General features: G+C 38.8%; 1 protein-coding gene across 2 annotated transcripts; it reads right to left on the bottom strand.

Annotated features, from left to right (window-relative positions):
- Positions 1-2,500: 2,500 nt before the first annotated feature.
- ECHDC1 (ethylmalonyl-CoA decarboxylase 1) lies at positions 2,501-53,761 on the bottom strand. 2 transcript variants are annotated; one of them, XM_036766413.1, is made up of 6 exons: positions 53,691-53,761; positions 38,956-39,177; positions 37,212-37,354; positions 32,541-32,593; positions 31,147-31,227; positions 2,501-3,647 (listed from the first exon to the last, which is right to left on the bottom strand). In XM_036766413.1, exons 2-6 carry the CDS (start codon positions 39,173-39,175, stop codon positions 3,239-3,241), a joined length of 906 nt encoding a protein of 301 aa, XP_036622308.1. In that variant the 5' UTR covers positions 39,176-39,177; positions 53,691-53,761; the 3' UTR covers positions 2,501-3,238. The 2 variants fall into 2 exon arrangements, with proteins under 2 accessions (XP_036622308.1, XP_036622307.1); XM_036766412.1 differs by having other exon boundaries at positions 53,287-53,710.
- Between the last annotated feature and the right edge of the window lie 8,315 nt (positions 53,762-62,076).

Here is a 62,076-nt window from a genome sequence, read left to right as displayed (position 1 = left end):
TTAATTAGGTGAAGCTTCTTGATGTAGTGAAAGCACTGAACCAAGAGTTAGAAGGCTGAATCTTCATTCTATTTATTTGCTGTATAAACTCAATTGAGTAAGTTCACTGGGCTTTAGTTTTCTTTATAAAATGAGAATGATGATACTTCTACAGTATTTTACAGGGTTATTATGAGGAAGTTGTTTTATAAATTATTCTTATTTGTGGTTTCAGCATGAACAGAGGTCATATGGGAATCTCATAAGAAAATCCAAACCTGGTCACCAGTTCTTACTATTTACCCAAAGTACCCAAAGTGTGTTCTTTAAACATGAACTCTGATTTTATTAGGTAAGCCACATCATCTCAATTTTTTTTTTCACCCCCTTGACCATAATGGATGTATTTAGTTAGGTTGGTAATCTTGGATCTGGCACTGCAGAGCTTTTCCCATAGCTTTAAGCAGTTCGGATTTAGTGTTCTTGCACATTCCTAACTCATTATTTAGATCTTAGACTTGACATTTTGCACAGATACGAGATCCTCTTTTTCATACAATGACTGGACCTTGTACATATGACCCTGTAAATCACTTTAAAAGTCATCTTACTGTCAATTATGGGTCTTTCTGACTATAATAGTTTTTTATTACTATTGAAGCTTCATTATATTTGACTCAGACTTAGGAGAGTAAAACTCCAGCAACAATTGAACCAAACCACAGAGGAGCCTCCTACCACCCTTTGGGGAGGCTTCTCAGCCTCCCTCATGGGATAGAGGCAAGCCTTCTGCAAGCAACAATTTCCAGAATTCTTTCTACTTGGTGACATTTTAACTCTCTGGTCTTTAGTTTCTACACCTATTAAATGAGACCGGATTAGCTGATCTCAATTTGCTTCCAGTTCTATACCTACGATCCTGTGACCTTAACTCACAGGATTTCTGCGCAGATGGGATAGGATGGTTTGTCATATCTAATCTGACTTGCCCTGTTTCCACTACTGAATGATGCTGAGCGACTTGGTGCCATTGGAGACTTTTGATGATTCCTTGTGTTCTGAAACAGATAGTTAACAGCATCTCGTCAGACAGGATCAAAGCACTATGATACACTATTCCAGGGCTGGGGAACTGGTGGTCTCAAGGCCACATGTGACTAAATCCTAACTTCACAGAACAAATCCCATAAACAAAAGGATGTTTTCCTTAAAACTTGGACTCAGTCAAAAGGCCACACCCAAGGACCTAGAAAGCCACATGTGGCTTTGAGGCCACAGGTTCCCCACCCCTGCATTATTCCATCTCCTTTAGGATTTGTTTTGGAATGGACCTGCCTGCCTTAGTAGATCACTTTTGAGAAGGTCTGGCAGGTCCAATATGAGGTGAATTGATGCTGGTGAAAGTAATTCCAGACCTATCAGCACTCCCTACAGGTTTACTACAGTGGGGCATTGGGTCAGCCTGCTATTTGGATGCCAGCAACACATCTGTCAGTGCTTCTCATGATAGCATTGTGGATAAGATGGAGATGTGTAAGGTGACATATAGTACAAAATCCTATCTGAAAAGCTGGTCAGAGGTATTTACAGGCACCATGCTTGCAATATAGTATCTTTACCTGAAGCACCAATGGCATCTTTCTACCATTGCCCTCATTTTGTTCAACGTTTTTATAAATTATTTGTATAAAAGTATAGGTACTGTCTTTATATTGGAAGCAGTTGATGGCATAGTGAAATCCCACCTCAGACACTAGCAGCGTGACCCTGGGCAAGTCACCTTACTTGTTTGCCCGTTTCCTCAACTGTAAGATGGAGATAATAATTGCACCTACCTGTCATGGTGGTTGTGAGGATCAGATGACATTTATAGACACCTAGCTCAGTCTGTCATAGAATAGACAGCATACATCCTTATTCTCCTCCTTTGTACCTTTTTGTGGATAACAAAACTAAGTGAGATAGCTAAAATATTGGATAATAAATCAGGATCTAAAAAGATCTTGACAAGTTAGGACAGTAAGCCCAAAACTAAAACAAAAAAACTGAATAGGAATAAATGTTAAAATGTTAATATTTATTTAAAAACAGCTCTACAGTATAGGTTTAGAAAGATGTGGCTAGGCAAAAATTTATGTAAACAAAGACTAAGGGGGACTATTGACTGAGTTTAAGCAGTCAAATTTGAAGTGACAGTCAAAATACTTACACTTGGCTTACATTGCGTTAATAGGAAACTAGGTTTGGAATGAAAGAAGTTGTAGTCCTATTGTAACCTATGCTGAACAGGCTAAATGGAGTTCATTTCTAGGTGTCATGTTTTAGGATGGATATTGGCAACTGGAAGCAAGTTCAGAGGATGATGAGGAAGCTCAAAGCTGTTCCATGCCTGCAAGTACTAGTTGAAGGATTTGGGGAATCTCTACTCTGGAGTAGGTAAAAAAAAAAAAAAAGAGAGAGAGACTTAATGGGAGTAAGAATGGGAATATGAGTAAGTTTTCGAAAGGCAGCCACAAGGAGGTAGGATTAGTCTTGGTTTATTTAGTTCTAGGGAGAGTGTAACAAGGAACACTGGGTAGAAATTGCAGACAAGGCAGGTTACAACTCAGTTTACTGAAAACTTCCCAAACATCTCTAGAAATCAAATGGGTTGCCAGAGTGTAGCCCCCTCATTTTCCAGATTAAAACTGAGGCATAAAATGGTTAAGAGACTTGCACAGGATTACAGAAGTCACAGGTAGTTTCTAATGTGGGATTTAAATTCTCTCCAATTTTAAAATCCAGTTTCCTGTGTTACACAATGCTACTCTTTGTACATCTTTCTAAAAAGCTTTATTAATGCCCCTTGTTTCTTTTTACACCAGTCATTAACCAGTCTTATCTAACTACCCTTTGTAACAATGAAAAACAAAGCAAAATTACCAAAATTTAATTCGGCACCTTTAGCCACCCTACCTTCTAAGAGGAAAGAGATGTGTTACATTGGTAGATAAAAAAGAATGAAAAATAGTCTTTAGTCTTCTAATCTTAGTTATTAAATGAAAAATAAGATGATTTTTGACAACTTTCAGGATAACAGGTAATTCCTGATTTAAAATTTATTTTAATCAGATTAACAAATGAGAGTAACAAATGTATAATTTCTATTTCCAATAGAAAAATTGCAAAGGCTTGTATTCATTATTTTGTAATATTATGCTTCTGTGTTTTTTAAACATTTTTTCAGTTGGAAGTGTTTGTAAAATATGTTCTTTACAAACTACTTGTTAAATTTTTTTTTATTAGCAATAGCCTCCAAATTAGCAGGTCCACCCCAAAGTGTGCTTAAAACATCTCTTTCTGTCTCTAATGCCTCTTCTAAAGCAAGTTCTTTTCCTGAAGAAACCACAGTCTTCAAAGCTCTAATTACTTCTGGTGGACCACTGATAAATTGTTGTAGCCATTTTTGTGCTTCTTCTAAAGATTGATCTTCATCAGAAGACTGTAGAATCCCATCAGCTATTCCTATTTTCAGGGCTATTGTAGGATCCAGTTTGAGAGCTCCACCTAACACTTTGAGGGTTTGTCTACTGCCAATGATTTCAATCAGTCGAGCAGTTCCACCCCAACTTGGTATTATGCCCATTTCTTTATGGACAAATCTGATCTCACTTGATGGAGTCATCAGCCTATAGAAGGAGAAGAAAAATGACAACTTAAATGTGTAACTTTTTTTTTTAATGTGTTACTTTAAATGCTACCTTTGACTTATACTGAAATGAAAATCACATATTTTTTGTGTTAAAGATAAGTCAAGAAAAGAACCCAAGATTATGAAATCTGTCTTCATTAGTTATGGATTCAGTATATACACAGTACTTCATAATAACACAGTCCCTTTGAAAATAGTGCCAAATTTTTAAAAGTAGCCTAATATTTTTTAAAATGATAAATTTTTGGTTTTGCTGCATTTTCATTTAGTCTTAAGAGTATAATGAAGAAATGTAGAATAATGTTATAAATGTTTAGATTACATAAGGAATGTTAAGTAGTATATGATATATTTAAGAAGAGCAAACTAGCAGTACTATTACGACACAAGAAACTTAAGACACAATAGATCTTACTTCTCCATCTCTACCTTCACAATGATAGAATAACATGAGTCCCTAGAGCAAGAGTAAATGACATTTTGACAAGGAGCCATTTAAAATATTTCTAAAATTTGAAATCCCTGAGGGGGAGGGAAAGAAAGAAAGGGCATGCCAAGAATTGTGTAAGGAGGGCAATGAGAAGAAAACAGACTGACTACATGAGCCTGTTGTGCCCCCTTTTCCTCTGTGGATTTATTTCCATAAACAATTTTCTCCAAGTATTATTGACCTATCTTTGCTGGAACAGCTGATCCCCACCAAGATCCTCTACTTCAGACCAATCTGAGGAAGCTACAATTGGATTAATTCACTCAAATAGACTACCTAAGGAAATGCATTTAATAATAGGGCAAAATATGCACTCTCTACACCCTTAGGCTTTTTTCACTAGGCTGAACACCAGTAACCATGAATCTCAAATCCTGTAGTGTCCTGGTGTTTGTTGCAATAAAGAGGAATATTTGAAGACCCTCATCATCTACAGGGAGCTTATCTTCAGTTTTGATTCTGCACCCAATACAACCTCCATTTCAGTGGCACACATCTTGATTGATATTGTAAATCAGAACTGTGGTTTCATCTATCAGTGAATCTTACATGATTGTACCATATTACAAAGAAACACCTTGTCAGAGGAAAGCCTTTTAAAATGCATGTCATTCAGTACAGCAGTGCAGTTTTAAAATCAATGTCAACAGGTGTCTACTGTGTAGACTGAAGTGCTGTGGATACAATGAAAGGGAAAAACCAGTCCCTGTGCTCAAGGACCTCAGAAGCCTAATGGAGACAATACACAAATAACTTTGCACTAATGAGGGACAGGATAAACTGGAGACAATCTTGGAGGGAAAGCTTCTTGCAGAAGGTGGGGGATTTTAGGACTTGGAAGAAGCCAGGAAGAGGGAATTTTTTGTTCACTACACTTTTCGGTAGATTTTATGATTAAGAAAACATGGTCTATAGAAAATTGTCTGGAAGTTTGCCTCTCTCCCTTTTTAATTCTCAAAGAAAGCCTTGAGACATGCATTTTGGGTTTCATCAACAAAGGGCAGGCACGTGGGTTGGTAGAATTAGTGGTTTTGGGTAGCCGTTTTTGTGGAAATAATGCAGTTCATGGTTTTTTTTTAATTCTTTTGTAGCAACTTTCCATTCTAAAATATTTTAAAATTCAATCTTTATGTGTCTTTGAAATTGTAGGACTCTGGCACTGATTTCTTTGATGTATGCTTGTCAGGTCTGCTGTTTTGATTTTATCATCCTATTTTCGACTTACTGAGGTGAAAGAATTCAAATGTGTTTCACTGTCCATAATGAAAATGTAACTAAAATTGTTGGCTAACATCCTATTTTTTTGGTTATTTTGTTTTTCTTCCAGTTCAGTCAGTCATCGAGCATTTATCAAGCACCTGTTATAAGTTGCTGGTGATCTAAATGTAAAAGTGAGACAGTTTTTGCATTCAGGAAGCTCATATTCTGTTGTAATTATGGGAGTTTGGGTAAGGGAAGCAGGAGAACAAGACATTCACCGATAAGTAAAATAAAGGATATATTCAAATTAAATTACAAGTATGGGGGGGGGTTCCTAAAAAGTAGGGATATAAGGAAAGACCTTTTGTGGAATGTAAATGCACAAAGCTGAGTAACAGAATGTCTTCAATTCAGGAAAAAGCAAACTGACCAGGGGAAGTAAAGTATAATCATCCTGGGAAGACATAATGCAGCAGGTTTGTGAAGGGCTTAAAATGCTAAATTTCACATTTTATTCCAGAGGTGGCTGGGAGCCACTGAAGCTTCTTGAAGACAGGAGTGATGATGAGACTTGTATCAATTTGGTAGCTGTAAGGAGGATGACTTAGAGGAGGGAGAGACTTGAAGCAGGGAGACCAGTTAGGCAGCTATTGCAGTAGTCCAGGTGAGAAGTGATGAGAACTGGAGCTAGGGTGGTTGGTAGTATGAGATATGGTGACCCAACTGACTAAGAGAAGGAGGAAGGGATCTCCAGTTAATCCCAAAAGTGAATTGAGAAAACAAAGGATGCTGGCCTTCATGAGACACTAAAGACCTGATTCACTAAATTAGCAGTCACTCAGAAGAACTGAGAAACAACTCTAAACATGGTAAACATGAGGATCTTGTTCTGCTTCTAAACACTCAAAACTGTCTAAAAATATCTTTGAAATATATTTTCTTGTAGAAAAATGTAAGGAAATTGAAATGAGAATCTTTACGGCTAGAAAAGCATTAGGTTTCCTGAAATCTAACTAGAGTTAGTTTTCGTAACTCCTAATCAATTGGTGCTTTAGTCCCATCACCACCAAAAACAAACAACCCTTTCTTCCCTAGTTTCTCATTTAATCAAACAAAATCTTCCAACAGAGAACTTACAATAGTGTATTCAGCCACCCAGAGGGAATAGGAACTTTGTCTTAAACAGCTGTGGATGCCCAAAAGGGAGACCTCGATGTTAAATACTACTCACAAAGAAAAATAGCTATTAAGACATCACTTCAAATTTAATTTTTCCCTTTCTTGTCTCCTAAAACTTCTATTGCCAGATTGTTATCATACTTCTTGCTCAAAAAGTTGAAGGGAGATTGCTTTTATGTAAAAACGGAAATTATATAATCTACATTAATGTTTGGTAAAAATTGTATTAAATAATAATGGAAATCAGAGGCCTAGGTAATATCCCTTTTTCCCCCCAGGATTTGTAATGAGAGCATTTTATTTTTTAGTAGTGAGCTTATTGTTCTCAATCATTTAAGTAAAAGATTATCCTCATATAATATGGCATCCTTATATAATACAAATGTACAACTTGGCACAATAGTCTTGAACGTGATATCGAGTACATTAATCTGTCCTTGCACCACTATAGCTTGGTCTGCAATTAATGACTATAGACAGATGAAACAAAGAAATACATAGTGATAGGTCAATTAGGAAAAGCTATGTGTGATTATGATTAATATATAGTGAAAGTTAAAGATTTTAAATCATATGGCAAGAAGTCATGGCCTATAGTTCAAGGCACTCACAGAGAGGCTCATTGTTACTTTTTTCCATTTTTGCAAGGTGGGCTTCTTTTCTGAACTGAAAGCTCAGTACACAGATGAAATAACTTAAAAAGACAATAAAATGTCTATGTAGACAGCTTGCATATTTGTCCACTAGAAACAAGTGCTTAAATAAGCTTGACATTAGATTAAATTTGGCCTCAGACATTTACTAGCTATGCAACCTTGGGCAAGTCACTTAACCCTGTTTGCCTTAGTTTCCTCATCCATAAAATGAGCTGAAGAAGGAAATGGCAAGCCACTTTAGTATCTTTGCCAAGGAAACCGCAAATGGGTAAAGGGATTAATCCCTTTATTCAAAGTGTGAAGAAACTAAAACCCAGAGAAGTTAAGTAATTTGCCTAATGTCATACAGAGTCTGTAATCCTATTCTTTCCTTCTTTAGAGTCCTAATTCTATACAATGACTTGGTAGTGTGGGTGAGGATTTGGGGAGATTTGGGGGAAGGTAATATTGAAGAGGAGAGAGAAGGTCTTAAGGGAAAGTTTGATTATATTGATGTAATAAGCATTTCATAATCATGGTGCTATTATTGTATATTGGTTTTCCTAATTTCTACACAGCCTTCCTGAGGTAAAAGTCCCTATTTGCCAAATGACATGGGAGTAACTGAAGCAGAAATGAAGACAAAGGCAAGACAAATTAGCTGTTGCTTCCCAGATGGGTGTCGTCCATTAAGTATCTGTTTCCCATGGATACTCCAAATACAGGTACATGGAGTGGAATAAAGGCCTAGTCCAGCTATATGGCCCATCACCAACATCATTACTGGTTCTACTAATATAGGGAAAACCTGTGAAATAACCCTATCAATGTGGAATCATACCTGACCACATAAGTGACCTTGAACTTAAATACTGAAATTAAGCACCTATCATACATTCAAGAAATTGGGAATGTTCTCCTTGGTGAAGAGAAAACTTGGGGGAGGCATTTTAAGTCTTCAAAAATTTAGAGGGCTGTTACATGGAAGAAGGCTTAGGATTAATTTTGCTTGGCTCCAAAAGGTAAAATTAAGAGCAACGGGCAGAAGTTTTAAGAACACCTCAACTAAATAAAAAGAAAAATTTCCTAGCGATTAAGGGCTATTCAGAAGGGGAATGAGCTGCCTTGGAAGGTAATGAACAAGCATTTATTAAGTGCCTATAATGTAAAAAGCACTGTGCTAACTACTTAACAAACATTTCATTTGAGCCTCAAAACCTGTGGGGTGGGGGCTATTATTCTTATACCCATTTTACAGTTGAGGAAACTGAGGCAGAGGCTAAGTGACTTGTCCATGACCACACAGCGGTAATGTCTTTTAAGACTCCAGGCCAAGGGCTCTATCCATTACACTACCTAGCTTAGTTTTCATTTACTTTTACTGAAGGATTTCACATACATAGAAGCTGACTGATAACTATGTGGCAGAGGGAGCTCACACTTTAGCTGTGGCTTAGATTACAAGAACTCTGAGTTCCCACTCAAACTTGAGATTCTTTGAGCTTTGATAATGAGCCAGGTGGTTTCCTGGTTCCTTTTCTCTCTTCTAAATGCCCCTGTGTACCACTACATTTCCTACAAAAGAGATTATCAAGATAAAGGTCTAATGCATCTCCAAAAAAAACCTTTTCTACAATTCCCTACTCACAAATACCTTGATAAGACTTCCATATCTCCCTCAAGGTTCCATCTCATCCTAGCAGAAGAGTTGTGATTAATTATTAGTGAAGATTTATGAGATATTTTTAGTTTTGTTTTTAGGTGGTTTGGGTGGTGAAGGGGTGTTGAAAGTTTGCTTATTTTCAAGTCTAATTTAGTGCATTTTGCAACAGTAGCATGACCTTAGTATTTCACACTAAGTCCTCAAGGTGAGATTTCCAAAATAGATTTCCAAAATAGCTGGGAAGTTACACCTAGAAGTCCGTTTATGAACCTCCTCAATGCTCACAACCTACACTTTCATTCTACCTCAGCCACACAAAGGGCAGTTCATACTGGCCTCATCATAAACCTCTATAGCTCCCTGGTCCTAGAACTCTGAAATTTCTCCAACCAAATGCTTCTATTTTTCCATCTCTCCTTGTACCTCCTTCCTCCTAAACCCACTCTGCATCTTTATCCTACCTCTTGCTCTGACCCCACTTTCTTCTCTGTCATCTTGATCCTATAGTTAACTAGTGTATATACTGTCCTCCATTCCTAAATTGCTTGTCCTTATGTTCTATTGCTGTGCATGCCTTCCTAAATCCTGCCCTGGATTACTCCCACCGTCCGCCTTCTGTATTCTTATGTATGTGCTGAATGCCACTAACTAAACATGTATGTCATCTAATTTTGACTGGACCCCGTAATGCTGCAGAGCAATCGTTTCGTTTTCTTGATTGTTGCACTCCCCCACTGTGGCTGCTGCAAACCTCATCTCCCATCTCCCTCCCTCTTAGCTGAGAATGTATACCCCTTACTTTGCTGAGAAAAGATACTATCCGTTGTGTACTTCCTCCTCTCCCCATTCCCCATCACAAGTCCCCACATTTCTTCTGTTTTCTCCTCTTTTGCCCTAGATAGACTCTAACAAAAAGGTTGCCCCCTTCTTGCCAAGGCCAACTCTACTTGTGTTCTTGATCTTGTCTTCTCCAAGGGCCTGCTCCCTCCTCATTACCCAATCTTCAATCTATCTACTGGCTTCTTCCTTGTTTATGAATATGCCCAGGTTTGTTACATCTTAAAAAAAATTCACTTGACCCTATTATCCCCTCAAGTTACACTATCATCCTGTATCTCATCCTTTTTGCAACCAAAATCCCAGAAAAAGTTATCTCTGCTTGATGCCCTCACTTCATTTCTTAAACAATTTTTAGTTCCTTGTAGTCTGGCTTCTGATCTTACCATGCAATAGAAACCAGTTTCTACCAGATTACCATCAATCTCTTAACTGCTAAATCCGATGCCCTTTTCCCATTCATTATTCTCAATCTCAATGTAGCATTTGACACTCTGGATCACCCTATCTTCCTGAATAGTTTTTCCTACCTGGGTATTCCCCTTTTTCTTCTACCTAACTGATCCTTTTCAGTCTCCTTTGCTAGATCATCATCCATGTGCTGCCTCCTAAACATAGGTGTTACTCAATGCTCTGTCCTAGGCTTCCCCCTTCTCTCTTTTCTCCCATGGGTTAAATTATCACTATGCAGATGATTCCCAAATCTATATATACCTAGCCCTAATCTTTTTCTCGAACTCTTGTCCCATGTCACCGACTGTCTACTTGAAACCTTCAACTAGCTGTCCCTTAAGCAACTCCTGAGCTTTTACCTCTTCTTCACACCTTTATCAAACCGTTTGACAAGTCTTAGCAGTTGACAGCATCAACATATTTCCTATCCTCTACATTTAAATGGCCACCACCGTAGTTCAAGCCTTCACAGTAAAAAAAGCTCACCTTAAACCATAATAACTTCACTTTAAAAAAAAGCTCACCATAACACTATAACCTCTCCTTTTGAGTCCCAGCTTCTACTCTCTATTCTGTCAATCTATTCTCTATCCCAACTGTCACGATAATCTTCCTGAAGCATAAGGCTGGCCATGCCACTCCTCTGCTCAAAAAATTCAATGACTCCCTGTTGCCTTTATGATTAAATTCCTTGGTTTGTCATGTAAAGCACTTCACAATCCAACTGCAGCTTCCTTTTCTTGTATTATTTCGCATTTTTTAACATACTATTTCCAGTCAAATTGGTCTACCAAAAATCATAAAATATTTAAAGCTGGTATCTCAGAAGTCAGAAAGCCCAACACCCTTATTCTACAGATGAGGAAACTAAGACCCACAGAAATTACATTATTTACGCCAGATCATTTGAACTTGGGTCTCTAATGCCAAATCTAGCACTTTTAACTGTGCCTTGCTGTCTCCAACCTGCCTTTCTGTCTCCCAACTCTATGCCTTAAAAAGGCTATGTGTCTGGAATGCATTCTACATCTCAGCCTCCTGGGATCCCTGGTTTCCTTCAAGGCTCAGTTCATTTGCCACCTCCTATGGGAAGTCTTCCTTGATTTCTCTTCCTTTCTCCCTCTTCAAATAATTACATATATATTTACTTATTTTTATGTTTATTCTCTTCCACCTCCACCACCACCACCAAAGACAAATGAATGTAAGCTTGAGGTCAGTGGCTTTTTTTACTTTGTATCCCTAGCATCTATCACAGTGCCTTACACAAAGTATGCACTTTGAGCTGAATTGGAGACAGACATTTCCTCTAAAATTCAGCCACTTTTTTCTCTCTGTGTATGTTTAGAATGCAAAATGGAATAAATATAATTGACTAATTTTTAAAAATATTTTGTTTAAATGGAATATAACATCATTATCACCATCAGCAACTTCTTCAGGATATGGATGAGAGTAAGGAAGCATGAAGGGGGTAGAATATCTTCTAACTGAAAACTGATCACTTAAGTAAAAATATTGAATATATGTAGATCAGCACCAGCTTAGAAAATTAAATTTGTTAGAAAGCCATAAATATGTTTCTGGGATTTAGAAAGCCATGCTCCTGGAACTCTCTCTTTGTATAAAAATGAGCAAGTACCACACCTGCCTCATTGGGAAAATGTTTATAAGAAGTATGTTCATTGCTTCTTGAAAAACAGCTATAATCTTTGACATATCTGTGGTAGGAAAATTCAAAGCACATCAATTCTTTTTATTGGCAATTCTTAAAATGTTAACTATAACATTACCTTATTTTTTTAGTTGCACTTATTCTATTAAGGGTTAAATTTTGGAGTCATAAAATTGTATTTTTATTCAGCAGAACTGGACATACTTAGGAGACCTTATTGTGGTCACAAAGGGACTGAACTAAAGAAAAAGTTCACTGGAGAGCTATGATTTTATTGATGTTAAGATACACGTCAAGACAAGCTCTCTTTTATGCAATTATGAGCACTAAATGATCTAAGTACCTTCCAAATCTCCTGGGTTGGACTCCAGCCTCAGAAATCACATTCTTAAAAAAGCTTAAAATATCTCTTAAGAGGTGAGCCTTTGCCTTTTACCAGCAACTTAGTTTTTGCAGAAACTGGCTAATATTTTTAAAAATATATCTCATTGAAAGTTGAAAAAAAAATAAAAATGCTGATTACAAAATTTAAGGATATTGCAAAACTGCAAAAGAATCTTGACATTTTTCATTGATAATTACTTTAGAATATGCAAGTCAAATTACAGACATAAACTATATTTCTACCACAAGGGCTAACTGTGTCATCAGTTGTATGATATCCTGAATATGCTAAAGTAGGCATGACTGAAAAAAATGGGAAACAACTTGTTGCAAATTAGTCACATTTTTTTGTTTAGGTTACCTGAATTTTTCCAGATAAAAGGAAGTCTGTTGCTTGTGATGGACAAGATTCTGAGCAGCTGGGGGATACTAGTTTTCAATTCATATAAATCATCTGAGTTTAAAAAGTATGTGCATCAACTTTTCTTCCTAAAAATTAATTTCCTCATGGAATATTTTACATTGAAAACACTCACTCAGCATAACCCATTTCAATAAGGATACTGCCATGCCAGGTCTGATCTACCCTAAATCTGATACATCAATCCAATAGGTTATCATCAACTGGTGTTTGTGTGTATCTGGGAAAATGTAAAATTTTCTAAGTCCCTGTTCTTTTTGGCTTGGGACATTAATTATATCTCACATGTAATTTATCTCACAACTCTTGTTACTGATGAAATAGGATGGCACAGAATAGATGAGTGTGCCAATCAAGTAAGTGCTTTTCAGCATTAATTCAAGGCTGTACTCCAAGGAAGACATATTAAACACTAAAAAAGAAGCCAGCACATATGCCTGAAAAAGATGCCAAAATGCTACAGATGAAAACCTTTCTGGTGTTCTTTTGCAGCAGATAAATCTTTACATAGACATATACCGTATACAGATATACATATATGAATAAATAAATTAAACATTTTCAATGGTTCATTATATATGTGCCAGGCACTGTGCTAGGCACTGAGAATACAACAGAAGCAAGACAAACCCTGAACACATAAAGGGTAGAAGATTAGGAGAACATATGTTTGGCAGCATGGTTTGAAAATGGTCAGAGAGTGATGTGGAGGCCTGATTTCATGCAGCAGAAAGCTTAAATCTCACCTGTCATAACCTAGGGTCCAAGGGATAAAGCCAGGTTCCTGTGAGAGAAAAATTAGGAAGATAGCCAGAGTGTGTATGGTTTGGAAATGGCCAGTAAAACTGTGTACACTATACATGCATACAAATGTGTGTGCATTTGGGAGCCAGCCTTGAAGATTGATCCAATTTATCTGAGTCAGAAGATCAAGAGGAACTAGGCTATTTATAAACCCCACAATAAAAATAATGGCTGTTGCTGAGGATAAAATAAGTAGAGGAAATCTTCAGAGAACTCAATAGGGCCTTATGAATTAAATAATTTTAAAAGATTTAATATTTTTTTACGAGAGACAGCATGGCATATTAGATATAGGGATAGCTTTGGGTGCAAGAAGACCTAGATTCAAGCCTTCCTCTGACACAAACTAGCTATGTTACCTTGGATAAGTTACTTTATCACACATAGTCCCCAGGGAACCTTGAAAGTATAAACTGCAGAAATTTCCTTTCTGGGGAGTTATCTGGATTAAAAAAAAAATCCAAATCCTCTATCTTTATCAGGTTTTTGTGTTTGTAAATGCAGTACTTCACATTAATCAGAAGCATACATGCACACACATACTTCTAGAGTATAACTGCAGTAAACAGACTAATTGGATCCAATTGACATAGTATTTTAAAGAGAAAGAATTAAAAGCAAAATGAATGTGTCAATAGTCATTTTCTTCAGTTTTGCCCTCATAGTTTATAGTCCTCTAGATTTTAATTATGATAACATAACAAAAGGCATAACTAATGGAGGGTGAGTCATAAAAAATACAGTAATAAGTACAGTATAAGTACAATATCCTCTCCAAGTAGGAATATTTGAAGATCCTTCTATTAATGGAGAATCTATCTTTGAATTTTACATAGGACATCTTCCATAACAATGGTAAACACATCTCCCTATTTCAAATCTCAATCGATGTCAATACAAAGTTGGACTTGTACTACAGGACATTTTTACCAACAATTTGGATGACTATATTGAAGACATGCCACTATGCCTTAATCAGATCTGCAGTTGACACAAAGCTTGGCAGAAAAAAAGAATATTCTAAGCAGCAGAATCATGTTACCGGAATATTTTTAACAGGTTGGAGTATTAGATCAATATCGACAAGATGAAATTGCATTGCAAGGTATTCATTCAATAAACATTTATCAAGCACCCCCTGGTATTTAATATTCAATGTTACTGTACTAGGAATCAGAAATAAAAACATAACACCACTGTACTCATTTTTATGTTTTATGATTTAAAAAACCATATACACTGCTTCATAAGATAAAAAACCCTGAAAGATAAATAGGGCATAGTATTACCATCTTCATTTTACAGAGAAGGCAATCAAAGCTTAACAAGGTTAATGACATCAAGTTATAAAATACCTGATAGGGCTGGGATTGAACTTAGGCTATGATTTCTAGGACCTAACTTAACTAGCTTCAACATTCTTCTTACTGTGCAATGTTGTTACCTTTCAGTTTAATGTAGAGTATTGCATTTAGGAGAAAAAATTGAATCTATAGAACATCAGTTATAGGACTAAAAACTAAAATTTGAGGATAAACTTATATAACTTAATGTAAATTTTAGACTCCATGTTAAAATGATATGTTTTCTCAGAATATCTATCCTATATCATTAAATGTACCTCTAGTCTAGCCTATTTCATTAAATGAGGCTTCCCAAGGAGCTCTGCTTCAGGCCACCTGCCTCTTTATGTCTTTGCTACAGAGCCTTCCCAAAGGAAATCCATGTCATCCCTGGATACAGGCCACTTGGCTCTTGGCCTCAGTAAACACTCCAGGGAAATCTCCAGTGTTCTGGAAGTCCTCCCATGGATCAGACCCACCTCAAACTACTAGCTCTTAATTCCTATCTAGACTTCCCCAGGTCATACTTTTACCTGCCTTGCTTGCTGTGAGGTGTGCCTCCTGGGCTTCCTCACAAGACAAAAGATCACCACCTGCTACAAGATTGGGCTTAGAGGGAAGGACCTTGAATTGTCTAATCACCTGCCTCCCTCAACAGACCTCCCTCCACCATCAGCCCTCTGCTTCAACTCATTCTGTAATGGTTAGCATACATCCATCCCCAAATTCTCCCCAGCCTAGTGATTCCAAACCCCTGGATGTCATACAAAAACTATCTACCACTGCTAATTCTCTTACTCTCATCCCTCTCCAAACCTGACCCTTTCACTATACTCTCTGTAGTGACTGCTGTATAATTAACAAACTTGCTTTCATATTAAACCTTTTATTTCTGTTAAAACTGCATCCTTGGCCACCCTTTCCATACTGGTTGCATTTTCACTCGTGACTCCCAACCTATAAGTTGTGGTGGGGGAGTTGGATTACTCTTTGCTCCTCACTGACACTTCTAGATTTTCTACTACCAGTCAGTAACCTCTCCTCCTTTGGGATTCATTCAAGATTCTGGAGGCTATTATCTAGCAACTCCCCCAGGATATTCTCCTTCCTTCCTTAATGAGTTAAGTGCCTGGCTCAGTATCTCTCCACTCCAACTCCTGCCCTCATACTAGGGAACATGAACATACATGTTAATATTCCCTCAACCTAACTTAGTTCTTCAAATCTACTCAATTCCCATGACTATACCTCCATTCTATCTCAGCTATACAAAGAAATGGTCATATCCTTGAAACTGCCATCACTCACAAGTGTTCCTCCTCCACGTTCATGAACTTTGAAATTCCTTTATCTGATCCTTTATCATCCTATCTTTTCCTCTACCTTGCAACTCCTAACTTTGTTTTTTGTCCTCACCAGGGAAAGAGAGACAGGGGGAGGGAGGAGAAGAGAGAGGGAAGGAGAGAGAGAGTGAGCGAGAGAGAGAGAGACTGAAAGAGAGAGACTGAGAGAGACAGAGAGAGAAAGAGACAGAGACAGAGAGAGAGAGAGAGAGAGAGAGAGAGAGAGAGAGAGAGAGAGAGAGAGAGAGAGAGAAAGAGAGAGATTGAGAGAGAGAAAGAGACTGAAAGGAGGAAGGGAGGGAAGGAGAGAGGGAGACAGAGGGGGTAGTGGGAAGGGGATGATGGTGGAGCCAATCTGCTGGAGAAGGCAGAAGGGGATGGGATCAAGGGATCATAAAGAGCTGGCCTTAGTGAAAAGGCAACCTCTTCATCAAAGCCTGAAGAAAAGGAGGAAATGGTGGGAGGATGAAGTCACAGAGCTCTGAGATGAGGAAGAAGGGACAAGGAGATTTGGAAAAATAGTCTTGATTTTTAAGGTAAAGTATGAGGCAAGGACCTCAGCTGAGAGAGTAGAGGAATGGAGTAGTGTTGGGGGTTTGAGGAGAGAAAAGATGGTTTGGAACAGACTCTGTGGGAAATGGGATAGAAAATTAAAAAGGAGCAAAAGTCTTGCCTTGCTGCAGTAAGGCTCCAGCTGAGATCAGATAACAAATGTGTAGTGCAAGCAGTCAGCACAATTGTGAGACTTCCTCTAGCTCCATTCAACAGCATGTGAGTAGGAGTGAAGGAGGTGAATGGGAAAGTGCAATCAAAGACTGGCATCTGGCAAAGTGGGAGCGCGTGATAAGATAAGGGAACAAAGGAAGGGAGTAGAACCCCTTTACCATGGTGTTGACATCAGGAAGGCAGGAGAATGTAGCCAGAACATGGATGGCTTGGCAAAATACAGTCGGAATAGAAGGGCATGTGTGGAGAGATCATGCATCACAGTAAAGAGGAATAGTAAGTTTGCACTGGCTAATTAACACTCTTTAGGTAGAGTTTTTTGACAGTTAAAAATTTATCTAATAATGCTGTCATCTAGCTCTTAAATCTTCATAAGAGGTCCATAAAAATTATGACTTTTGTCAAATGCTTTCATGAAGTTATGATTTACTATATCTTCAGCATTATCCTGAACTATCAATCTTGTATTCCTGACAAAAGAAAATGAAGTTAGTATTTTTCTTAAGGAATATGCTAGCTTGTAATAATCTTTGCTTTCCTTTACAAATGCTCACAAACCATTTGTTTTTCACGAAACTTCTTGGAATTTTTATAGAACTCAATTCAAGCTCCTCAACTTTGGGTTTCCAGAGTTTACCTTATTCCTTTCTTTGAAATGACACATAAGCTGCACTTTCCCTCCTAATATTTCTATCTCTGATACAGTTTTTAAAATGGCAGCAGATAAAACTTTCTATTTTTGTTCTAACAGCAAATCTTTTACCATCAAAATCAGTTGTTATATTCCATTTGTGGGAACCTGACTTTGTCAATGTAAGCTCAATTATTCCACACATCACTGCATATCTTTAATACCCTTCATTAGGTAACAACATTCACACAAATAAATTTAAGAGGAGGCTTCACATAAAAATGAGTACACTAAAGAATTTGTAAACATCTCCTCTGAATTACTTAAAGTCAGTAACATAAACTTCAAACACAAAGAAAATGATATATTACTAAGTACTATATTGCTGAAATAGCTGTCTTGAAAGGATCAATTTACCTACAAATTTAATGGTGAAATTACTTTGGAAAAATAGCTGCCTTGTAGATAATTATGACCATTTTAAAAATAAATTATTAAAAAGGATCTTATACAATTAAAGTATCTAGAGGCTTAAGAGATAAAATGCTGCTATGTATAGATCAGTCTAAATGCTTAAATTCCTTATAGAACTGTTAATGTGCCTTCAAAATTAAGAAGTCCATCCTAAGTTGATGATTACAGACAGCATTAGATTTAGAAATTAACTCACAATTTAATTTAAGACTCCAAACTATATCTTGACTATAGTAGTCAACCAGTTCAGCCCAAGGCCCATCTTTATTTGCCCATTTTCCTATGTCTTCCACACCTGAGCTCAATCCCTCATCATCAGGAAAGATAGCTGGAGGTGGGCCTCTTATATAATATGCCAGTCCAGTTATCTCAGAAAAGGATGGTACAGGTGACTGTGATAGTTCCTTCTCCATCTCCATATAAGCGTCTTCCCTGACCACAAGAGCTCAAATTCCTCAACCACTTTTCAGAAACGTAGAGAAGGGATTTTTTTCCTTGGATTTTTGGCCAAGGAAAATGGCTTTTCTTGGCCAGTGTGAATTGGCCTTAAAGACACAGTCTTTGCAAATGAACAAGTCTGAGTAGCCTTTTTTTTTTGTCAGAAAACTAGGTAGGACTGCCCTTGACTACAGAGGATCACTAACTGAGGAGGAAAGTACCTTGTTAGAGAACCTTCCGTGGTTCAAGCCTTAGGACCTTGTAATCTCTGGATATATGCAAGAAAAAAGAGGGATCCTGCATCTCTGATACTAGCATTAAGGCAAGGTAATGAACCATTAATTGATTGTATTAATGGGTTGCATTCTTCTGGGGGCTATTAGGAAACACTGCTGATCCTGGGTTTCAGGAGGGGTTTAAGTGATATCTCACGCATCTACTAGCTCAGCATGTGGGATCACAGTATTTTTCTGGGCCTAAAAGCACAACTAAATGATTGACTGAAGAAATGGAAGAAAGGTTGGATCTTTGCCAAAAAGGCCATAAGTCATTCAAGGAAAAGTGAGAAAGCCTGGAGTCAATGTAACTGGCACATAACCAAAGGCCTCGGTCACCCAGTTTGCTGGACAATAGAGCATGGCACAGATTTTGAAATCACTCACTTGACTTGGCACTTCAGGTATAACATACACAGGTGGAAAACACCAATACAAAGACAAGAAAATAAATGTGGCTGAGAATGAGGTGGGGATTCTTAACTGAGAATAAGGGGGAAGGGGGGCGGGGTGCAGAGACCAGAGATAATCAGAAATTGAAAGAGAAACTTGAGGGGAGGACATTGACAGAAGAACCTGCCATATTTACTCACTCAGGAGTAGGGGCCAACTAGAACAAGGAAAGTTCTAAAAGACTCTGAGGCATCAGGGAGGTAGATCCTGGTATGAAAACAACTACAGGGACTATAGAAGTATCATCTTTAAGATTTCAATTGCTAGCATTTATATAGCACTTTAAGGTTTGCAAACTGCTTTACATATGTTGTTTGATCCTCACAACAACCCTGAGAGGTATATGCTATTGTGATCCCCATTTTACAGATAAGGAAATAGAGGCATAGGGAGATTAAGTGATCTTATCAGGGTCACACACCTAGTAAGAATCTGAGGCAGGATTTGAACTGAGGTCTTTCTGACTTCCAAGCCCAGTGTTCTATGCACTGAACAACCTTAGCTGCCTCTAGTTTACTACCCAATGAGAGTCCTTGACAAACACAAATTTTCACTATGTTTTAGAGAACCATCTCTGCTGTCTGAGTGCCATGTATGGTTAGGTGTTTCCATTCTCCCATTTCTTCTAGGTAACTCATATACTAGGGATTGGACCTAGGGAAACCTCTGGAAGAGGCAAACAAAGATAATATTCGCACTACAGTTTGTGTAGGCATGTAGTAAAGTTTCAGCAGTCAGGTGACTGAGATGTTATGGAATGGGAAAAACAATGGTATTCATAGTGCAGGAAATCATCTCCATAGCACTCACTGCTGAGAGCTGAGAGTTGGTCAGAGAATGGTATGAGTGGTTTACAGATCTGAAGTGCCGAGAAATAGATAGCTGATGTATGGCATGGTGAAGTGGACATGGAGTCTGGCCTTGGTATGGGGAGAGCATAATATTGACAGAGTGAGTAGGCACTGTAGTGTAAGGCATAATGCAATACTAGTTCTGAGCAGATCCAGTGAGTGCAGTAAAGGAACAGAAGAGGCTTGGAGGGACAGCAGGAGTAATGCTGGAGTATGTGCCACGGATCTTCTTTTCCTGTTTCTCAACATCATGTTGTTAGGGATGGTTCCCAAAATATATTTGCTTCTATTTTTTGTTTTGTTTTTTGGATTGGTTGGGGTTTATGATCTTGGTTGCTCTCACTGAGTAAACTCTAGTGCAAAAGCAAGTAATGGTGGCAGTTATAAGATCAGTCCAGGTTAATATTACTTGTGTCAGGGGACCTTGCTTCCGATTCCTATCCATAAACAACGGTAGGCTGGTGGAAGAGGACGCACCAGTCATTCTAACAGAGACAAGCGGAGTCGGCGCTATTTCATTAGATGAATGATATTGCCGTGAAAAGGTAAAGGAGTCATAGGTCAAATTGAGATAGTGAACATTCAGGGAGGAGAGGAAAGAAATAATCTGTTTTCACAAGTGTTGACCAGACTAGCCAAATGACATCCATCTGGCAATATGTGAAGGCTGTGATAAATACCAGCAAACTGAAGCCCCAGTGAAAGCTCCTGACAGTTCCCTCACAACTGATTCTGAATAAGACTAGATTTCATGAAAGATCTGCCATCTTCTTTTGGTTACACAGCCATGTTAGTATAAGAAATTGTATATTTTTTTTAGGGATTGGGCTTAATAGGTTACATTATGCTTCAGATTATATTAGAAGAATTAAGATCCCACATTATTGGTTAACTGGTAGTTGAAACAAAGTGACCACCTGGCTAGATTTAACAAAATGCAGTATAGAAAGCTTTTTGTGCATATTACAGAAACTGGATGAAACTAAAGTCTTCAGGAGTGAGGCACAGTGAGTCTGTAGAAATATTTCCAGTTAGGCATACCCCTTAACTTGTAGAGAGGTAGATCTACACCTCCCAAAAGGAAAAAGCACATTTAACCAAAAGAGGCTGTGACTGAACATAGGAATCTGTTAGAAAATTTGGGAGATACTGGTACTTGCTGGGCTTCACCATCACACTCTGGTATTTGCAGATTGGATTCACTTTATGTATCAGTTCTTGTTAACAGTCTGGCTGATTCTTCTTTTTTCTGCTCTTCTTCCCACTGTCCAGGCCCCTCAGGTTTTTCAGCTTTCTGAATTTCGACCAAAATTCTAAAATTCCAGAAAGGTCTTCTGGAGTTGTCTATTTGTTTGCTTTCTTGGGGGAGCAGAGGGGAGAGGAAAAAAAAGGTTCCTAACGTATGGCAATGTTTGCATGAGCTTAGAAGCAAGCTGCTTTAGGTCTTCTTTGAATTACTTCATCCAGCTGAACTTTAGGAGCTCCTCTTTATTCTGTCCTTTGGTGATTCTTCACCTTCATCTCTGGCATTCTGATATTGTCAAGGTGAATGAGGGACTGTGCCTTGACTTTAGTTAGGCACCTCTTCTTTCAGTAGCTCTTTTGTTTTCTTTTCCTTCCGCAATTTCTACTCTTTGTCCCAGGAATCAAAGGAGATGGGCACATGTCCACTGTTCGCTGCATTAGAATTTAGCATTTAAAAGGCACTGTATGGTGTGGTATGGGACTTGAGCATGGTTTGGTCTTAAATATAGGCTTCTGTGGGTTCGTTAACTTGGGCATCAAAAGTTTGAAAAACAACAAACTTTCCATTATCCTTCTTCCTAACCAAGTACTTAGGGTTCCTTTATGGAAAACTTCTAATTTGCTGTAAAAGAAGGACAGAAGTAGAGAAGCAGAGGCTGTTTCTTCAGAAGGCCTTTTCTTTCATGGAACAAACCAAAAGGCTTGGCAGTGGTGGGACCCTTGCCCACTCAGGCTGGGGAGGGAGGGTACTTCCCAAAGTTCACCTCTTTGCATTTCTTCTTGGCTCTTTGAGTGCTGTTTGATCCTATCATTTATGCAGCAGTAGAGGTCAACTGATTTGGTTACTTGGCTAAATGTTTTCTTCAGAGACTGTTCTATTCCTGCTAGAGTTCTTTTCAGAGACTCTTCATTCTTTTTAAGCAGCTCTACCACCTTCTACCTCTTCTCCAACTCTGTGTTTCTAAGTATTTTCAGAACCTTTCCCCTTATGGGTGTTGTGCTAGATACAATAGATCTGCCTGTGTAGATCATATGAAATAATGTATATAAATAATTTTGCAATGATTTAAGTGCTACACAAATGTCATCCATTATTGGGGAAGAAAGTACATTTTGCACTGAAGTTCTTTAGTGGCCTCTAGAAGAAATTGGTATTTCAATTGTCCACTATAAAACCACACCACATCGCAAGCTAATTGCAACAAAACAGAAAAGCTTGACCAAGAAATGAGCCTATGCTACAATGTTATATATCAGTTAAGACTGGGCACAGTATTTTCCCATGGTCAAATCTGAATACAACAATATGAAACATTCAGGTGATCTCTGTTCCAGGTCACATATGAGTTATGCCCTGAGTCTCTGCCTTCTATACATGGTATAGCAAAAGCTTTGGTTCATCCATGCAAACCCAGTAACACAGTGAATGATTCCTACGTTGGAATTAGGAAACCATACCAATAAGACTTCATGTCCCTTAATAAAGGCTGCTTAGAACGCTTTATTATAAATCAGCCTCCCATATATGAAATTGCTAGCTAGGGCCCGGAAAATTTACTAAATATTCCACATCTTTCCTAAAGCTTGTATATCCTCCAGAATTCTTGCAACAATTTCAGTAAAAAGCCTTCATTCACATCAGGTATAGGGAGAACATGAAAAAAGGAAGATTCTAGATTCTAAATGACAGTTAGGATATTGGTACTACTAAACAGCATGACCCATGGACTAGCCAGGAAGATAGGTGGAGGATGTACTTGCCCCTGCACTATTTAGCATTTGCTGACTAATAACTATTACTGACATTTTTAAGGTGTTTTCATCAATAACACATGAAAATGCCAGTAGATAGGTGGTAAAAGGATATAAATAGGCAATTTTCAGAGGAAGAAACCCAAGATATCAATAAGCACTAATAACAAGAGAAATGCAAACCAGAACAACTCTAATGTCACATGTCACACCCACCAGACTGGCTAACATTGGAAAAAAAGAGAAATGTGGTTGTTGAAGGAAGACCTGCACACCAATGCATAGTTAGTTGGTGGAGCTGTGAATTGGTGCAATCATTCTATACAATAACTTAGACATATACCCCCCAGACCACTAACGTGAACAAATTCTTTGACCCAATGATACCACTACTAGGTAAACATTGTAAAGAGATCAAAGAAAGAGGAAAAAGATGCATATGTACAACATTTATAGCAGCACTTTGTTGTAGCAAAGCCCTAGAAACGAAGGGAGGTATCCATCAACCCAGGAAATGCTGAACAAATTACTGAACAAAATACAGCAAATGTATTGGCAGCTAGGTGATATAACAGAATGACTGTTCGACCTGGAGCCAAGAAGACTTAAGTTAAAAATCTGCCTCAGACACTCATGTAGTTTTGTTGTGTTACCCTGAGCAAATCACTTAATCTCTCACATCTCCAGTTTCTTCAATCTTTAAAAAAAAAGGGGGAGGGCATGATAGTAATAGCACTTACCTCACAGGGATGTTGCGAGGCTCAAATGAGTTAACATATATAAAGCACTATGCAAGCCATAAAGCAATGCTATTATTATTATGTAATATAATATTATTATACATATTAAAAAAAGGAGAATTCAGAGAAATCTGGGAATATTTTTATGAATTGATGCAAATTGAAGGGGGCAGAAGTAGAACAATTATGTATGCAAAGACCACAATATCATAATGGAAATCAACCTCGAAAGACCTAAAACCTCTGATTAATGTAATGACCATTCATGACTCTAGGAGACTGATGATGAAAAATGCCTCCTACTTGGTGGAAAGGTGATATACAGAATGAGATATATGTTTTCAGGTACAAACATTACAACACAAATTTATTTTGCTTGATTACTTTTGTTACAAGGGAGTACTATTATTATTATTTCACTTATTTGTGAGATGGTGATATGAAGAAAGAAAAAGTATCAATGAAACATTCAAAAAACACAGAAGAGAACAATTAGTAAGTTAAAATGGGGACACAGACAAGTAGGGTAATGTTGGCAGTATCATATTAAATTTAATAGGAATAGGGATGGGACCTATGATTTCACTGGTATAAGGAACGCTCAGGTAAAGAAACTCCCAATATGAATGTGAGTCAGCCCCTTTTATGTAACTTGGCTTTACAAAGCTGCCTAGGGCACTGAAGTAGTAAGTGATTTGCCCAGGGTCACACAGCCAGTATGTGTCAGACACAGAAAGTGAATGCAGGTCTTCCTGTCGCTGAGGATAGCTTTTAATCCACCATGCCACATTACCTCTCTTCTATGTATTTTGGGCACCTTTGTATATGGAAATGTTTATGTCTGAACACTGATGATATGTCCTGCAGATCTGGTCTATTAGATTTGGTCTGTCCTCTGCAACTAAGCTCTTTCCCCCATCACAGGGCAAGGCTGCCAAGCAGTAAGTGTGTACTTTACATGATAAGAAGTACTATATTCCACACAGCCTCCTCTGATTAAAAGGAGAAAAAAAGGGAGCTTAGATCCTTATGTAAAATAAGTACATCTAAAAGAGGAATTGTTATATTTTTCAAAATGTATATAGTACAATACCCTGTTTTGTAATGGTCATGTGATTTACATTCAAAATAATGTATACAACTGTACTGATTTTATGAAATCTGAATATGCACAAAAGCTAAAATACTAAAAACTATTGTTAAAATGAAGGTTTTAAGCTGGAAAATAGACCTTTGGTTAAAATAACATAACATTATTTTGAAAATATATAATACTTTCCTCTGTCCCTCACCTCCCTCCATACACTACCACCCTATGTTTTAGATTATCTCAATTGCCACTTCAGGAGATAAAAGCTCAGCTTTTGTAGTGCACTTAAGGTTTACAAAGTGTTTTCTCATAACAATTCTGTGCACTAGCTAGAACAAGTATTATTATCCCAATTTATAGATAAAGAAACTGAACCCCAATGACTTGGCCACAGTTACAATTAAAAAGCATTATGGTCAGGGCTCAAACACAGGCCTTTAGATTCCAAAGCCCATGACTCTTACCACTACACCATTCTGCCTCTAAGTTCCTAGAAGAAATGTTACCTTCCCCCCGATAAAACTGAGGCACAACAAGGTCACACACCTGGGAAAGGTTTCTGCCTCAATAACTAAAAGAAATTCTTTTCTCCTTGTCAGTAAGGTGAATTTTAGTGTAAGTAAGGTGGTTTCTAGTGTGTGTAAAGTGGATTTTGGTTATTATTTCTTAGAGTTCAGTTTCCCAGGATCTGTGACCATAATAATCTCTGTTTCCCAGGTATCAGATATGAGTTCCTAGGCTTATGGTTCAAAACATCTCCACCAAGCTTGCGCAGCATTATACAAAGAGAAATAACATAAACGTGTGTGCTGAAACTGTAAATATCCACTGCAACTGCACAGCGAGATATAGGGATGAGGTGATGTAAACTTGGGAGGTTATTGATGGCAATATGTCTTCTTTGTCTGATGCCCTATAAAAACAGGTGGGCATTGGTCAGCGAGTTGGGGAACCTTTATGGTTGAATGCACAAGCTGGAATGCTGTATGTCTTGATCAGCCCCCATCGAGGCTTGGGAGGGGGGAATCTGTGTTTGCCTCAACCAGCCCCCATTGAGGCTTGAGGGCATTTAGGGGATGCACAAGTTGTGCCTGTCTCTATTGACCCCATCGAGATGTAGGGGTAGTTGCTTCCTCTTCTCGCCAGCCCCTTCAAGAAGGGTGATTAGGGAATACTGTAGGAGTTTGTGGTGCTTCCGTTATCAGCAATACTGTGTTAGAGAAGACTATACTAGAATAAAGCTTATTATTAACCCCTTTGAAGCTCTCTTTCCTGTCTGACCAGATCAAGAATGAACCTGTTAGAGGCTGGAGTCTGAAGCCTCCAGTGCCTCCTGTGTATTATCTAACACTCCTGATCTAAAATATTACTGTTTTCCTGCCTGTAACTTCTACAAATTGACCCAGCTTCCCTAAAATCTTTGTGTCCCCAATAGCATGAGTGTGAAGTGTGACTTGGGTGTGAATCTGGCACAGTGTGAGGATTTGATAGTTACAGATGCTAAGGATGAGATCATGGATCAGGTAGACCACAAGGGGGACTAACTATTATCCTGATGTTCCTGTCACCATGGAGCCAGTAAATTTCTCCTTTAGGCCTAATGTGAATTTTACTGGGTAGCCACTGTTTTAGTGGCTTGCTTGTAAATAATACAGTTACAGATGGTTTGCCATTGAGTTTTCTTAGCCAATGTGAGCCAAAATGAGGCTTCCTCTAACAGAATAAGTTCTCTACCTTTCCCAGGGATAAGCAAGGACACAGCTGGTACTTGGGGCCAAGGATATAAAGGCCAGTAGCCGACCTCCATCCCGGATACCAGCTAATCTTCAAACTAAAGTTACATATATATTATGTTAGGCAAGGTCATGACTACTTCTAACAATAGCAAAGATTACTCAGTGCTACATGGGACTGGATGTCTAGTGTGTGTTCATTTCTGAACCATAGACTAGACCAGAAGACAGAAAAAGCTATCACAATCCAAGATGCCACCATTTGGATCCTTCTGGATCCTTAGTTAGTGGTTTCTACCCTGGGGGGGGGGAGGGTCTAGAAGATCCTAATAAATTGACTTTACCACAGACTCAGAGTAGCTTTAAAAAAAAAGGTGGGAAGGGGCTGTTCTTATAGAATGGTGTTACCTATCTGAGGAAGAAATTGATAAGGAGTCTCTTACCTTGAGGCACTTAGTCTGCTGGGCAGAAGCTCCAGAAACAATCACAGCTGTGGCCTAGGCAGAAGCTCCTGGGGCCCCCAAACCCTGTTTATGATATCTTGGAAAGAATAGTGGGCTTAAGAGTAATTAGTTCTGACACTAGCTCTATGACAGTGAGCAAAACTAGTAACTTCTCTTAACCTCATTTTCCTCATCTGTAAAACTGGGACAATAATACTTGTATTGCCTATCCTATAGACTTATTATGATGGAAGTGTTTTTTTAATTATAAAGTATCACAGACACGTGAGCTAACACTATTATTCTTCTTTGAGTTCCTTGCCTGTGTCTGTAGGACTCTGTTTTCTCCCTGTAGGATGTGTTGGGAAACAGTGAGCTCATCCATTGCCTAAAGAAATGTGGGTAGGTATTTGGGTTTTTTTTTTGAAGGTGGGAAGGCAAGGCAATTGAGGTTAAGTGATTTGTCCAAGGTCACACAGCTAGTAAGTGTCAAGTGTCTGAGGCAGGATTTGAACCCAGGTCCTCTGACTCCAAGACCAGTGCTCTATTACTATGCTACCTCGCTGTCCCAGGGGTAGGTATCTGAAACAAGATTTTGGTTCCAAACAAGTATGCATTTCCTGAATACAAAGGGTCAACCTGCAGTAATAGATGGAATAGTATACAAGCAGCCACTGGAAGGCAAATGATAGGGACTGGAATGACCTAATGGACTGCAAGACTATCAAGATGACATTGTCTGGCAAAGCTCTCCTAGACCACAGAAGGATTCTTGGCTCAGTAAGAAGGCAGATGAAATTCAGTTTTACACTGATAGTAACAACCCAAAGTGCTTCTATGATGCCCTAAAGGCTATTTGTGGGCCTATGATTTATGTATGATGCATCTCAACTAAGTAAGCACTGATTAAGCCACACCAATCAGTAATAAGGATATGATCCCCTAAAGAGACAGGCTGAACATGTCCATAGTACTCTCAACAGACCGTCATCAATCGATGCTGAAGTCACTGACTGTATACCTCACATTGAAGTCAATCCCTTCTCTAGCCAAACTTCCAACTGAAAAAGAGGTTTTGAATGCCATTAGGCTCCTCCTGTATGAACAAGTACCTGATGCTGATTCCATTCTAGCTGAGATTTACAAGGAAGGGGGTCCACTGCTCACACAAAAGCTGACTAAATTCTTCTAGGTTATATGGCAAGAGGAGGTTATCTCCCAGGAGATCAAGGATGCCTCCACTGTCCATCTCTATAAAGAAAAAAATAGGTTGTCCTATGACAAGAACAGGGGAGTTTCTCTCTTAGTCACTGCCAGTAAGATTCTTGCCAGAGTCCTTCTTAATAGGTTGGTCCTTCACCTGGAAGATAGTCATCTACCTGAGAGCCAGTGTGGCTTCAGAAAGGGCTAAGGAATGGTTGATATGGTGTTTGCTGCCCAACAACTCCATGAGAAATGCCAGGAGCACAACAGAGGTCTGTACACAGTGTTTGTCAATCTGACCAAGCCTTTGATACTGTTAGTCATGAAGGCTTGTAGAAGATTATGTTAAAATTTGGTTGCCTAGAAAAGTTCATCAGTATTGTATACCAGTTTTATGATGGCATGCTTGCAAGGGTTCTGGATAAAGGATGATGCTCTCACACTTTCCCAGTCATTAATGGAGTGAAGCAGGGCTGTATGCTTGCTAACATGCTTTTTAGCATGATGTTTTCAGCAATGTTGTCAGAAGCATTTAATGATGATGACATCAAAGTCAGCTACTGTATTGAGGGTAAATTATTTAACTCAAAAAGCCTACAAGCCTAGCCTAAAGTGAAGGGAAAATTGGTACGTGAATTTTTTTGTTTGTAGATGATTGTGCACTCAGTGCAAACTCTGAAACTAAGATGCAACAAATCGATTCTCTGCTGCTTATTCTAATTTTGGCCTAACAATTAACACCAAAAAAATACAGGTTCTCTACCAGCCAGCACCATACATCCAAACATGGAACCATCCATTACAGCAAATGGATGAATACTGTGGTAAGTTCACTTACTTTGGCAGTATACTTTTGTTTCAACAATCCAGCTAGCACCTCTTGTGGGGGTGAAAGACCAACACAAGCCCAACAACAAGAACACTACCAGCGTGCTGCAAAAGCACAGGTTCTTTTGATCTGTTTTAGTAAGGAAAGCAACGTTAAGGGGTTGACAAGTTTATTTTAATTCAGCATACAAATATCATTCACTTAGTTCAGGGGAAAAAACCAGCACCCTGGACTTTGGAGCAAAATACAAACAAAGTACAAACATCAACAGACAGACCTTGTCTGATTCAAATCCCAATATATAGTTACCAGAGTTTAACAAAGTCTCAGCATCCGGGTTTACAAGCTGGAGGGCTCTTAGCTACAGCTGCCCAGAGTCTCCACATCAGCGCCACCTCGAGTGAGAGCCCTAAACAAATTACAAACATCGACAGACCAAAAACAGATTCATAGTTATCAACTTCTAGGTTCAGCCTGGGAGCTCATAACGATGGCTGGCCCAGAGTCACTCACGCCACCACTGCTGTGGGAAAGAGCTCCAAAAAAGAGAAAGCCAATCCCTGGTTTTATATCTTTTTCAGGGTCAAGGATGAGTCACACATGCAACTCACCCACGTGACCTAGAATCGTCACAAAGAGGCGACTTGAACCCACGTGGTCTAAAAGCCTCTGATGTCCCAAACATGTCACTCAAACTCATGTATAAACTAGGCCGTCCCCTGAGGCAAGGAGGCACCAAGGACACCCAAATCTAATCAAGGAAACAAAGGCCAAACTCTTCCAGGGGACTTGGTTGAACTAAGTGCTAGGAGCCCATTTTGCTTACCAACACAACTTTCTAGGGATGCACATCTAGATGATGAGGTTGACACATGCATTGCCATTGCTAGCTCAGTGTTTGTAAGGATCCAAAGGAAAGTGTGGGAGAGAAAAGATATTAGACTGCCTACTAAACTGAAAGTCTACAGAGACATGCTGACTTGTTGTTATATGCTTGTGAAACATTGACAATACCATGCCAGGAAGCTGAACTGCTTCCATCTGAATTGTCTCAGGAAGATTCTGAAGATCACTTAGCAATCTTTTCTCAGCTAAACTGCCAAGCATTCAAACTACTGCAGACAGCACAACTCCAATGAGCTGGCCACATTGTGTGAATGCCAAATATACGTTTGCCTAAAAGACTATTTTATGGAGAACTCATGCAAGGAAGGCACTCACATGGTGGTCAGAAGAAACAATGTTAAGGTCACTCTGAAGAACTCTGGAATTGGTTGCTTGACATGGGAGACATTGGCACAGAAGCACACAGCATGGCATACCCCCATCAGAGAAGGTGCTGGGCTCAATGAGCAAAGCAGAATTGTAGTAGCTCAAAAGAAACATGAGATGTGCAAATTGGGAGACATCTCCACTCCAAATGTTCATATAGACTATTTGTGCCTGACTTGTGGTGAAGTGTTCCAAGCTCATATTGACTGATCAGTCACAGTCAGACACACTATACACTGACCTCAACAGTGATGTCATTTTGGTCCTCTTAGAGAATGAAAGACAATAACCATTATGTAGCCTGTACGGACCCTTATATATGGTTTAGTAGCCTCCTTTTTATTTGAGTTTGATGCCATTGTTTTACATAGTCTCCCATTTCTGAAAATACAGCACATTCTTACCCAACTTCTCTGTTCCCCCAAAATGAACTTCGAAGTCATTTACCATGAGATACAAGAGCAAACCCAGAAGTCCCAGCACACATCATTCTTGTTAGTGAGATGCTTCTGCTCATTTTTATCTTATTTTACTTTTCCTTAAGTAATTGGTGTATATCTTATTTGTGCAATATAATGGGCCTGGAAGTTGAGGTTCACATCTTTATTCATCATCCTTTCCCAAGTGCTACTTGCTTTTGTATTGAGATAGATCTGAATTTATTCAAAATAATTTTGTTTCTGTTAAAATTTTCCAAAAGTATTTGAGTAATAAAAGTGACTATTAAATGTATGACTAATAAGGTACATAAAAATCTTCTTCAATGATATCTGACAAAATAAAATTATTCACTGATATATAACCCTGCTCAGTAACATATAAGACACTGCCAGTCATCTCGAAGTGAATAGTGGATATATATTTTTGTAAGAGCTAACGCAATTTTCACTGTACCTGAAATCACATGCTGTGGTTAATTCTGCTCCTCCACCCATTGCTCTTCCTTGAATCAAAGCAACACTTATTAAAGGCAGCCTACATAGTGAAGAAAAACAAGAGTGTTATTAATTGCTTTATATTTTTTAATGTCAATTTACAAATCCTGCATCAATATGTTAGAAGATTCAATGGAAGAACTACATTATTACAGTATGTTATAATCAGAAACAATCTCTAGAAGACAATGAAACATCGAGTTTTATTCTGGATTGGGTATGGGGAGGGGAAAAGAAGAGGAAGGGAGAAAGTGCAACTTAAAATTCATACTAAAATTACTGTAATCATTCTCCCTAAATAGATTGATATTCTGTAACTGGGCACATGGAGCAACACTGAAACTTAGTTCCAGAGATATTTGAGTCCTGGAACATTAAACTAGACGAAGGCACACAAGGAACTCAGAAAGAAAAATTCATTGTACAAATAGAAAATCCTTTTACAAAATGATCGTCTTTTATAAAGGGCTGCTGCCCAATATTATTAGTCATTCTACTCAGAATTCAAGTGAATAGAACTTCCCAACTCAAATGTCTAGGGCAATTATGAGTGAGCAAAAATGAGGACTCAGTCTCAGCTCTCCCTGAGACTTCTCTTCAGCCACCCAAGGGAACAATTCCATATGGCTACGGAGGAGTCCCAGTGTCCCTGTCCATATTCTGTAATCTCAAATCGGATTTGAGGAAAAACGAATCAGTACTCAAGAATTTGAATAGGATTGTGCAAGTGCGAGTTCCACAGGTAAAAAAGAGTAATCAGTTCAGACAGAGTTTGCCTCTCAAAATACAAAGTGCCAGGTTACACAACTCCCCTACCCCCTACCCCCACTCCTTCCTATCCTCACACTTGGTTCTTCACTGATGCAAGTCCTAGCCAAGGCTTTGCTCAATCGAACCCTTTGTCTTTGCGAAGCATTTTCAAGCCACCACAGCTCACAGTCATTGCTCCCTCCTTCATCCTCACAGTATTTATTTGTACAACTCATGGCAATTAATTCTGGAATTGCCTTGTGGTAGATCTTGTATGAATATTTCCTTATCTTTACTTAGCTAACCCTCCTGGTATCCCTATTCTATAAAGTGCTTACAGTTCAGAGTATGCCTTACACCTCATAGCTAAGTCCCTTGTTATACACAACAGGTGTGTCAACATTTGCTAACGTGTTGACTGTTTGCTTGCTCATTACCCAGAGTCATTTTAAATGATAGTCAAGTCTGCCCAGAGAGGTATTCATCACCTGCCTTAGCATTTTCAATGACTGATCTGTTTTTAATCTTAATGCTAGCAGTAGAGTTACAAAGAGTTATTTCTAGTAGCCTGGAGTAACCCCATAGCAAGGTAAGGGATACTACCTCATGAATCTTGTTAAGGTGTTTTGCATAAACATGCACAATTCGACTCCATCCTACAAGTAAAAACAAAAACAAAGATAATGTACAACTAATGTAATTACATTACAGAGGGAAAACTATTTTTTTGAATTTCAGAATGCCAACATTGTAGAGCTCAAAAGTGAACCTGACTTTACTGCATTCTGCAAACTTTATGTAGCTCACATAACAAACTGCATTTCCCCAAATAACTGCTTTCATGTTTTGTGAAGCAGAATTACACCTGGAAACTGAAAACCAAAGAAATAAACATATGTAAAATAGCTGAGGATGATAGGGGCTAGAAAAATATGTTGATTCTTATTAATAATAAAATAAATTATTCTGATTTACACAAAGAATAGATTCTTCTTAATCATTCAATCAACAAGCATTTCTCAAGTATCGAATAGGAAGTGGAGACACAAAAACAAAAGCAAAATATTCCCTGTCCTCAAGACCTTACATTCTAATGGGAGAGACAACAAAGGAAGGAAACATGCCTACCATGTGCCACTAATTTCTGATCTGACTGTGCATCAGCAACTAATTCTGATATGTCCCACATCTATAAACAACTATTACTTGTATGTGGATTAGAGTCAATTTCAGTTTTTATGATTTTTTTTACTTCCCATAGCTAACACCTTTTGACTCTTTTCTTAAAGAAAATTCTCCTGAAATATATATGAAGTCTCCGAGTTGTCAAAAAAATGTTAAACCTCTTCGGTTTCTTAGCCTTGAATCAAATTTTCAAACACACTTCATGGTAGTCTTTTTGCTTACACCTATCATGAGTATTCCAAGCAAGATGATTGTGTCACATAAAGCAATACTGCTCATTTCTCAGTCCAAGCTTAAAAAAAAAAATGGAAGCAGCAGCAAGGAGATAGACAAGAGCACTAGGATAATAACTACTAAATCTAAAAGTTAATCAAGAAGGTAAAGAAAAAAATTATCTTCCAGGTAGGTACAAATACATTTCAGAGTTGCCAGTTTCACCTCTATGTCACAGAAAACTGGAAAAATGTATATCTCCCCCCCAACATCCTGCATTCAAACTGTTCAATCCACCAAAAAAATGGTATATCTTGATAGCCTGTATGATATCAATAGTATCAAAACAGTATTTGCTTAAGGTTGTGGATAAAATCAAAACAGTATAATAAATACTTTTTCTAGTTCTTTTTACAGCTTTCCTATGCCCTGTCCTAAACCTTTTCAAGATTAATCTTTGCATTACATCAAATATTTTGCCTTCTCAACTGAGGATTATCTAACTTCTACCTAACTATCAGATATCTTACTACTCTTTGAACAACTGGTGTTAGAACTAATTCAACTCTTTCTTAAACTTAATTTTTTAAAGCTTCTGTAAAAGAAAATAAACTTATATACTGCTCTTCAAACAAATGATATTAGAACTGAACTAATTCTTTCTTAGGCTTAAATAATAGGGAGGGGGGCCCATGTAAAATAAAGGAAGGTATAAGTTTAATACAAACTATATTAGAGATTCAATGACTTCTCTCCTAAAAACTTTAAAATATAATGAAAAAGGCAGCATGATCAACAACAAAATCATAATCAAAAATCATTTTAAAAAGGACATTGGAGCACTTTATCAGAATTGGTTTGGGCATTCTATCTAAACTATAATCTATCCCAGCTATCTCATCATCTTCAGCACCCAAAACCTAAGGCAATTTCACCAAATAAGCAGATATTTCAGTGATGCATTTGTGACTATAAAGGGCAGAGTGTTTGCTACAGAAAGAAAAGCTTCTTTTACAGAGGGACTATTTATAAGGCCATGTTAAAAATTTCAGAGCTTCTTAGTTGGGATAGAACAGCCTCATTCAGACCTTACAGCTGCAACTTGTAAACATTTCTGAATCTCAAGAGTCATGAAGCCATTTTAAATTAGTTAAGAACTCCATACATTTATACTCATCATTTTGACACAATTATACTAGAAAAATGACATAAGCATTAATACTTTAACACATACTGTTTTGTATGATTTCTGATATACTTTAAACTCCTTCCAATGGATTTCCTATCTCACCCTCCAAAGAAGCTACTCCCTATCTCCCCAAGCCTCTCACATCGCCATCCATCCATCTCTCAAGCCATTATTTTACTGAGAAAACTGAAATAATTCAATAGGAATTCCCCCTCTTTTTCCTTTCTCTTCATTGCAAAACCCCCTGACATCCTCCTCCTCCACTCTTTCCTCCTTTCCCCCAGTTTTTAACAAAGAGATGGTCTGTTCCCTTGCAAAGGCCAACCACTCTACATGTATACTTGACTTCATTCCATACTTCCATCCCATGTTCTCCACTAGATTGCATTTTAACCATCCCCATTTCCCCAGATTCCCTCAAATTTTCAACCATTTCCTATCTGGTTCCTTACCATGCTAATTCTCCCTCCATCCTTAAAAAACACCTTCACTACAGTCTACCATCCCCTCAATCTATCACCATATATGATATATATGTACACAAATCTATATACAATATGTGCCTATATCTATCTTTCCTTTCTCAGCCAAACTCCTTGAAAAAAACTCACTTCTGCCTCCACTTCCTCACCTTACATTCATTCAACCTATTGCAATTTGCTTTCTAGCCTCATCACTCAATTGAAACTATACTTACTAACCATTCCTTAATCGTCAAATGTGTTGGTCTTTTCTCAGTCTTCACCTACCTACTATATTTGACACTGTTGACCACTTGCTCCTAGATACTCTTGGGATACCATTCTTCCCCTGTTCTCCTCCTACCTGTCTGACCATTTACTTTCTGTCTTCTTTGCTGGATCATCATTCAAATCATGCCCCAAAATGTGAATGTACCCTAAGATTCTGTTATAAATCTCTTCTCTTATAATCTCTGTGGGAGACCTCATCAGTTCCCTCAGCTTCAGAAACAGCCTCAGTTTCTTCCCTGAACTTCATCCCTGTATCTCCAACTGCTTGTTGGAAGGACCTCTCCCTCTGATTGGATGTCTCCTCCCAGAACCTCAATTTAAGCAGGGTGCCAAGGCCAGCCACGTCTTTTTTTTCTTTAGGTTGCACTTCAGAGTTTTTCTACCATGCTCTAGCTCTGTGCCCACCCCCTTTCGGTTTTCTTTTAGGTGCCTTTCCCATTAGAATGAAGGCTCCTTGGGGGCAGGGTCTGTCTTCCTTTCTACTTGTACTTGTATTCCCATCCTTAGCACAAGGGTTGACACATAATAAGAGTATGACAAATGATTACTGACTATTGTTACCACTACAGCCAATGTTATTTTCCCTAAATGAATATCTGACCTTGTCACTCCCTACTCAATAAAATCCAGTGCCTCTAGGATAAAATATCAACTCTGTTTAGCTTTTAAAGTCCTTCACAACTTGGTCCTAACCTATCTTTTTAGTCTCCCTTTCACACTCTGCAATCCAACAAAACTGGCCTCACTTCTTTACATATGATACTCCATGGCTTTTAATGGGCTGTTGTCCACACTTGGAGGTACTGCCTCCTCACCTCTGCCTCATAGAGTTCCTCTCTTCTCACAAGACACAGCTTAAGCATCATCTCTTGCAAGAAGTCTTTACTGAGTCTTCCTTTTCTGATTTCCTCCCTACCAAACCATCTTACATCTAACAACCTTGTATTTATTTATATTTATTTTGTGTATTCTCATATACATTCTACATATTATGTGTCATATCATATGAAAACATCATACATAGATTAGAGTGTTAAATTCCTTGTAAGTAGGGATTATTTCATTTATATGTGTATCCCAAGCCTAACACAGTATCTGGCACATAGTTGGCCCTTAATAAATGCTTGTTGATTGAAACAATAATCAAGTCTGAAAAGTTCTGGGCAAAAGGAATTTTGCTAAATCACATTTTTTCTCCATACACTATGATCAAAATTTAAATTTGTAATGTATAGATAATCACTTACCAGTATTTGCTGAAGTTCTCTCCTAAATTGTTCACATTATTTGCTGCCTTTTTAAAGGTTAGCTACACTCCTTTTCAATACTTCCCACTACTTACACTAGTTTCTAATTAAATTTTTTAAAAAATAAAACAAATACTTTAGTTCAAGAGGTTTCTAGGGGAATATAATAAGAACAAGTAAACCTAGAAACCTAATGATCATGTATTTAAGTATTATTATCCTCACATAAACAAGGACAGGCTAAAGCCAACTGAAGAATGTGTTATATTACTGAACCTCAAAACTCTTGATGATCTCTCTATAAAAGCTGTTTGCTTCTCTTACATTAGCCTCCCTGTCTTCCAAGGTAAAAATACAGATTTCTGGAAAGAAATTAGTTAGAAATTGCCCTCTTAATGGCCATAGAAGTATACCACAAAGAAGAGCACTAGTTCTCTCCTTTACAAAAGAAAATTTAAGCCAAGAGTGAGGAATGTGCTGGTATTGAAGTCTGAGGATTTGGGTTCAAATTTACCTCTAATACTTGCTACTTTGTGACTTTGGACAAGTCACTTAACTCTATATGTCAGTTTCCTTATCTGTAAAATAAATGGGTTTGACTAGATTATCCATGCCAGTTCCAAATCAATGATCTTATGTTTCAACAGGCACATCAGGAGCTAAAAATGTAATTTACATGACCACTGACCTGTGAGGTTCCCAGACCTTTCACAGCATTCAAATCAGATCCTGAGCAGAAAGTGTTTTTTGCCCCACAAACAATAAGGCCTTTCCCTTCTTTCCAGTTTTCTAGTTCAATCACCCTCTCCAGAAGCTGTAGCATCATAACTCCTATTATTGAAAGGGGAAAAAAAAACTAGGAAAATAGAAATAAAGACTCCAAGGTTAGCAAGTACATTCCAAATCTCTATTGTCTATGTACATAGCACTGCACTGGATTGTGGGGGGAGATACAAAAGATACAAAAGCCTTAACAGGATTTATATACCACATGAAACAGTTACAAAACAATGCAAGGCAGCATATGATTAAGTGTTAAAATGAGCATCAACACAGTGTTCATTCAGAAAAGGATGAGATTATGTTTACGGGAGTGGTTAAAAAAAGCAACTAGGCTAAATAGAAGATTCAATTAGACCAAAGCTCCTTCCTTGGTCTCTAAAGGAATGTAAAGGGAATTGTAGAAAGAGGAAAAAATTAAAACTGAAGTTCCCATCAAGATCTTCTAATGTTTATCTTTTGAATATGCTTATGCTAAAAGTCTTTGGTAACTTTCCAAGTTCACAGTGTTCTCAGTGTGATAAATTCTCATTTTTCCTTTAACCAAGAAACTGCCTTGGGAACCAATAAAGGATTATAACAAAGTAATAAATTAAAACAAGGATTTGGACCAATGGATGCCAAAGTTTACTCCAGCCACTGCTTAATCCATTAAACTATAAACTCTTCCATTAAGCCACCTCTCAAGGTCAGAATATGTTTTGATTACTTTCTCTATTGCAACACCACCAGCAAATGCTCCATTAAGGATGCTGATTCTCTCTGCCTGATTAGTCCACTTCACTTCAGAAATTGAAAGTTTTTTTGTTGTTGTTGTTGACTAAGATTTTATCTTGCAATTACAAGTCATTCAGAACAGATATTCACTGAACTTTTCCTAAGGATGAACAGTTCTGTACTAGGTGCTTAGCATGATGTAACAGATAAAGTATTGGACATGGAGTCCAAAAGACATGAATTTAAATTCCTTCTCTGACATTTACTAGATTTATAGCCATTAGGAAGTCAATTAACCTGTTTGAATCTCAGTTTCTTTCCTCATCTGTAAAATGAGGAAGTTAGATTAGATAGCTTCTAAGGTCCCTATATAAGTTCTGCTACCACCTATTTTTCTCTAAAGGATGAAGGGATTTAAAAAATTAAAGTCAGGGCTAACAGATGGATTATTTTTCATTCCCTGAACATATACCAATTTAAAGTGTGGAAAGTCAGCTCTGATATGTACTTGGTGATAGAAATAAGTCAATCTAAGTTTTTAAAAAATCATAAAAAAACACAAAATGTATAATCATTTGTATCATTGATCTCTGAATATAATGTGTTTATCAGAACTAAAGCAAGAGAAGCTCAAAGAAGATGGTGTGACGTTGGATCATTCAATCAACTGATAAGCATTTATTTATTAGATCATAAGACTATAAAGGTAGAGCTTAAGGAAGGGGCCTTGGAAAGCACTTAGTCTAATTTTCTCATTTTACATTTGAAGAAACTGAGGCTCAGAGAGGATTTGCTTAAAGTCACACAGGTGGTGACAGAGGCAGCACTTGAACCTTGGTCCACTGACTCTAAAACCAGTGGTGCTCTTTCCATTTGACTGTGGTGCCTCATATTCTTCCATTAACCTTCAACTAGATGGGGGAAATCACTAGTACCTGAGAATGCATTCTTTTTACTTGGGTTGTTAAAAGTGAGAATGCCAATGCCACAGTCTTCCTTACGAAGGTCAACAGATCCACCAGTAAACTGCTGAAGTTTCTCTTTGACATCTTCCTCGTGGAAACCATGAGAAGTGCTGTATAGTGGAAGGCCAGTTTGTTGTAAGAGTTTTTTCCTTACAGAAAGCGTTGAAGTCTTCAAAAAAGAAGCAGCCATTTCTGGGGGGGAAAAAGAAAGAAATATGGTACAAAACCCAACTATACTATTACCCTTTATTTGAATGTTAAATATTTGAATGTTAAATCCTGGTGATGGAATTTTGCCTATTTTCAAGGACACATCCCCATAACTATACATACTCTTCTTGGTAGAAGCAATAGCTTTTTAGCCTTCCCAAGAAAGAATTTCCTCTTCTCTCCTCCCTTCTATACCCACAATCTGATAATTCAAAATGTGCATAATCTATTTGCCTATGAAAAGGTGATTATATAGTACTTTAATTACAGTGCATCCATTATTAGGCTATAAGAAGTATGACAAAGGAAAGGAATATCCTGGTGTTGTATTTATCATCATATTTTACTTCTGAGATCACAAGACTGTTTTCCCCATTGTGTCAGAAATCCCCTTCAATCTGGGGACAAACTTCTAGGCTGAGCAGACTCTTGTTGTTACAGAATCTTCAAGTCATAATCCTCTCTCTAATGACTCCTGTCCTCATTCTCTGGGACACCTGCTATTGGGTGAAGGGATGAATAGACAGGAAAAGACATGAGTGTGGCTTTTATTGGTAAAGGACAAATTTCAGGATGATCAAGTAAATTTTCAATGTAGTTTTCTATAGTTTTAAAGAAGTCTCTATTATATGAGTTTCCAGAAAGAATTAAGAACAGATGGAAAATATGAGATTACAAAGGTCACAACACAAACTTGATTCCTCCCAAGTAAAAGGGGTAGGCTTGTTAAAGTGCTGCAGTGGAGCAGTTAGTGGTATATATTTTATAAATACTTACACAATGATGAATAGGTATTTATGTATGGGGCAGGTAGGTGTTGCAATGAATAGAGTGCTGGGCCTGGAGTCAGGAAGACCTGGGTTCAAATCCAGCCTCGGACCCTTACTAGCTGCATAATTCTGGGCAAGTCAAATAACTGTTTGCCTCAGTTTCCTCATCTATAAAATGAGCTGGAGTAGAAAATAGCAAACCACTCCAGTATCTCTGCCAAGAAAACCCCAAATAGGGTTACGAAGAGTCAGACACAACTGAACAACACAACACAAAGATGTTATCATAATCAGTATATAGAGACATGCAGCCCCAAAGAGGCTGTATTTCCAGATTTCATGAACAAATTTAAGAAAAACAAAAAAATCTGATTGTTACCTGCTGAAATTGTTTATGTGATGCTGGTAAAAGTAGTTTCTAAATCTTACCACAAAGCAGAAAATTGGGAGAAAATCTTTACAACTAATGTCTCTGATAAAGGCCTCATTTCCAAAATACACAGGGAACTGAACCAAATATATAGGAATATAAGTCATTCCCCAACTGAGAAGTGGTCAAAGGATATGAACAGACAGTTTTCAGAGGAAGAAATTAAAGATATCTATAAGCATATTAAAAAATGCTCGATATCACTACTGATTAGAGAAATGCAAATCAAAACAACTCTTAGATACCATCTCTCTCCTGTCAGATTGGCTAAAATAACAAAACAGGAAAATGACAAATGCTGGAGAGGATGTGGGAAAATTGGAACATTGTTACATTGCTGGTGGAGTTGTGAACTGATCCAGCCATTTTGGAGAGCAATTTGGAATTATGCCCAAAGGGCTATAAAAATGTTCATACCCTTTGACCCAGCAATACCACTCCTAGGGTTGTATCCCAAAGAGATCACGCAAGTGGGAAAAGGACCCATATGTACAAAAATGTACAATAGGCAGAGACAGCTCCAAAGGACTCATGATGGAGAGTGCTATCCACATCCAGAGAAAGAACTATGAAGTATGAATGCACATTGAGGCACACTTCATGCTCGCCTTTTTCTCCCCCACTTTTTTTTTTCTTTTGTATTTGTTGTTGGGTTGTGGGTTTTTTTTTTTGGTTCTGTTTCTTCTTTCTCATGATTCATTCCATTGGTCATAATTCTTCTCCACAACTTGACTAGTGTGTGAAGTAATTCAATGCAAAGTTATACATGGAAGTTATATGGGATTCCATGCCGTCTTGGGGAGGGAGGGGGGAGGGAGGGAAGAAAATCTGGAACTCAAAATTATGTAGAACCGTGTGTTGCAAACTAAAAATAAAAAGAAAAAATATAAAAATAAAATAAAATTAAAAAAAAACTTAAAGAAAAAGGAATATTTATCTCAGCTACAGAGGACATTTTTATTAAACAAATATAAGTCATTATTAAAAAACAAAATTGATGGGTTTGGTAATATGAAGGTAAAGGATTTTGAAAAACAAAAGGCAGTCTCTCTAAAGATTAATAGACAAAGAACAAGTTGGGGAAAAAATTGCAATATGTATAGCTGATAAAGGTCTGATATCCAGAATCTATAAAAAACTAACACACTTCCATAAAATCAATAATATTTTCAAAGGACATAAACAGATATTGTTGAAAGACTAAATACAAACTTCTAAAAAGCACAATAAAAGATACTTATATTTTCTAATAACCACAGAATTGCAAATCAAAACAACTTTTAAGATATCACCTTACATCCACTAGTATGGCAAAATTTACAAATAATTATTCAGTAGAGGCAGGACTGTGAGGAAACAGACATTCCCAAGGGGCACAACTTGCCTAGGCCACCTTCCTTTTCTTTGATATGATTCCAGAGTTCTCTAGGGCTACAACATAGCCAGACTTGCCCTAAATAAGGCCTGGAATACTAAAGCCTTCAGGTTGGGAACACACCATGTCCTGTTCATGCCTGACACAAAATGGGCTTCCTGACAACTCCTGGAACACATCTTCTGGTAGATCAGGCACCTGAGGGCTGTGTAGAAACTTAAAGGGTTGATCTTGAACTTCTTAATTACTTGACTTCACCAGTAGATCTCATTGACACTTTGCCAGGACTCGTTACTCAATAATTTGCATACTGCCATCTTCTCCCAAGCCAGTGATACTGAAACTCTGACAGCTGATGAACACTGCTCCTCAATCCCAGCTGTTTAGTCCCCCTTTCCCATCCACCTCAAATCCCCACACCATCCGCCTTCCCAAATGCCCCACTCCAGATTTGTGCACCTCTTTCACTATGCCATCTGGCACACCTGCTCTATAGTTAACAAACTACTTTTCATCTTAAACCATTTTTTCACTTCCTCCTTCCATCTACTGGGATACGTTGAGATGTGGCTCCTTCCTGATAATACTGCATCCCTGCCTACCCTTTCCAGTTCTATAAATTCCACTTTCACTCAAAGCCCTGACTCACTGGCGATTGTGGGGAAGTCAGAATACTCTTCACTCCCCTTTGCCAGACACTTCTTCTAAGGCAATCACTCTTCAACCTATCCTTTTTCGAGGTTCATGCACTCGAAATTTATCACCCAATCTAGACTGTTGTTGTTCAGTCATGTCTGACTCTTTGTGACCCTATTTGGGGTCCTATGGGGTCCTTTGGGACTCTATGGGTTTTCTTGGCAGAGATACTGGAGTAGTTTGCCATTTCCTTTTCCAGTTTATTTCACAGATGAAGAACTGAAACCAACAGGGTTAAATGACTTGCCCAGGGTCACACAGATAAGTGTCTGAAGCCAGATAAGTTAAGTCTTCCGGACTCTAGGCCCAGCACTTTATCTACTGCACCACCTTGCTTCCCCAATCAAGATTCAGGTGGCTGTTATCTACCAACCTCTAGAACATTCTCTTTCTTCTCTTAAAAAGTTCAGTGCCTGAATCACAGCTCTCCATCCCAACCCATGCTTCCATTCTAGAGGATTTTAACACACAGGCTGATGTTCCCTCACATACCCTAACTTGCATGTTCCTTAGTTTATTCAACTCTTATGACTACCTCCTCCATTCCACTTCTGCTATATAAAGAGATAGTCATTCTCTTGATTACCCGAAACTGTTCCACTGCTACATGCAGAAATTATGAATGGCCTTTTATCCGATAAGGCAGCCAGGAAGTGCAGAGGATAGCGTGTAGGACTTGGGGTCAGGAAGACCCAAGTTCAAATCTGGCTTCAGACACTTAGTAGCCCTGTGACTCTGGGCAAGTCGTTTAACCTGTTTGCCTTAGTTTCCTCAACCAAAAAATGGGAATAATAACAGCACCTTTCTCCTGGGATTGTTGTGAAGATAAAATGTGATAAGTGAAATACTTAGCACAGTGCCTGGCACAAAGTAAACACTGCATAAATGTTAGCTATTATGATGATAATGATCATATATTTTATCTTTTTCATGCTATGCTTTACCCTTGGAATCATCAAACTGAAACCACTCTCTCCAAAGTCACCAGTATCTTTTAATAACTAAATATAATGGTCTTTTCTCAATCCTCAGACTCCTTGACCTCTTTGTGGAATTTGACAGTCCTGACTACCTTCTCCTTGGTACTCTTTTCTTGTTTCTGGGATTGCTCCTAGTTCTCTTCTTACATGTTTGAAAACTTGCCAGTCTCCTTTGCTGTATCTTCATCCATGCCATGCCTCCTAACTCTGGGTGACCTTCAGTGCTGTATTAGGCCCTCTCTTTCGCCTCCATATTTTTTAACTTGGTGATTTCTTTAGCTCCCATGGGTTTAACTATCTCTACGTAGATAATTCCCAGATCTAGTTATCCAACCCTAGTTTCTCTCCTGATCACCAAATAACTTTTAGACATTTTGGATGTTCTGTAGGATTCTCATACCCAATGTATTAAAACAACAAACCCCACCTTATTTCCTTTCCTCCCAAATCATTCCATTCTTTCAACTTTTTTATTACTGTTTATGGCAAAGACTTCCAGTCAGGTTTGCAAATTTGGTGTTATCCTCAACTTTATCACACTTATCTCATAGATCTAATAAATTGACAAATCTTTTTTTTTTCTTTACAGTATCCCTTAATTATGTCCCTTTCTGTTTACTCACACAACCACTACCTTACCTAGTTCAGGTCCTTATCACCTCTCACCCAGATCACTGGAATAATTAGGCACTTCCTCTCAGTCCAGTTCCCTCCAATGTGTCCTGCAAATAGCTTTCAATGTGATTTTCCTAAAGTGTAGGTCTAATCAGGAAACCCTGCCCCTCACTCAATAAACTCCAATGACTCCTTATTATCTCTAAGATAAAATATAAGTTCTTCTGTTTATCTTTTAAAGTTCTTCATAGACTGGCCCCCTCATTATCTTTTGAGATTTTTAATATATTACTCTTCTTCACACATAAAGAATATTTATTTGGTACCTACTATGTTTTTAAAAAAGATAGTCCCTACGCTTAAGGAGCTTACTTCCTAATGGGGGAAGACAACACAAAAGGGAGCTGGAAAGCATTAAAGTGGAATAGTCCGGAGAGTTATTAGTGGAGCTGGAAGAGAAGTAAGTGTGGATGGCCTGGGAGCTTCCCAAAATGGTAGCCTTGGACAGGAACTCACCAAAGGGGAAGAGGTAGGACATGGGGGGTGGGGGTAGGGGGAAGAGGCATCTCTAGAGTGAGAAGGGCTGTGGCTCAGGAAGAAAAAGGAATTTTGCATGACTGGAAAATTGCTGGGGGGAAGCTAGGTGGTGCAGTGGATAGAGCATCAGCCCTGGAGTCAGGAGGACCTGACACTTGATACTGACTAGCTGTGTGACCCTGGGCAAGTCACTTAATCCCAAATGCCTACCCCCCCCCAAAAAAAAGATGTTAGATAGCTCCTTTCCTAGTAGAGCACTTAAGTAAGTACTGTGAATACGGAGTGTTTTTATCTAAGGGACATTTAGAAATAGCAAAATACAATTTTTTTTGGCCAAGATTCCTATTAAAATCTCACTGAAGAGTAACAGTTTTCCCAAAATAAACATCTCAAAGAAATTTAAAGTCACTCATTTTCAAGGTTTTTTAACAACTAGGTAAAATAATATATCATAGGGCAGCTAGGTGGCACAGTGGATAGAGAGCTAGGCCTAAAGGTGGGAAGACTCATCTTCCTAAGTTCAAAACAGGCTTCAGATACTTAGTAGCTGTGTGACCCTGGGCAAGTCACTTAACCCTGTTGGCCTCAGTTTCCTCATCTGTAAAATGGGCTGGTAAAGGAAATTGCAAATCACTCCAGTATCTTTTCCAAGAAAACCCCAAATGGGGTCACAAAGAGTTAGACACGACTGAAATGCCTTATCAAAATAATAACAAACCCTTTAAAGTCTTCAAAGTGCTTTTTAAACACATGATCCCATTTAACCTTCCAGACAAGAAGACAGGTATTACAGTTATTTTTATTCCCATTTAACATATGAGGAAATGGAATCTCTGAGAGGATTTTTATTACCCGTCCAATGTGAGAAATCTGGTATCTGAGACAGGATTTGAATGCACGTCGTTCTGGCTTCAAGTCCAATACACTATCCACTTTGTAGCTTCGAAGTAGCTTCACATACACAAACGCGTGCGCGGCAAGATGATTACATGCCAAAGTAAGCGATACAGCACATTTATCACTTCATTATGATTATTGTTTTTCAATTCTATTCAATTCAATAAAAATCTGAAACACAGTCCCAGCTCTTTTAGGGAAGGGTATCCCATTTATCAAAAGGTTAGGACATAACTGTTATGCTATTATGCATATATCATAGTATACAAAATTAAGCCATCCAGAAAAAAAAAGTCTGGAAAAACAAACTAAAAAATTATCTGAATTAGGAGTTGCCTTTCATCAGATTCTACCTCTCTGTATAGAGAATATATTCCCATAGGAGCAGAAGCAGGGAGAAGTTTTCTAAGTAAACCAGAGTATGCTTCAGTGTATGTAGTACTAATGAGTAACATATAAACTTCTGGATATCAACCGCCAGATAAAAAATGTAAGCCACTCCCTCAACTTACTCCATAGTCTGACAAAATTACAATAATCTTGTTAAGCCAATGTCTTATGCAAATAATTTTATGATACAGATAAAACCATAGGCCATTCCACTCTGTAGATTCATTTTGCTTCACTGCTTGTTAAAAGCACTCTCCCCTCCCCGCCCCCCCCACCACTTTCAGTTTTAACTGGCAATAGTGATGCCAAAAAAGGAGGAGGGAGGAGCATTATAACTTTTTTTTAACGTTCATTTTTTTAAAATTTTCATTTTCAAATTCTCTTCTTCCCTCCAGCCCCTTCCCTAACCCATTGAAAAGGAAAGCAATATGATGCCCTTTATATATGTGAACACATTTCCATATTAGCCATATGGAACATTTTTTTAAATGCATGGAAAAAAACAGAAAGAAATTTAGAAGGAAGCACAGACAAGCAGGACAGGTTTGAAAGTAACAGCATTTATTACATATTTTGAAAAAATAAGCAAAGCAGAATCACAGTACCACAAAGGAATCATAAGATGTGCAAATTTAGAGACCTCTCCACTCCAAATGTGCTCGACCTGTGGTAGAGCCTTCTGAGTTGTAATGGTCTTATCAGCCACGGTCAGACACACTGTATCTTGACTGCAACACCGAGGTGTCATTTTGGTCCTCTCCCACGATGAAGGACAACTCACTATGTGCCAGGCATTGTGCTAAGAGCTAGGGATACAAAGATGGACAAAAAGAAACCTCTGCACTCAAGAAGCTCAGAGTATAATGGAGGAAACAACAGGCAAACAACTACGTATAAACTATGTATAAACAAGGGAAGACACAAAGATTAAAGAAACTAGGAAAGGCTTTTTTGCAGAACGTAGGGCTTTAGCTGAGATTTGAAGGAAGTTAGGGGGCAGATATGACAGGAGAGAGTTCTAGGCTTGGGAAACCGCCAGTGAAAATGTGCAGTGTTGGGAGATGCCAAGAAACCAATGTCACTGATCAAAAATCTATAGGCGTCCAAATGTATGTTCAGTCAGTGCTGGTACTCTATGGTCCACTGGGCAGTTGCTTGGCACATTGTCAGCCTACTCAGGGTGAAAAGAATAGTTTCTAATATTGTGTTAAAATTGTATCTTGTTTTGGTCCCCCTGATTGCCCCTTTTCTAGTCAGTATTCTAAGTTTACAGTAGCCAGTATAGAGGCAACAGCAGGAAATAAGATAGTAAAAGGGGAACCTGGAAGTCATGCACAAACTATCCCAAAGATCAAAGGAGCATAATTTACAAAGTGTATCATATATTAACTAAAATTCACAGTCTGGTAATATGTGCTGAATCAGGGGAAGCTATCTAGGCTTTGCTGTCAGGGTTCTGGTTCTATGATATGTGAATTCCAGACAAACTCCACACCGTGACAATTCCAGACCAGTAGAACTTCAAAAGGTGTTGATAACTTTGAGATGACACGGACATGTTAATTTTAAGATTTTACTGATAACTCTAAGGTGATTTGGGTATGTTAATGAACTAACCCCAATGTGGCACAGATAAGTTAGCCCCTAAAACCCTATAAAATTAGGCCCCAAACTCGTACCCCCCTACCCTCAAATCCTATAAAATTAGACCTCAAACTCGTACCCCACTTAGAAAATGAGATATCAGTGCTTTGTAATCCTTAAAGCACTATATAAATGTTATAGTTGACATTTCTAAGGAAAAAATAACATAAAATCATTCCAAATGAAAACAGATATACTTGGGAATTACATATGCATATATTTTACATTTATATTACATGTTTTTACATTTATCTATCATTAGCACACTACATATCTTTATAGGCATTTATTTGTCCTTATTCTCCCATCAGATAATAAACTCCTTAGAATGTTACCGTGGATAGAGCACTGGGCCTTATGTCAAGGTGATCTGAGCTCAAATCCAATCCCCAACACTTATTAGCTATTCAACTCTGGGCAAGTCACTTAACTTCTTTTTGCCTCAGTTTCTCATCTGTAAAATGAAGATATCAGCCTCCCGAGGCTTTCTGTGAGGATCAAATGAGATAAAAGTTGTAAAATACTTAGCACGGCACCTGGCGCACAGTAAGCACTATACAGATGTTAGCTATCCTTACTGTGGGAACAATGTCTAATATTTCTTTCCTAATTTATCACAGCATGTGGTACTGTCCTCTGGGGGTGCTGTGCTCTGAGGTTACTCAATAAGTGTTTATGACACAACGGATTTAAAAAATTAATAATGTCTAGAAAAGAACTGTTAGAGACTTGGGTTGTTTTGGTTTTTTAAAACTATATATTTTTTACCTAACAATTTAATGTGCATGTAGGAACAGAAATCAAGAAAGTTTACCATTACTAACAATGAATACAAAAAACAAAGCTGTCTTTGGATTTCTTCCTCTCTGTTCATTTTATGCCACTGCAGTTGGTACCAATGGCTGACATTTATATACTACTTTTAGATTACAAACAACTTAACATGCTGGTGTTAGTTTTCACAACAACCTAATATGGTAGTTAGTACAAGTATTATTCTCCTTTTATAGATGAAGAATTGGAGGCTTAGGCAAGTTAAGTACTTGGTCTCATACCACCCAAATAATGGTGAACCTGGGACTCAAAGCAGGTCTTTGGACGTCAAGCCCAGCCCTCTTTCCACTCTCTCCACCATGTTTAAACATTTACTGAACAATAAATATTGTCACTGCTAATTATGAAACCTCGGGACCACAAATCCCCCTCTGTATTTTATCTCTTGCTTAGGAGTAGGGCTAAACTGTTGACTGATTGTTATTCTATACCTCAACTACCTGCATCTTTTTCCTTATCAATTTTCCCTTCCTGCTTTATTCCATTCCCTTTTGCCCCACATGCATGGAGTTGAACTTCATCCTGCTCCAACATACAGAATATGAAATTCTTCAATAACAACTTACTTTATACTCCTTTACCTAATCCAGAAGCCAAATGCTTACAATCAAGGAAATTAGAAGAAAGGGTCTTTTCTCCATTTTTACTGAGAAGCCTTGAGGGATTAAGTGACTTGCCTTAAGCTTACACAACTATGTAGTAGCAGGCAAATAAGCTCTAGACCTTTGATCTATTAGGACACAGGTTTCCCAAAGTGAGCGATAAAGATACCACTCCCATGCTGGAAGGATGAAGGATGGGAGGGAGTAGAAGCCTCGGGTGCAACTGGGGGGCATTGAATAAAAATAAGGGGGTGGTGGAAGCATAAGGAAAGAAGAGGAAGAAAATTTTGAAAAACCGTTCATACTTGTTTTCTCTGTTGTGTAACAGAATTAAAGTCATAGTGATTACATTATTTTCCAAATAAACACACAAAATGCAAGTTATGATCAGTGGTCAAGTCCACCAACAGATCTTAACAAACAAGTGTTGGCAGGCCAGCATGCAGCAGGATGCAGGGGCAAGAATATGTGCATGTAATGACCTGTTTACAATATGATACTATAGGGTTACATGATGCAATATTGTACCATCAAAATTTCAATGCAGGAAAAAACCTACAAATATACAATAAATTATTAAATTTAAGATGTTATTTTTTAAATCTTATTTTAAATGATACGAATTTTAAAAAAAAGTTAAAGAAAGTAGATTTCCAGGGGGGCGCCGAATAATTTTTTTTTTAAAACAGGGCAGTAGGCCAAATAAGTTTCGGAAGCTCAGTATTAGGGTTAACTAGGTTAAAGGAATGTGATTCACACTCAATTAGTATCATCTGTAGAAGATTATTTTAATGATAATAACTGATATTCATATAGTGCTTTACAACTGGCAAAGTTCTTTAAATATATTAATCTCATTCAAACCTTACAAGAGCCAGCTTTTCTTATTCCCATTTTGCAGGTAAGAACAGGTTTTGCAGGGTTAGACAGGTTAAGTGACCTTCACTGGGTTACAAAGCTATCAAGTGTCATAGGCCAGAGCATAAGAGTCTGTATAGTCAGGTTTTATGAATATTCTTTAAAATAAATGTAACTAAATAAAATGCTAATAGCTTTGCTTTGTTCAAAGTAACATTAAATACTTCCAAAGGAGTGACAACTGGGATAGACAGTGAAGGAACTGGAACTAGAAACTAAAAGGATTAGATGAAAAATATTTAGCCTGGAAAAGACTTGGGGTAGGGAGTCTTAAGGATTTAAAGGGTTATGTGGAAGAGAAACCAGCAGAACTATGACTAGTAATTTCTGGGCTTGGGGCAATCAGGACAAATATCTCGAAATCTGCTCCTGGAGGAAGAGATGGGAGTGGATAGAGACCTCCATTCTGATCCCCTGAAGGTTGCAGTTGAGACTGCCAGACAGGGTAGATCTAGTAGAACTCATCAAAAGTGTGACTCGCAAATGGAGGTCAATGCCAGCCTTAACTTAATATTTTTGGTAAAGTCAGTTGTTTCCATTATGCTGAAGGGATATTAAATGGTCCTAGGATAAAGTCCCATCCCAAACTCTGGGTCACGTATTCCTCCCCCCATCACCATTCCCATTCGCCTCCCCACCTCCCACCCCTTTCCTCCCATGCCTCAAGGAAATAGATGTTTCTGCTTGGCCCTAGAAGAAGTGACTGGGAGCAAAGGGTGGAAGCTATTATTACGTCACATGTCTGATGGATTTAAAGAAGAATCTTTTTGACAATTACATTACAGAATCACAGACTAAGAGCTGGAAGTGACCCTAGAAAGCATCTAGTTCAATTCCCTCATTTTACTGATGAAGAAACGGAAGCCAAGAGAAAAAGGATTTAAACCTAGGTCTTCCAAACTCAAAGTCCAGCTCTATACCCACTATATCATACTGCCACTGGATATAAGTATACATCTATATGTAAAGGCAAAGTGGAATAGTGGAGCTATAATAAGTATGCATGTATTTACACAGGTATATGTGTATGCATGCATGCATGCATATAGGCATACACATAGAGAACATGTTGTAGTGGCTACCAAGCTGGTCTTGGAGGCAGGAAAATCGGGCCCTAGAGGAGGTAACTAGAAGGAAGTTAGATAGCATTAAATCTTAGTAGGATGTACTCACAATTAGATCAAAGGACCATAAAGTTAGAGCTGGAAGGGATTCTAGGGAGTATCTAGTCCAACTGCCTCATTTTACTGATTTAGAGACTGAGGCTGAGGAGAGGTTAAGTAACTCTCTGCTCTGAGTCACACGCTACTGTCAGAGGAAGGATTCGAACCTAGGTTTTCCAAACTCCATGTTAAACAACCTCAACTGGGCCCTCACTGCTGCTAGGCAATCCTTCTATACCTGCCTTCTTATTGACTCACTATCCCACTCTTCATAGTGGCTCTTCCAAACCTTTTTATCCTTCCTCACACCTCTCACTGCTCCTCTTCTCCAACTCTCAGCTGAGAAACTTGCTTCCCATTTTCCAAAAAAAAAACTAGAGCCATTCACCATGAGTGCCCACTTCCTCATTCCAAGTCTCTCATACACCTTCTATCACTACCTCTTCCTTCACCCCTGTCTCACAGAAAGGAGTGACCCTACTCTTTACAAAGGCTAACCTCTCTAACTGCTGGAGAGAGCCTATTCCATCCTGTCTCATCCAACACACTGACCCCTCTATCATCCCCAAGGTATCACTTATTTTCAATCTCTCACTCTATATCCAACTCCTTCCTTAATGCTTACAAACATGCCCATGTCTCCCCTATCCTCAAAAATCCTTCACTTGATCCTTCCATCACTGTCTTATGTCTCTTCTGCTCTTTTGGCTAAACCTCTTGGGAAGACTGTCTACAATGGGTACCTCTACTTTATCTCCTCTCATTTTCTTCTTAACCCCTTACAATCTAACTTCCAACCTCATCATTCCACCAAAACTGGTCTCTCCAAAGTTACAGATGATTTCAATTGCCAAATCCAGTGGCCTCTTCTCAATCCTCATTCTCCTTGATATCTCTGCAGCCTCTGACACTGTCAATCACCCTTTCCTCCTTGAAATTCTCTCTAGGTTTTTGGGACACCACTCCTGGTTCTCCTTCGACCTATATGACCACTCCTTCTCTGTCTCTCTTACTGGATCCGCATCCAGGTAATACATTCCAACCATGTGTCTCTATCCTAGACCTTCTTCTCTTCTCTCTCTATATTACTTCACCTAGTGATCTTATCAGCTCTCATGGATTCAATTATCACTATGCCAATGATTCTCAAATTTATCCATTCTGCCTTAACCTAACCTCCAATCTCACATTTCTAACTGCCTTTCAGACATCTCAAACCAGATGTCCAGTAGACAATTTAAACTTAACACAATCAAAATTGAACTCATTCTTCGATTCTACAATTCTCACTACCCCACCCCCTCCCACTCCCCATCTCCCTATCAAGGTAGAGGGAAATAGCATCTTCCCGGACCCTCAGTTTGTAATCTATTCTTGACTACTCACTACCTCTCAGCCACTCATATTCAATCTGTGGTCAAGACCTGTACATTTCACCTTTGCAACACCTCTCCAATGCCTTCCTTCTCTCTTCTGATAACGCCACCACTCTAGTGTAAGCCTCTATGACCTCATGCCTGAATTATTTTGAAACATAGCCAGTCTGTTGGTGCGCCTGCCTCAAGTTTTTCCCCACACCAATCTATATTCCATTCAGCAGCCAGTGATTTCCCTAAATCAGGGCTCTGACCATATCACCTCATATATACACAAATGTACAATTATGTATGCACACTATAATTATATAACAAATTATATGTGTGTATATATACATGTGCATATATTATGTTTCTACGTGTACATATGTATGTGCGTGCATATATACACACGCATATAGATGTACTTACACAACTCATACATACATGCGCAGACATTTGGGCCCAGAATACCTGAATTCAAATTCAGCCTCAGGGTCTAACTAGCTGTGTGACTCTGGGCAAGTCACTTAACCTGTCTGTCTCCGTTTCCTCATCTGTAAAATGGACATAACGGCAGCCCAGGGTTGCTGTGGAGGATCAAATAAGGTAACATTTGTGAAGCGCTTAGCACAGTGCCCGGCACACAGTAAGTGCTACAGAAATGTTAGCTCTCACAAAGCGGCGTGAGGCTTGTCGTAGGGACCGGAACTGTCCAAGGAGTCCAGGTTGAATCCTCCGTTTTGGGATTAAAAGCTATGGGATCCGGGACACTTTACTTAACCTCTCTCGGCTTCAATTTCCTTATCCTGAGAACGAAGGGGTTGTACTAGATGCTCTTCCAGCTCTCAGTCCGGGCCCCTGCTGCTCTTGGCTCTGGGTTACCTTGGGAAGCGGCGGGGGCCGCCTCGTTTTGCTGGTCAGGCACGCCGCCCTGCTGGGAAGGCAGCAGAGGGGATGGTTTCTCACTAAAGGCCGTGGACGCCCCGTCCATCTGGAGCCCGGGGTGGGGGCGCGAGTCAGTCGTGGGCAGGGAGTGACAGACGGGGAACCGCACGTTCCGTCTCGTCGGCGTCCTTTGCAGTCCCCGCAGTCACTAGGGCCTCGGTGCCCCGGCGCTCGCCCTCTAGTAGCGGGGAGCTCTTCTACCTGCCCCCAGCTAGTCTGCCCGCCCACCCTCGGGGCCCCGCGGGGGCGCCGTCGTGCGGGCTCCTCCAACCAGCGTCCGCAGCTCCATCCCCGCCCCCGGCCTCTGGGGCCTCCCCACTTCGGAGGCCGTCGGGGCTTACCTTCCGGTTTGGACCCGCCCTCCCAACGCTTTCTCTCCGCCAGCCTCCAAGCCAAACTTCCGCCGCCCTCCCGGGACAGGAAGTCCCGCCTTTCTAGTGGCATGAGACCAAAGTGGGGTTGGGAAAGGCTTCCCAGGTGCTAGGCATTAATTTGGCGCTTAAAAGAAGGCGGAGAAGCCAGGGGACTGAGATGGGCACGGAGAGTATGTATTCTGGAAGCCAGCCAGAGAAAGTGCCTGGAGCCGGGACATCTAGTTTCTGGAACAGCAAAAGGGCCAGGGGCACTGGATCAAAGAAAACCTGTTAGGGAGTAAGATAATGACGGGGTGCTGGGCCCCAGCCCCAAGAGCATGGCATTGGAAGCCTCCCAAATTCTCATTAGGCCCCTGCCCTGTGAGGAAATCTATTCTTGCGGAACACACTCTCTTATCAGAACGGACACCGGGGTGCCTGGCCCAAGGACTCTTCCTTCCCCCCAGACCCCCAAGGTCCGTGCATGTGACAAGTCCTCCATGTCTGGTATACTCCTCACATTTTCCCATCCATAGCTCCCAGAGACACCTTGCCCCCAGATTACCTCATTAGCATCCCTGGCGTTCCTTTCCCATGCCCCTTTTCCATATAAACCCCAGCACCAGACCCAATCTCTCACGGGTTCCCATAAGCGTCCTTCCCGGCTTTTGCTACAGCGTCACAATAAACTCTTAGCCGCTTCTGCTTTGGCATTCTTGGAGTCCCAGCACCGCAAAACCCCTTCAGTGTAAAGAAGACTGCTTAAGTTAGAAGGGGATAGATTATGAATTGCTTTGAGTTTGGTACTGGAGGCAATAAAAAGCCACTGGAGTTTACTGAGGGGAGGGAAGGGGTGAAATGGTCAAAGCTATACCTTTGGAAAATCACTTTAGTGACTGAAAAGAGGATGCAGTGAGAAGATACTTGAAACAGGCTGTTGCAGTAGTCTGGTCATTGAAGTAATGAGGACAAGAGTGGTGGTAATATCAGAGGAGAGGAAGGCAGCATATTCAAGAGATGTAAACGTGAATAGGACAGGTCTTGGCAATAGATTGTATTTGAAGGGTGAAAAATAGTGGGGAGTCAAAGATCACACTTAAGTTCTGAGCCAGAAGGATTGGGAGGACGGTGTTATGCTCTGCAATGATTGTTGTTCTGTTTGTCCTTCGTTCTCGAAGAGGACCAGGGAAATGATGACATGACTTGCAGTTGACTGATTTGAGTGAGGGAGGGCAGTGCAGGTCACCAGCCTCACTTTCTCCTCCAGAGCCATCGGAATCCAGTGACCATGTATTCACCAGGATGACTGGAGATGGCCCAGGATGCAACTCTACAATGATAGAGTGGGAAGGATTGGGGCGGGGAAGATAATGAGTTCAGTTTTGGACCTGTTGAGTTTAAGATGTCTACTAGACATCCGGTTTGAGATGTCTTGAAAGGCAGTTGAAGATCTAAAATTAGAGGTTAGCAGAGAGGTTGGGACAGGGCAGTGAATCATCAGCATAGAGAGCAATAAAATCCATGGGAGTTAATGAGATCATCAAGTTAAGTAGTGTAGAGGGAGAACAGAGGGCTCAGGATAGCACCCTTCCTGTGGGAGACCTATACTTAGTGGGTGTGACCTGGATGGAGATCCAACAGAAGAGACTGAAAGTGGCCATATAGATCAAAGGAGAGAGTGGTGTCCCATAAACCTAGAGAGAAGAGTATCAAGGAGGAGAAAGTGATTAACAGTTTGAAAGACTGCAGAGAAATTAAGGAGAATGAGGCTTGAGAAAAGGCCATTGGATTTGGCAACTATGAGGTCATTGACTGTGTGGCTTAAATTTCCTCATCTATAAAAGGTCAAAGTTAAAAATATCTCTAAAGTCTCTTCCAACTCTAAAGTGACGCAGTTCTTTCCTAAGGGAGTAGGAGAGGGGTGAGGATAAAAAGGTAGGCATTGAAGTGTCTTGGCACTTAGGAATTCCTTCTTTTAAACATTCAATCAACAAACATTTTTAAGGCAAACTTAAAACAAAAATGAAACAGTCCCTGACCTCAAGGACCTTACCTTCAATGGGCTGGACAACATATACAAAGTATATAAAAAGCAAATACAGGATAATGAGGGTAGGGATGGAGGAAAGAATAGGTAGGGAATTGAGAGTGAGGGGGGTTGGGGAGTTCAGGAAAGGCCTCATGCAGTTGCCATTTAAGCTTTAAAGTAAACTGGGGATTCCAAAAGACAGATAAAGAGGGAGTGGGTTCAAGGTGTGAGGGATGGGTAGATACCACAGAAGAATGTAATGATACATGAGAAAAAGGAAAGAAGCCAGTTTAACTAAACCATAAAATGTGTGGAGAACAATGTAAGACAAGGCTGGAAAGGTAGGCTAGAACCAAATTGTGATGGTCTTTAAATCCCAAGGGGATTTAATTCATAGGTAACTGTGAGCCCAGGATTTTTTTTTTCAGTAGGGGAATGATGTGATCAGAAATGTGATTTAGGAATATCATTTTGATAATTGAGGAGAGGACAGATTAAAGAGGAGATCAAGAAGCGGGGAGACCAATTAGGAGGATTTTGCAATAGTCCAGGTGAGAAGTGCTCAAGGGAATTAAGTAGAGAAATTGAGATGAATATGAAAGATGTTATAGAAGTAGAATTAACAAGATTTAGCAACTGTTTGAATAGGGGCTGGGGAGGGGGACAGTGATGGAGAGTGAGGAGTTGAGACTGATTCCAAAGTTTCAAGCCTGGGTGTTTAGATAGATAGTGGTGTGCTCAACAGAAATAGGGAAGTTCATGAGCCAAATTTGTAGGAATACACATCATTCCCCAATTGAGAAATGGTCAAAGGATATAAGCAGGCAGTTTTCAGAGGAAGAAATTAAAGAAATCTATAGTCATATGAAAAAATGCTCTAAATCACTATTGATTAGAGAAATGCAAATCAAAACAACTCTTGGGTACCACATCTCTCCTGTCAGTTTGGCTAACATGACAAAACAGGAAAATGATAAATGCTAGAGAGGATGTGGGAAAATTGGAACACTGTTACATTGTTGGTGGAGTTGTGAATGGATCCAGCCATTCTGTAAAGCAATTTGGAACTATGCCCAGAGGGCTATAAAAATGTGCATGCCCTTTGACCCAGCAATACCACTTCTAGGGCTGTACTCCAAAGAGATCATACAAGTGGGAAAGGAACCTGTATGTACAAAAATATTAATAGCAGCAATTTTTGTGGTGGCAAAGAATTGGAAATCAAGGGAATGCCCATCAGTTGGGGAATGACTAAACAAATTGTGGTATATGAATGTGGTATATGAATGTAATGGAATACTATTGTGCTATAAGAAATGAGGAGCATATGGACTTCATTATAACCTAGAATGACTTATACGAACTGATGCTGAGTGAGGGGAGCAGAACCAGGAGATCATTATACACGATTACAAACATACCGTAGATAATCTATAAGGACTACTTTTGATAGACTTGACTCCTCTCAATGCAAGGTTCAAAGATAGCTTCAAAAGACTCATGATGGAAAAAGCTATGCACATCCAGAGAAAGAATTATGGAGGTTGAGTGCAGATTAAGGCAAACTTTTTGCTCTCTCTTTTTCTTCCTTTTTCCTTCTTTTTTAGTTTTGTTTTCTCCTTTCTCATGATTCATTCCATTAGTTATAATTCTTCATTACAACTGGACTATTATGTAAATAAGTTCAATGTGAAGGTATATGTGAAACCTACACTGGATTACGTGCTGTCCTGGGGTGTTGGGGGAGGAGTGGGAGGGAGTGAAAATTTGGAACCCACAAACTTGTGGAACTGAATGTTGTAAACTAAAACTAAAAATTTAATTTATTAAAAAAAAGAAATAAATAAGTTCAGAAAAGGAATGTATTTGGGGAAAAAAATGATGAGTGCTTTTTTGCACATGCCGAGTTTGAGATACTTCTGGGACAACCAGGTTTACATATTCAGTAGTTAATTAGATGTTTGTTCTTTCTTCATATCAAATCTGAGGATTTCTTTGGACAACAAATATTAATTGATATCCATGGCAAATGGCATAATTTTTGTTCACTTCCACTATCTTTGACAAATTCAATATTAATTTTGATGATGCTTCTAAAATCCTGGCACGTCAACTCCTTAATTCCTATGAGCTCCAGAGTACTTCACCTACTGAAGGAAGGGTAGAAAGGCTCTCCTCAGCTGTGAATACCTACCTATTTTTCATTTAACATTTCAGCCTGGATAATTCTACATGTATCATCAGGCATCTCTAAACCCCTACTATGTTCCAAGCACTGTGATACAAAGAAAGGCAAAAAATAGTCCCTACTCTCAAGGAGCTCACATCCTAATGGGGTAACAACATGTAAAACAACACTGTACAAGCAACATATATTCGGGATAAATTGAAGATAATCAAGGGAAGGCACATGCTTTCCACATTTCCCATTAGGTATCTTCTTCGGGCTATACATTCACTGTTCTTTCATCTGATTCTCATATAACATATTCAGTATTCTCACAATCCTGGTCTAGGTTTGACCCAGCTCATCACTTTCTTTCCTCTTTGTATAGTGCCTAATATGTGCTAGGCGTGTTAAATGTGCTTTTTTTTGTTTTTTTCTTTTTCTTCTCTTTCTTCCTTCCTTTATTTTTTTAAAACAAATACCTCATTTGATCCTCACAACACCCCCTGAGAAGTAGGTGATTAATATCTTCATTTTGCAGTTGAGGAAACTGAGTCAAACAGTTTAAGTGACTTGCCTAGGATCACACAGCTAACAAGTATCTATGGCTAGTTTCTTATTTCTCACCCCTTTCTCTCAGTGTATGTTCCAGGCAATCTAGCCTGCTCACTGTTCACCATAAATGACTCTTCATCTTCTGCCTTTCTGCCTTACACAAGTAGGCCCTCCATGTCCAGAACATATAACCATTATCTCTCAGAATCCTTTAGCCTGATTCGTAGCACAGATCAGGTGAGGTACACACATGCGCACACATACACACACACACAGACACGTATGTGTCTGTGTGTGTGTATATATATATATATATATATATATACATATATATGTGTGTGTGTGTGTGTGTGTGTGTGCGTGTGTGTGTGTGTGTGTATCATATATGTGTATATAGGTTACCTTTCCTGATCCCCGAAGGTGTTAGCATTCTATCCTTCTTAAAATTACTTTGTGTTATTTGTACATACTTTGCATTTACTTATCTGGGTATAAGTATCCCCCCTCCCTGGGGAGAATGTAAGCTCTTTGAGGTCCTACGCTGACACATGGGGATCCATATCACCATTCCTTGAAGCTTAAGAAGCTGCTTTCTTATCAGAAGATCCACTTCTACCTTCTAGGGAAACAGCTTCATGTTTAATAGCCCTTCTTTTTTTCCATCCTTTCTTTATATCACAGTCCTCTACGCTATAATTTCTTTATACAGATTATGATTTATTTTCACCTGTTAAGGTTCTTTTTTACATTTGAAATGCTTCTTGCATTTTTTCAGAGAAGAAAATTTTTCCTGATGTCCAAGTGAAAGGGCTGGGGAAAAGCTTCCTTTTTTTTTTGTCAGTTCCTGTCATGTCCAATACCCTCTGACTCTTTTCCTGAAGAGAGTATTTATAGTATACAAACATGAGGCTTCTCAGTAGCCCACAACCTCTTTCATTTCTTAATTTCTAATGATATTTTCCAACATATTTCTCCATTTTCCCATGTGCCCACCCTCACATTGGTGTCACCAATTATCAAGGTATATGTTGACTTGATTTGGAGGCTCTGGATATGTTTTTGATGGAATTTATCTACTTTCTCTTCTGTGAAAGTTGTTGGTCCATGCTGGTCCTCTGGCCTACACTCATCATAAGAGCTATAATATAAGATGTTCAACCATCCTATTTATTGACATTTCTTGTTACCTTTGAGGGTATGGTATAACCCACTACCCTAACTCCTTTTCAAAAAATTTTTTAGCTTTAGGGGAATTAATAAACCTTTCTTTCATGTAACTTTTTATGTCTTCAGATTTCATCTATACTGAGAATGTCAATGTTGATATGGTTTAGTTCCTTTCCTAGTTTATCAATCCATTGATCCTTAGAAAGGGCTGTCACGTTATGAGGGTCATTAATTATTTTGATATCTTGACCAGGACTGAAAAATCCTTAAATTAATTCCACCTCATATGGTATGAACTCAAAGCCCTTTAGCATCCAAAGTGTCCACCAGTTTTATATTCTTACACTGTTGACTCATATTTGGCTTGTAGACCACTAAATCTCTCTCTGTTACCTTTTTAGAGATAAACTACTGTTAAGCCATGCCTTCCCTCATTTTGTACTTATGAAGTCAATTTTTTGGAACCCATGTTTGACTTTATGTTTTTAAGATTTACATTTATCACAATGGTATGAGTGGAAATAAGGTGATGAATGTGAAAGATGCCGTGGAGGTAGAATGGACAAGATTTAGCAATCAATTAGTTATAAGAGGGTGAAGGACAGTGAGGATATGATCATGACTGAGATTTTGTGAACCTGAGTTTCCAGAAGGATGGTAGTACTTTTGACAAAAAAATAGAGAAGTCTGAAGAGAGGTTGGGTTATAGGGAAAAGATAATACATTCTGTTTTGGACATGCTGAGTTTGAGATGTTTGTGGGACATACAGTTTAAAATATCCAATGGATAATTAATGATATGGGGCTGCAATTTGGAAGAAAGACTGAGCTTGAAGACATATATGCATATATATTTATTATATTTCTATGTACATACATATGAACATGTATATGGACACAACTGAGAACTATACCATTTTTTTTATCATTCATCACGATAGAAGTTGTTACTTATTTTTTCTCATAGGAAGGCAGCCATCTTTCTTTTAAGTGTACTCTTAATTTGGGGACTCTCCCCCAATAGAACCACTTTTTCTGGGAAAAAAAGACAAAGTAATTAGTAGAGTACACGGAACTCATAATTCAAACATAAATATTTGTGGACCACTTTAACTTTGCATTCCAAACTGACAGCTTTGTAATGGTAAATTCACAGTTTAGGTGAGTAAATATCTTGGGCTTCTCACCCAGGAAGGTGGTATTTGCTTGAGTGGTGTTGGCTGAACATGTGTAGTAGGTGCCTTGTGTATGTATGTGGCCTGCTGCCAATATCTTCAGATAAGAAAAAAACAAAACTATTTGGAGGCTAAAGTTCACCTGGGGTCAGAACTGGCCTAAATGGAATGAGCAATACAATTTAGGAGTAACCTGTAGGGCATGTCTTAAATAGCCAGCTGGTCTGAACCAAGCAATGAAGGATGGGGCCTCTAGTATGGTAGGTACCACTTAATCTGGTGGTACCTTCTCCTCTCTCCACAGTGGATTACAGTAGAAAGATCAAGGGTTGTGAAATTGATGGACCAGTGTTCAAATGACTACTTGTGTGACCTTGGGCTTGAGGCCCAATTTTTCTGATCCTCAGTTTCTTCATCTGTAACAAAAGGAAATTGCCTCTAAGATTTCTTCCAGCTCTAAATCAATGATCTATGAGGGGAAGAGCTCTTTGATTTCTCTTCATATTAACAAGAATTTGGTGATAGTGGTAGTGATGAATTCCTAGAGTGATCTAAAGTTTCCTGTTGTACCTATTCTCCTAGTATATTTGGCACAGTTCCAATCCATATCTCACAGTTTGACATGGGGAGTGGGGGTGGAGCCAAGATGGTAGAGAAAAGGCAAAGACTCACCTGAGCTCTCAATAAAACTCCTACAAAGACTTTTAAATAATACCCTAAAACAAATTCTGGAGCAGTAGAACCCACAAAAGGACAGGGTGAAACAATTTCAATTTTCCATCCCAAGACAACTTAGAAGATCAGCAGGAAAGGTCTGTTGCATCAGGGTGAGTGGAGCCCCAACAAACCAGGAGCAAGTCTTGGGAGTTACTGAATCAGCAGCAGCAGCGGCTGCTACAGTTTGTAATCAAAATTGTGAAAAAAAATTTGAAGCAAGTTTCTCTGGCTAAAGGCCTCATCTCTCAAATATCTAGAGAAATATAGAGAGAAATGAATCAAATTTGTAAAAATAATTCCCCAGTTGATAATCAAAAACTATGAACAGTTTTCAGATGAAGTAATCGAAGCTATCTATAGTCACCTAAAAATACTCTAAATCATTATTGATTAGAGAAGTACAAATTAAAACAACTCCGTGGTACTACCTCATACCTATCAGATTGGCTAATGACAGAAAAGAAAAATGATAAATGTTGGAGAAGGTGTGGGAAAATTGGAACACTAATGCATTGTTGGTGGAGTTGTGAACTGATCCAACCATTCTGGAGAGCCATTTGGAAC

Source organism: Trichosurus vulpecula, chromosome 7, assembly GCF_011100635.1.
Source record: "Trichosurus vulpecula isolate mTriVul1 chromosome 7, mTriVul1.pri, whole genome shotgun sequence".
Lineage (NCBI taxonomy): Eukaryota > Metazoa > Chordata > Mammalia > Diprotodontia > Phalangeridae > Trichosurus > Trichosurus vulpecula.
This window is presented reverse-complemented; position numbering and strand designations above follow the sequence as displayed.

What these genes read in the sequence shown, in the direction of transcription:
- ECHDC1 (XM_036766412.1), bottom strand. Translation starts at nt 53,395, where the DNA reads ATGGACGGGGCGTCCACGGCCTTTAGTGAGAAACCATCCCCTCTGCTG. An exon ending in GGCCCCCGCCGCTTCCCAAG is followed by an intron (nt 39,178 to 53,286) that starts GTAACCCAGAGC and finishes TTTCCCCCCCAG; the next exon opens with AAATGGCTGCTTCTTTTTTG. An exon ending in AAGGTCTGGGAACCTCACAG is followed by an intron (nt 32,594 to 37,211) that starts GTCAGTGGTCAT and finishes TTTTACTTGTAG; the next exon opens with GATGGAGTCGAATTGTGCAT.